This window comes from Polypterus senegalus, chromosome 13 (assembly GCF_016835505.1).
Source record: "Polypterus senegalus isolate Bchr_013 chromosome 13, ASM1683550v1, whole genome shotgun sequence".
In the NCBI taxonomy this organism is placed as follows: domain Eukaryota; kingdom Metazoa; phylum Chordata; class Cladistia; order Polypteriformes; family Polypteridae; genus Polypterus; species Polypterus senegalus.
The window spans coordinates 82641850-82713938 of NC_053166.1; the positions used below are offsets into that span (position 1 = coordinate 82641850).

At 39.1% G+C, this 72089-nt stretch overlaps 3 protein-coding genes across 8 annotated transcripts; 2 read left to right on the forward strand and 1 right to left on the reverse strand.

Annotated features, from left to right (window-relative positions):
- Window positions 1-5176: 5176 nt before the first annotated feature.
- Window positions 5177-14986, reverse strand: LOC120542808 (inositol hexakisphosphate kinase 2-like). 4 transcript variants are annotated; one of them, XM_039775479.1, is made up of 8 exons: window positions 14815-14986; window positions 11065-11277; window positions 10101-10316; window positions 7801-7984; window positions 7521-7690; window positions 6801-6976; window positions 6106-6342; window positions 5177-5740 (listed from the first exon to the last, which is right to left on the reverse strand). In XM_039775479.1, exons 3-8 carry the CDS (start codon window positions 10300-10302, stop codon window positions 5453-5455), a joined length of 1257 nt encoding a protein of 418 aa, XP_039631413.1. In that variant the 5' UTR covers window positions 10303-10316; window positions 11065-11277; window positions 14815-14986; the 3' UTR covers window positions 5177-5452. The 4 variants fall into 4 exon arrangements, with proteins under 4 accessions (XP_039631413.1, XP_039631414.1, XP_039631412.1 ...); XM_039775480.1 differs by lacking the exon at window positions 14815-14986 and adding an exon at window positions 12134-12508; XM_039775478.1 differs by lacking the exon at window positions 14815-14986 and adding an exon at window positions 12121-12508.
- Window positions 14987-23758: 8772 nt separating this feature from the next.
- Window positions 23759-39471, forward strand: wdr45 (WD repeat domain 45). 2 transcript variants are annotated; one of them, XM_039773792.1, is made up of 12 exons: window positions 23759-23901; window positions 24141-24210; window positions 24477-24572; window positions 27128-27202; window positions 28824-28928; window positions 29026-29131; window positions 29443-29537; window positions 29647-29726; window positions 34558-34766; window positions 37993-38094; window positions 38218-38363; window positions 38648-39471. In XM_039773792.1, the coding sequence occupies exons 3-12, from the start codon at window positions 24524-24526 to the stop codon at window positions 38755-38757; spliced, it is 1077 nt and encodes a 358-aa protein (XP_039629726.1). In that variant the 5' UTR covers window positions 23759-23901; window positions 24141-24210; window positions 24477-24523; the 3' UTR covers window positions 38758-39471. The 2 variants fall into 2 exon arrangements, with proteins under 2 accessions (XP_039629726.1, XP_039629725.1); XM_039773791.1 differs by lacking the exon at window positions 24141-24210.
- A 13747-nt stretch (window positions 39472-53218) lies between these two features.
- Window positions 53219-66348, forward strand: zgc:100918 (uncharacterized protein LOC449549 homolog). Of its 2 annotated transcripts, XM_039774555.1 has the most exons (6): window positions 53219-53422; window positions 56047-56108; window positions 58217-58343; window positions 64206-64424; window positions 64776-64904; window positions 65186-66348. In XM_039774555.1, exons 2-6 carry the CDS (start codon window positions 56056-56058, stop codon window positions 65276-65278), a joined length of 621 nt encoding a protein of 206 aa, XP_039630489.1. In that variant the 5' UTR covers window positions 53219-53422; window positions 56047-56055; the 3' UTR covers window positions 65279-66348. The 2 variants fall into 2 exon arrangements, with proteins under 2 accessions (XP_039630489.1, XP_039630491.1); XM_039774557.1 differs by lacking the exon at window positions 53219-53422 and having other exon boundaries at window positions 58222-58343.
- The last annotated feature ends 5741 nt before the right edge of the window (window positions 66349-72089 follow it).

Below are 72089 nucleotides of genomic sequence, written 5' to 3' on the forward strand. Positions count from 1 at the left end.
TTAGGTTTGAATACACGACGGGCGGTCGGAAAATTGAGACTACACCTTATGAGAAGGATTTAGGAGTCATAGTGGACTCTAAGCTATCAACTTCCCAACAGTGTTCAGAAGCCATTAAGAAGGCTAACAGAATGTTAGGTTATATAGCACGATCTGTGGAGTACAAGTCCAAGGAGGTTATGCTCAACCTTTATAATGCACTGGTGAGGCCTCATCTTGAGTACTGTGTGCAGTTTTGGTCTCCAGGCTACAAAAAGGACATAGCAGCGCTAGAAAAGGTCCAGAGAAGAGCGACTAGGGTGATTCCAGGTCTACACGGGTTGAATTATGAGGAAAGATTAAAAGTGCTGAGCCTTTACAGTTTAAGCAAAAGAAGATTAAGAGGTGACATGACTGAAGTGTTTAAAATTATGAAGGGAATTAGTACAGTGGATCGAGACTTGTATTTTAAAATGAGTTCATCAAGAACACGGGGACACAGTTGGAAACTTGTTAAGGGTAAATTTCGCACAAACATTAGGAGGTTTTTCTTTACACAAAGAATGATAGACACTTGGAATAAGCTAGCAAGTAGTTTGGTAGACAGTAAGACGTTAGGGACTTTCAAATCTTGACATGTTTTCTTGGAGAAAAAAGTGGATAGGACTGGCGAGCTTTGTTGGGCTGAATGGCCTGTTCTCGTCTAGAGTGTTCTAATGTTCTAAAGTGGGATTGTCTGCATTTTAACATCAGCAAAGCCAAGGGATTGGTCATTGACTTTTGCTGCACCAAACAGCCTCTACGTCTTGTTCATTATTCAAGGAGTGGATGAAGTAAGTACTTGGGGGTCCACATCAATGGCAGGTTGGACTGGTCTCATAACACAGAGGAGCTACATAAGAAAGGGCAGAGCAGGCTTCCCTGCGTGGAGTTTGCATGTTCTCCCTGTGTCTGTGTGGGTTTCCTCTGGGTGCTCCGGTTTCCTCCCACAGTCCAAAGACATGCAAGGTTAGGTGCATTGGCGATCCTAAATTGTCCCTAGTGTGTGCTTGGTGTGTGTGTGTGTGTGTGTGTCCTGAGGTGGGTTAGCGTCCTGCCTGGGATTTGTTCCTGCCTTGCGCCCTGTGCTGGCTGGGATTGGCTCCAGCAGACCCCCGTGACCCTGTGTTAGGATATAATGGGTTGGAAAATGACTGACTGACAGAGCAGGCTCTCTCTCCTTTGGAGACTGCGTTCATTTAATGCATGAAGTGATATCCTTCACATCTTCTTTAACTCTGTGATAGCCAAGTCGGAACTTATTTTTTCTTTCTTTTGAATTCTTCTTGCTTTATAATAATAGGGGTGAAGTGGTGGTTCTGAGCCTAGGGATCTGCGCCGGCAATCCCGTAAACACAAGAAGTGATTCTACTCAGTTGAACCCTTGAGCAAGGCCCTTAACCTGCAATTGCTTCATCCTGGGTATGACATCAATCTGCATCCACCCTGCAAGCAGGTCCTCAGACTTAGGAGTTGGTGGCAGGATTGGCACTGTAGCCACCATAAAAAACCTCACACTCTTCCAGTGTGGTGCTGAAGTGACACCTGTGGCAATCGGTCCCCAATCCAGGTGGTTTGTCATGTGGTGGGTGCGGCCATGCGCTATCAGCAGATGCTCCCAACCTCTCTCTTTATAATAATTCCAGTGTGTGTGTTCAGACCAAAGTGTGTGTGTTTATTTATTTACTTACTTATCTACCTATTTATGCATTTAAGGAGCTTCTAGAAGAAGCCAAATTTTCCCCTGGGGACAAAGAAAGTTCTATCTAAGTGGTGGCTTCGGTAGTTTGGAAACAGCTAAATGTTTATAGAGAAAGGCTGAATAAGCAAAAAACTTCCAGTGAATGGCAGCACTGAAGGCAAAAACAGTCCATTAATGGAAATGTTCAGAGGGGAATGGCAAGAATTGTTCAGACTAACAGGAAGACCACAAATATGCAGCACCAGCAATGATATGTAGAAAGGGATTGGTAAATGCACAGCTCAAACCTTGGAGATAATGGATTACAGCAGGAGATGATAACAATAGATTCCATTTTGTAACTAAGAACAGGAAGAAGAGGCTACAGAACACACATCACCACCAAAAGCGGGTAACTGAAGACTGCAAAAATGTTACCTGGTCTGAGAAACTGAGACTTTTGCTCGAACATACGGCTGGTAGGATAGAAATGTGGTGCAAACCACCCAAGTCCATTCTACCTTGTTACAGATTTGTTTAATGACATGGAGAAAATATTTTTGTATGTGGGCTTAAAATTGTGAAGTTGGTATTGGAATGGGGGAGACTTAGTAGGGGCCAGAAGATAGGAGTTGGTGATGAAACTGCTTATGGCTTGAGACACTACAAATGCTGGACTACAGTGTTTGTATTTCTAGCCTCCCCTCCCAGGCATATCACAGCTTTATTGATTGAAATAGCTGATCACTGCCAACAACCCTGATGGAAATCAATGAGAAACCAAAACAATCCATCCATATTCTTACTAGACTGGATTTATCTACTGTGCTTTCAGAGAGTATTCAGACCCTGCATTACTTGTTCACATTTTGTTATGTTGCAGCCTTCTGCTAAAAGCATTCAAGTTAATTCTTTTTCTTCGTCAAACAACACTCAATGCAGCAGAATGACAAAATGGAAACAGGATTTTAGGAATTCCTACAAATTTTAAAACTACAAACTGAAATATCACACAAGTATTCAGATACAAGTATTCAGACCCCTTTCCTAGGATACTGGAAATTTGTCTCATGTGCACCCCATTCTGGTGATCATTGTTGAGAGGTTTCTGCACGTTGTCTGGACAGACAGACAAGTCAGGGTTGAGGGAAAGCTGAATGGAGCAAAGTAGAGATGTCCTTCCTGAAACCTGCTCCGGAGCACTCTGGACCTCACACTAGGCCTGTATACTTTTCAACTGACAGGTAAGAGGCCTAAGCCTGGATGTCTTGTTATGCCGAGCAGAAGTGCAGTGCGCTCTGAGAAAGCTGAAAGGGGAAAGCAAGATTCATAGTGTTTTGCTTAGTCAGAAACTGCAGCTTTTGATTCCCATGGGAATCAACTTTGAGCTTGTGTTGTAATCAATTAGTACCATTTTCTGCGTTCTGAGAAACCATATGCCCTTCTAGAAGAAATCCAGACACTCTCCCTGGGTGAATTTATTGGAGGGAACTGTTCAGTTCAGTTAGTGTCTTGTTGCAAAAATGGGGCTTTCAGTTGCTGACAGACAATTTTGCAGAGAGCTCAATTCAGTTACAAAAAAACAATATATTAAGAGAAGCAATGAACTCTTTCATTGACACTTGGAAAGGAGTGCTCTCTGGCAAGAAATCTTTTTCATTTTCAATTAAGGATATATAATCTGTAACCTAGAAGAAATGGAGCACCCTGGAACATTATATTGAATGAAGACTGTACGACTCCATACTGGTTTTTTAATTGTTTGTATTGCTTACATGTGTTGCTATAGGTTATTATGCAAATAAATATGCTTTTTAAGTAATAGCTTAAATCTAAGTCTCGGTCAGATTGCTATTAGCAAGCCAACGGCTAGACTGTTATTTCTTGTCTAGCTGCAGTTCCTTAAGGGCACAAAAGGATGCTTTTGGCAAGTCCTCTATTAGTAGTAAACTTGAAGTAAAGGAGTGAAAGACAGGGCTAGTCAGCCAAACAGCTTGCTTATACAGATCCCTAGGGTTGAATATTTGGGTACAACACGGACTGTGCGACATGCAAGAAGTTACAGGTAACAGTTACATAGCTGGTTCTGACATTTCTTCCTATTCCCCATTAAGAAAACAAATCCTAAGGGATTAGTTAGTACTTTTCACGTAAGGTGTATATCACAGGTGCTTTCATGACACATAAAACAGTGCCAAAGGTTCATCTTCCAACGGGACCGAAGCACAAAGTAAAGACAACACAGGAATGGCTTAGGGACAACTCTGTGAATGTTCCCAAGTAACCAGGCCAGAGTCTGGACTTAAACCCAGTCAAACATACCTGATGAACCCTGAAAATAACTGTCCACTGGCGGTCATCATCCAACCTGACTGAGCTTAAGAGGATCTGCACAGTCCCCAAATTCAGTTGTATGAAGTTTATCTCGTCATATCGTTGAAGACTCCAGGCCATAATCAGTGCCAAAGATGCTTCAACTAAGCAGGGTCTGAAGTCCTATGTCAATGTGATATTTTTTTTAGTAAATTTGCAAAAATTTCTAAAATCCTGTTTTCACTTTGTTATTCAGGGGTGTACTGAGTGTTGCTTGATGAAAATAAAAAATAATTTAAACAATTTTAGAATAAGGCTGCAACATAACAAGATGTCATAAAAGTGAAGGGGTCTGAATACTTTCGGAATGCACTGTGTGTGAGCACAGCTTAAATCTGCAGCACTGGGCACAATAGAACAACCAGTCCTGAATGGGGTATGAATTTGTTACCGACCATCCTAATACCACTAATGTAATCATCATGTCTATGGGGTGCAAGAGGAAAACAGAACTGCCTGGACAAGCACATTGAAAACTGTGAGACTGTGGCATTTACCAGTGTTTTGCCCTAACAAAAAAAAAAATATTACACTAGTTAAGAAAGTGAATTATTCTTTAAGTGCTGGATTAAGATGAAAAGTAACAATCTATGTATCAGCAGAACTGTGACTTGAAATCCATCAATCAACCTCACCTAATCCAGTGCAGTAGGAGGCATGGAGCTAGTGCCTGTATTAGTAGCATCAAGTGCAAGGCTGCTTCCAGACCTGGATAGGATGCAAGTGCATTACAACATCTGACTAACTTACAGTCACTGATTCATTTAACAAAAATGTCTATGAAATATAGAAGAGCCTATGTGCACACTGGGAGAACATGGAAACATCACACAGACACTGACCAAACCCAGTCCCCTGGGCCTGTGAAAAGGCAGCAGTGGTAAAAATACAGTGTGGCAATGACAGGCCACTACTCTAAATGTATTTCTATGTTTGTTTTGTTATTAGGTGTATATTTCCTAAGTGCAGACACAGAGACATCAGGACCTCCCCCCAGAGTACTTTATACTAATTATAAGCTGCATACTTTATGTATGTACCGTATGTACAGTACATCTCTTTAAATGTTTCTTTAATGAATAATTTCAGCACTCATTGCAGGGATAATGATAAAAGGTAAAGGTTTATAATCTGATCTTATAACGCACTCCATTCTGTAGTCTTCCCTTTGCAACAAAAAGAACACCACAGCAAGCAGAAACTCTTCATCAGATCATGACCATTTCCCTTTCCAGAATTTCCAACATTGGAAGAATCCAATGGGGAACAGCTTTGTTTCAATGCCCAGTTAAACCTGCACATCCTCAATAGGCCTCTCAATTTTTTTTACAATTGTCTGCAAAAAAATACACTTCAGTACTGAATTCCAGGCCTTCTCTGTTATCGTTGTTCTTCTTCTATATTCTCGTCTTCTTGTCTTTTGTTTTTAGATATTTTCTCCTCAGCTTCCACATTAGATGGAAACTTGTCATCGCCTAGAAGGAGGATTTCACTGAGGAGCTGCATGAGAGTGTCCAGGCCAAAGATGTACCCCATGTCGATGCCCTGATGAGCTACTCCATCTTCCTGAGAGAAGCGTGCACATGTTGTATGGGCAAAGTCGATCATTCTAACATCAAACCGTCTGCCCTCTGGGTCACAGTGCTTGTTTTTATGCTCAGGTTGTGCCTATGGTATTGAGACAAAAACATTTTGTATTTTCCAAAATTTGTAAGAATAAAAGTTAACTAGTATGATACAAGGTGAACTTAAGAGCCAGGTTAGGTTAGGTTAGGCTGACAAGACAAGACGTACTGGAACTCGTAACTAAATAAAACATTTGAAAAACAAACTCTGGAATATATATATCAGTTTTAGCTACAACATAGTGTAACAACTGAAAGTCTGTATAACTTCTCTAACATGTGCTTTTTTCTAACCACGGAGAAAATTCTGAGGCACAGGTCCTCTGGTTTTTTTTTTGGTTTGGATTGCAGTCCACTCTTATATGCTCATGAAATCACTAAGCAATGACGGGGCTAATCTAAGCTCACCTGGTCCCCATCATGAATGATGAGAATTGAACTGGAGTAGAAGCGATAGCTGACTTGTTTTTCGACAGTGAATCGCAAATCTCTCAGCCGGTCCAGCACACCCTGAATTATTTCTCTTAAGAGTCTTTTGCCACTGTGAAAGAACTGGTACAGGGCATCCCGAAATCCACTCTCTGTCAGGCTGCGGCCATAATATTTGTTCATGAACACCATTTGTTCTGACTCCAGTTGGAATACCTGCAGGTTGGAGAAGACTTTCAGTGAGGAATCTTTGCCTAAATGTAGCTGCACAATCCTAGACTTATCTGTAGTATTACTGATTTAACCTTTCTTGTGCTTTTTTCCACTTACTCCATTACTGCAATGTCTTCCCGATTCTACGGCCACATGACATATGCATTTAGTAATGATATTTGCTTTTTAAAATCACTTTGCCATTCCACTTTTTATAAAAGGATCTCCATCAATATAACCCAATAGTCACATATCTCAGACATACTGCTTAGCTTATGTCTCTTTCAGCTGCCACACAATCACTGCTGCTTGCCACTGACGCAGGTGTTAAGCATGACCTGATAAAGGCTGCTCATGCTGGAACTATTTCTGGATCTTTAATCCGAGAAAATGTAAAATTTAATATATGTGGGTATTGCCACCAGCAAAAGTCATGATGCAAAAGCATTTTACAATTTTACCTGCATGCCACACACTCGGATCCCCAATGCTGCTGAGGTGCTTAACTGGCACTTTCGAGTCTGATCCCGCTGCTTTTGAAGACTGGCACCTTCTCCGTGTTGGCGTCGACCAACCTTCAGGTCAAGAACACAGGGGAATCGGTAACCCTCTGTGAGATCTTCCAGTAACAGATATTCTGAGTGAACAGTTTAAGAGACTAGGTAGAATAGAAAGGAATGGACAATGCCAATCTCAGTGGTTATCTGCCTCACATCTGCAGAGAACAAGTTTCCAATTTATACATATTCAGTGTTCATTTTCAGTTCTTGTGTTCTATTCATGGTTTTTTTCTGATGTTTCATAAATGTGCAGATAAGAGTAACTAGTGACTTTGAACTGGACTAGGCTGAGTAAGTGTGTGTGTGTGTGCATAGTTTGGACATAGTAGTGTCCTGACATTGGGATCTTGTCCATATACTGTACAATATGGTTACTGCTTCATGCCTAATGCTAGGATAGGATATGTCGAAAACAGTATTTTGGAATATACAAGTTCATAAAAATAGACTAATCTGATTTTTTTAACTATATACTGTGTGTGTAATCTTCCTTACTTGCTTCCCAAAATCTGTCCAGTTTGACCAACATATGAACTTTTTGGAATGCCACTATTTGACCACTGGAAGCACATTCATTCTAAGACATGTCTGTATTAATTGCATTTACTACTGCAAGGATACCACACTGCTGGCCATTTTGGTAGCTGTCCCTCATCTTCTCTAGTGTTCTCTGATAACAGTGGCGTGCCCAGGGGTTTAGCTGCGTCAACACATCTCCAGTGGCAGGTAGTCCTGACAAGGGTAGGCGTAGAACATACGGCTGCTTGAGAGCCTCCAAAGTGTCATCTCGTCTGAGTAAAATCAGAGAAATGTACACAACAGATTAACAAGAATATTCTTGAGAGCTTGGATGAGATTAGAACAAGTCAAAGAATTACAAACTGCACCAGTGACTACTCACATCTTTGGTGTCTTTAGTATGCTGTTTAAAGCACTGCCAGCTTCCCATTCTGCTCTGACAAAAGTCTGACTGGACCCTTTTGAGCAGCACACCCCTGGTACAGAGCAGTGATTTTGCCCCACTGGTTGAGCAATGAGCACAATTGAGCCTGTTTTGGATTCCCGGACACTGACAGATACTACGCCTGTGATATAGGAGGTTAGAATGGACACACAATGGTCAGAATAAATACTGCTGTAGGCCTCTGATGTGCAACAAGAAGGTGTGGACAACAAGAAGGCATACAAGACAAAAGCTGATCTAAAATAAGCACTTTCAGTTATTAAACTTTTGAACTCTTTAGAACAACATGCAGAGCAGAGAACCATAACAAACCAAAATAATATCCATTCATTTAGCTTTCTTCTCAAACCACTTTGCTCATAAACAGAATTACAAGGTCCAGAGTCTACCTTTAGAAGTGACAATATTACTACTACTATTATGCCATAAATGGACTGGAGGCAGAAACCAACCTTGGACAACATACTGAATGATTATATGGTACACTCACACATACACTTACACTTACACCTACATATGCAGGACCATTACAGAATAACAAATCAGTTCAACATGAACACCTTTGGTATGTAAAAGGAAACCAAGTAACTGGAGAAAACACATTCAGAGACGGGAAGAATGTGCAGACTCAACACTGATATAAGTAGACTTGGACTGAAGCCCAGGTCCCTCGAGTTTACCACATTGAATTATGCACTGTTACTTTCCTTAACTGTTTCTTGTAGTCCTGTACAATATGATTTATTTAAAAAAGATTGAAATTAAATCCAGATATAAACTTATAAAAATGAATGATAATTCAAATGAAAAACATGGAAACAAGTCACCCAAGGAATTACAGCATATACTAGCAGTTTATTTTCTAGAATTCACTTTACTCTGGTTTTCCTCTCATTAGATATATAAGTATGTACTGTATGTGCACATGTGTGAGGTTTGTAATGTAGATTAACATTTAATATTTTGATAATTGCATGTAAAGTTATTTAAGATATTAATAAAAAAGAAACCACTTTCTGAAAGAACATTTCTTGAATGCTGAAACAGCCTGTTACAGCATGTTTACAAGTGTAATTCATAATTGCTACCATAATGTACGTATGGTTTCAAAAGTTGTTTTTAAGTTATAGAAACATGTTGTGCAGTTGGCTCCCATTTATGACATCAGAAGTGTGAGCTAAAGCAGCTGATTTTGAAACAAGATTTTAGTTTCGCTTATATGAAATTTGGCTGATGGCACAAGAATGCTTCGTACAACCCCCATTTCAAAGGTACACAAGCACGCCTCTCGACTCTAATGGCACAAATGCATGAACTCTAAAAAAAAAAAAAAAAAGGCACTTTTCAGAGAAAACAAATTTAATTTTTAAAAAAGGCAAAGTTGTCTTGAAGATCGCATGACAAAATCATACTTAAATTGGCTTTAGAAAATGACCAGTGAAGGAGGAGGAGAAAGTCAAAACAAGAATACAGAGTACAACCAGTTACTCCCGTTATAAAATGTTCAAATGTTTATTTTGCTTTTGGTTTATGGCACCATCTATTTGAATAATGTTGAATAAATGTGTAACGTTCTCTTCTGTCTGTTGAGGTTCTCCAATTGCCTTGGGTTGCAGATGTAAAAGAAAGGAGAAAGTACTGAACTGCAATAGCAGTCAATCATGAAAGTGTGATAGGTGTATGGGATTTGGGTTATTCTTTTCAGGTCTACATAATAAAGATTGCAAAGGGGAATAGGGTCACCCTAGGACCCCACCATGACAAAACACCTGATCACTCCATCCACGGTTAACTACTGACTTACACCCAATGCCCCTGGGTTGGGATCTGCTCCAACCCCACAATCCTAAACAGGATTAAGCAGGAATGAAGACAAAGAAATAAAAGGAATTTTATAACTTGTTTTGTTCACCAGTGGTGAAGGCCCAGGCACTTGTGCTGATAGTAATTCTCTAGCATGACTGTTTTCTAAAACCATATCAATTTATAAAAGTAATTCCCTGGAAAATATATAAATGTGTGTGTGTTAACTATGCAGGCAAACTCCATGACATGCTCTGCAAGGTGCTGGAAAAGTTATTTTCTTATAGTTGTTTTACAGGAACTCAAAAGGTGCATGAACAACCAGTACCTTTTTTTAAAAAAAAAAAAAAAAAAAACTTTTCCCTTACCCCTGCTACACTGCTGTCAAAACCCAAGACCATTATTTTTAGGGGTTTTGTCTGTAAGTGCCTCACCTCTGTACTGAGGTGTAAAGGTTTTCAGCTCCTCTGGAAGGCTGCAGTAGACCTCGAACTCACGGGGTATGAGCACCTTGCAGATTGTTCCTTTGTTGAAACGCAGGATACAGCTGTGTCCTCCAACTTGGTGCACAAAGGGTTCTAACATCACCTCTCTTTTGGGTGGGCCAAGACGTGACATTAAGTTCTGCATGCCCATGTTAGTGCTACTTCCTAAGAGAGAAAGACCACCAGAGTTATAAGATTAATAATTGGATGGTATTATGATTTTTTATTGGTAATCAGGTTTTCATTTTCAGTTAAAGGCAAATGTGTAAACATGTGAAGACAAAGAACATAAAACCTGTGGGCAAAGACAATGAAAAGACTTGAAAGGAAGGACTTAAAAATATCAAAAGGAAAAAATTCCAAGAAGGCCTTCTATAAAACCTAAAATAAGTCAAGAGTGAAGAAACTATTAAACAGGTACAAAATGAGTGTGATAAACAAGGTACACTCTGCATATAAGCAAAATATAGATAAACAGATGATGTCTTTCATTGGTAACCAGTAAAAAACAGTTTATGAAGCTTACCTGTTCATGGCATTAAAAAGCTAAATACAATAAGCGATCAGCCTAGGAGTTCAGATAACAAGTCCGCATTCATGAATACTGTAGACGGTGTAAGAGGTGAAAAAAATTGAAGTAAATAAGGAGAGTAAGGTTGTATGTGAAAAACAATTCTTCATCATGCTTGAAACAGCAAGCAATTGCTATGGGTTTGCACTTTATTTTTCCTCAGTGCTTCCAGTTTAACTTTTTTTCATCATTATGTTTCTGAATTTAGCAGTTGATCATAGCAAATCCCATTGGAATTCTTTATGACTACTGACCATGGCATTTCAATCCTAATTTAATAAATATACTGTTTCTACACAAATATTACCATACATACAATAAAGACAGAATTGTGCTACTTACAGTGAATGTTTCTGTTGATCTGCAAAACAAGGTAAGCAAAAATGCAGAAAGAAAAGTGACTCTGTGAATAATTCCAGCAGGACAGGAGAATAAAGCAGTCACATGCAAAAGTGAAAGAATGTGGCCTCCTGTAGACTAGCCTGGACACCACAGTCATGCACTGGAAGACACCCTGTCCCGTCAGTTCTGCTGATCTTGGGTGTTTATGAATTCCTGCAGAAAGGAGCAGACATATGGAAATATGGTAGGATTATAGTTTGCTATGTGGTAGGAAAAAAAAGGTTATTTATGTTGCTTTGTGTTTGTACAAAGGAAGCATTTGATTACCTCCACCAACAAACAAACAAAAAAATAAACATGCAAAAAATTGCATTAAACAAGCCTAATGGGGCTGCAATTTTTTGGTCATGCCAAAAATCATCCAGGTTGGATTCTCAGCCAAGCCTATTTTTAGCAGCTTCTACAAAGCAGAAAGACTGCTTCCTGGACTTGATATAAGTCTTATCAAAAAGACTGTATATTGCATATTAGACATTAAATTATATGTTTATTCAAAAAATGATAAATGCATGTAAACTTTTTTTTGGTCACTCTATATGAGCAAAAGAAATGCAATGTTGTGAAATGAAAAACAAAACTGCAGCATTAAACAAACACAGTAATGTTAAATCCTAGTAAATGTGCACATCGGTTAAATGAATTTGTCCATGTGGATAAGGCATACATGGGTTAAGTTTCCACAATTATTATAAAGAGTTCCCCTTACGAGTGGGCTGCCAGTTTTCTCTATGATGCTTGTAATACATTTTAAATTAGCAGGCAATCCTTGTAGGTCAGGTTTCGACGAAACATAGTGGAATGAAACGACACCCTGTCCAACAGCAAAAGTAAAGGTAGAGCATCCAGCGCAATGATAGTTGCCCGCCGCTGGAGACCTGTGAACTCCTCGCCCTTGTGGTTCCAGATCTCCCCTGCTTTGCGCACCTTCACTCCCAATCGCTGTACTGGCCCTGCCCCGCTGCGCCCTGCCATTCCCAACCGCTCAGCCACACATACCTCTCTGACTCACGTCTGGAGACGTCCACGGAGGTCAAACTTGCACGGATTCTTTCAGTCGCTCCAGCAGCCGGCAGCCCGAGCACGGTCTTCGTGCTGGTAATCGTGGGGCGTATAATGAAATAATTATCATAACACGTTGTCACAAGACACTAAACAGGCAAGACGTCCGATTCTGTTGGGTGGGTAGCTTGGACAGAGTGGTAAAGCACAGTCTGCGAAAGACAACAGCACGGAGGAACGAAAGCGCCACCTCGTGATCGTGGAATGCAGTACAGTATAGGTCTTGTAGACAGGGTTGCGCCGCTTGCATGGCTACCGTCTTATTTCATCTTTTTTAATTCACTGCTAAAATGTGACTCCCGTTTCCCTAAAAGATGCAAAATATCCATTGGAAAAATAACTTACTGTGAAATATCACTGAAAATAGAACATTGGCTATTGTTAATTTACAGAAAGTTTTGGAGATCTGAGGGGAGTAAAGAAAGGAATGAAGGTTGAAATGGAAGAGGACGACGACTGTGTCAGAGACCAAAATTATGTCGCTTCGGACTGGATCAGCGTGCCAAAAGTACAGTGACGCAGTGCTTAGCTCTGCTGCACCTGTGGTGTTTATATGTTCGTTCGCTTAATTACTGCTTACATTTCCCAACGAGTATTATACATCCCAAAAAGAGTGCATTTTAGATGAATCCCGATTTCAAATCCTTCCAACGTCTGTTATGTCTGAGGATTTCCCCTGTGGTGGACAGGTATCCCAAACAAGGATGTTTCCCTTGCATCCAGTACTGCGGGGTCATGCTTCATGCTGTTAAGTGGACGAAACCATTAATCTATTAACCCAACAAACACGCAGATGGTACTCCACTTGGCAGTCAAGCAAGGAACAAAACATGGGTTTATAAATAAGGAGTTCATAAATTTGGTCATAATATAAAAATGTACAAAACCATTTATTATATATTCATCGTCAATCATTACTCCTCTTAAGGGAACCAATAACTAATTAAAAACAAATTAAATTATGTAATTATTAAAATAACAAGGTTTCTGAATCCAAAAGCCATTGGTAACACTAATTTACAAAACTTATTTTTCAAGCAGGAGAGAAAAAGTACAAATAAGAGAAGAATGCTCAGTGTGAGTTGAAGTCATAAGACCCGCAGTGTATCTGTTCTCAATGAGTTACTCTTAATTTAATGAACAGGATAAGAAGTTGGGAAGTGAATGAATGAACAGCCATTAATTTTGATATAAAGACATCTAAAAATTGAAATTTACACCAAAATTAGAGGGGTCTCAGACACTGAATGGGCAGTAAAAACAGCTAAAAAAAAGACGAACAATCTTCCAGCTGTGGTCAATATCAAGTACAAAATGCTATATGCTGTGCAGGCAAAAACAAATGAAAGAGCAACTGAAATCCAAATCAATTTCTTAATTTGATTTTTTTCCTTATAGGACACCCTGAAGGGCACATATTTAAGATAAACTAGTAATTATTTGCAAAACACGGACATACTCATGATGATGCCTGAACTGCTCCCCAATAAATTTAAGTTTACTAGACAAGTCCTAAATGGAATTCACAAATGTTTGTGGACTCTTTAAAGAGCCACACAGGTCACCTAATACCACTTAAAATCAGCCTGATACTTCTGTTCACTTAAGTAAAGAATTGTAAAGTCCACAAGAAGTTCCTGTAATGATTGATGTTCATTCTACACACTATAATCACCCCTGTGCCCTGGACCATGATATCTGCAGAAGTCAATTAAAATCACAATGCACCTCTGTTATAGTGAACACGTATAGGAAGATTGTGTTAGTCACCAAAGGAATTCACTTAAACCAACAATGGTGATGTTTTAATCCCTGTTCCATATCTGTGTGTGTTTAACTGGCTGTGAACCAAAAATATGACACATTTTTATGACTCTACATTACTTCTTTTCTTCCTATTGTAGCTCTCTGCCCCTTCCTTTCTCTTTAAATCTGCATTGTGTGGTTTTTTTTTTTTTTACCACTACTCATTCTCTAATCATGTAGTTTTTCTGTATAAGTGCTGTTACTACAGGGTCTTCTTCAAGAATTCTGCCTACAATTCAACACAGCATTCTTTGGGATGCCCCAGGCCTGAAATATCTCCTCCTCTAATTTGGTGTCATCTAAAGGAAGCCAAAGACCTTGTGTAATACAATACATTGCTCTTATGTCCTTTTCCTTTATCAGTAAATGCATAACATCTTTATATTCCAGGCTTTATGGCTTCGTTAACATCCACAGAAGAGCAAACAACTCCTAATTGAGAAAAAAACAGAGGGCATCTTCCTCCACTCTTTCAAACAATAATCTTACACACTCTTTGACCTCCCTCTTCTGTCAGATTAGCCGTCACTGCTCAACAAGGGTGATTTTTATACCTGTGCCAAAAAACCTGGACAACGTCCAAGCCCACTTTGACCTTTGGCAGCTTTTCTGTACGATTCGCCTTGTGACCCATTGTAAGGGCGAGAGGAGCTATGTGACAGGGAGCGATCCTCACACTGACACCATTAACTTTCTTAACCTCAAGCAAAAATTCTGAACGCTGCGCCAGCTTGAACTTTGCATATGTCCAGTACTTTATGAAGCAACGTTTCCCCCAAATCCTCTGTAACAAGTCTCACCCCATCAACACGGGAGCAACCTTACCAAAGGTGAACTGCAGGCACTTCGCACGCTGCGCCAACGAGGTGATATTGTAATGAACCTGGCCGACAAAGTGCAATGGTTGCGTTCTGGCAGAAACAACGCTATATCTTCGAATCTTCAAAGGAACGGTGTTTTAAAAAGGCTGACCCTGTAAGTCTGTCTGACTTGCGCAGCAGCAGCTGTTCATCTCCCAGAAATCGCTGCTGTGAGTTCCCGCCCATAAGGCCACAAGCGCAGAGTCTCTACGAGGCGCGGCACAAGTCCGACATTACAAACAGGCGTCAAGATGCTTTTTTCAGCGTATATAATTATAAATGGATTGATTTTAATACTGAAGACGAATTACATCTACGGACGTCCTAATGTTTAAATGTGTAAAGGACTGAACTAATTTCTTAACTAATAACAGAAACCAACCATTTCAAGTGGCAGCTTGTCCGGTGTTTTAAGTCAAAAGGTTTAGTTTGGGATACTACGGTGCATGTTATGTTACAATGTTAACATAAATTTTATATAATTTTAATGTTTCATTGGGTGTATTCAAGCGTAGTAAAGAGAAGGCAGGTGGATATTTTTCCAGATGTTGAGTGTTTTATTAAGAGGCTGTTATTGCCATCTAGTGGTTATGTAGCATTAATGGTCAGTTTAGTTGAGTGCGTGCGTGTGCGTTTATGTACTGTATATACATATATATATATATATAACTTAAAGAAAGAGAAATAGATAGGATATAGAATCATATTATCTGTTTTAATTAATCATATTGACTATGAAGAGTATAGACTACATCCATGGAACACGTTGACATTGTTGAGTATAACTGCCATACCTCAAAAACATTTTGTGTTCATTATCTGAAATAGCCACCTTAACTAATAACATTTGTTGATCTATTTCCTAAACCCGATTATCCAAAGTAGCGTCACGGAGAAGCTGAACTCTGTTCCAGCAAGCACTGGGTACAAGGCAGGACAATCCCTAAACAGTGACCAATTTAGCATGCATGTTCTTGGGAGGAAACCACATGAACACATGAAGAACATGCACACTCCATAGCAAACACTAGGGACTAGAACAACAGACTCCTTGCTGTGAGGTAGCAACACTACCAACCGCACCACCCCTTCTGTCTTGCTTACCTGAAAAATCGCAGAACATATTTACATTTAATGTATATATGCATATTTAATTAAATGTAATGGAAGAGTGTAGAAATATTAAGAGGTGACAATATTTTTAAGTATCACAGCACTATTTCAATTACACCTGATCTGATGATGAATCACCTTTTGTTTTGAGGTAATGAGATGTTTTCTGTCTTTTCTTTTATACTGTAGCGACTGATATGATCAAGTGTCACGAAAGTTTTACTTGAACAATCGCTGACTTCGTAACCCCAAACACAACTTTCTAGCACCCTCTCCAATCCCTCATCCACCGCGCCTCGATTACCGAATCAATCAATACCCCCGCTATGAGTCTTACGTGCTGTACTCCGCCCTCCCTCGATCGGACCGAAGAGTCATTTAAAACCAAAAAGGCCGCAACCTGGCTGGGACGCTGCAATACTTTTTAATTTTACTGGTTTCATAGTCTCTTATCTGCCTTTTTTTCTCTCCAACGCCTTTGGGTGTCTATTATCTGTATTCTCCTTATACGCTTTATATGTGTTGAGAGCACCTGTGTGCACTACGTGCTTTTACACGACTGACTGTTTTTTGATGGATGTGCTCTTATATGATATATGATATCTGTTGTAAGTAGGGCGTGTCTTGCAAGAATCTCATGCTCCACGTCCCCGCGAGACGGCCCTGGGCCAGTCTCTTGGCACCAAGTCTCATGTTTAGTGTCCCCGCGAGACGCTCTGTGGCAACTCTTTTTTGTCTCGCGGGTCTTTAATATAATATAATATAATATAATATAATATAATATAATATAATATAATATAATATAATATAATATATTTACTAGGTACACCTGTTCAACTGCTTGTTAACTCAAGTATCTAATCAGTCAATCACATGGCAGCAAATTATTATACATTTTCGAGAAGACCTCCATCCATCCATCCCTTCTCTTACGCTTATCCGAGGTCGGGTTGTGGGGGCAGCATTTTAAGCAGAGAGGCCCAGACTTCCTTCTCCCCGGCCATTTCTCTAGCTATTCCAGGAGAATGCCAAGGCGTTCCCGAGCATCAGAATGGTGAAGAAAGGTGATTTAAATAACTTTGAATATGCCACAGTGCTAGATGGGCTGGTCTGAATATTTCAGATACTACTGATCTAGTGGGAATTTCATGCACAACCATCTCTAGGGTGGGAAAATATCCAGTGAGCGTCAGTTCTCTGGGCAAAAAATCCAAGTTGAACCCAGATGTCAGAGGAGAGTGGCCAGAATGGTTTGAGCTGAAAGAAAGGCAACAATAACGCAAATAACTACTCATTACAACCAAGTTATGCAGAAAAGGATCTCTGAATGCACAGCATTTTGACCTTTGAAGCAGATGGGCTATACCAGCAGGAGACCGTACCAGATTCCACTAAGAACAGACAACTGAGGCTACAATTTGCGCAGGCTCACCAAAATTGGACAATAGAAGATAGAAAAACATCTGGTCCATTAGTCTTGATTTCTGCTGCAACATTCTGATGGTACGGTCAGAATTTGGCATTAACAACAACATGTTAGAATAGATCAATTCTGCCTTGTACAGTATCAGTGGTTCAGGCTGGTGGAGGTGGTGTAATGGTGTGGATGATATTTTTTGGCACACTTTGGGCCCCTTAGTACCAATTTTGCATCGTTTAAATGCCACAGCCTACCTGAGTATTGTTGGTTATCATGTCCACCCCCTTATGACTGCAGTGTATCCATCTTGTGATGGCTACTTACAGCAGAATATCATGCCATGTCACAAAGCTCAAATCATCTCAAACTGGTTTCTTGAACATGACAGTGAGTTCACTGTCCTCAAATGGCCTCCACAGTCACCAGATCTCAGTCCAATAGAGCACCTTTGGGATGTGGTGGAATGGGAGATTTGTATCATGGATATGCAACCGACAAAATTGAAATAAAACAACAGGAGTGTGCCAAACTTTAACTCCCATGAAGCCCTGTGGGAATCCGAGGCGCCGCTGCACCCCATCATCCCACTGCAGAATGGAAGACTAGCAGACATTGCACTGCTGATGTCACTTCTATTGTCTGCCCATCTGGACCTATCCCTTCCTGCTGACTCCCCTTATAAATCGGGAACCTCCCATTTCAACTCAGTTCAGTGTTGCACCTGTGTCTGAAAAGATGTTACATGTATCTTTGTCAAATGATTTCTTTTTTTTCTTCGTTACACATTATACACAGCTACAGTTGTGATCTAAACCTTTTTCTATGTTTCAATGTACTCTCTTACAATATTTATACCTTTATATATACATAACATTCTCACACACATATTAGTGCTATTATTTATAGGGTTAAACCTGAGAAGGGTTCTTTGCATTTGAAATTGGTTCTTTGGGCTTTAAAAAGGTTCCTAGTATGTGGACAAAACAGAAACATTTAATTTATAGTGAGTAACCTATAGTAAGCAAAATACCAACAGATCAAGACAACCTGAACACCTCCTGTGTTGTTCAATGCAGCAGGAGTCCTTTTAAACTCATGAACCCATTGGTATTTCACAAATCTGGTACCATCAAGGTCATTTATGGAGCCTGTTATTGACCTAAATAAATTAAGGTTCTTTCTGGAACCTTCATGTAATGTTTCTTTTAGAAAGCAAAAACGTTTTCCCTAAGGCATTGATAGAAGAACCACTTTGGCACCTTTATTTTTAAAATGTGTGTTTAGTGTTGTTGATCTAACATCCTAGGTCTAGGTTTGCACTTTCTCCCTATTTTCGTGTTGGTTTTCTCCCTAAACATGTGAAAGTTATTTGACAATTCCAAATTGGCCCATGTGAGTGTGACTGTAAGCATGCTCTATGTACTCTAGGTGACAACAGAAACTTTGGAGTGAAAGTGGGTATGGACTGTGAAATAATATACAGTGGTGTGAAAAACTATTTGCCCCCTTCCTGATTTCTTATTCTTTTGCATGTTTGTCACACAAAATGTTTCTGATCATCAAACACATTTAACCATTAGTCAAATATAACACAAGTAAACACAAAATGCAGTTTTTAAATGATGGTTTTATTATTTAGGGAGAAAAAATCCAAACCTACATGGCCCTGTGTGAAAAAGTAATTGCCCCCTGAACCTAATAACTGGTTGGGCCACCCTTAGCAGCAATAACTACAATCAAGCGTTTGCGATAACTTGCAATGAGTCTTTTACAGCGCTCTGGAGGAATTTTGGCCCACTCATCTTTGCAGAATTGTAATTCAGCTTTATTTGAGGGTTTTCTAGCATGAACCGCCTTTTTAAGGTCATGCCATAGCATCTCAATTGGATTCAGGTCAGGACTTTGACTAGGCCACTCCAAAGTCTTCATTTTGTTTTTCTTCAGCCATTCAGAGGTGGATTTGCTGGTGTGTTTTGGGTCATTGTCCTGTTGCAGCACCCAAGATCGCTTCAGCTTGAGTTGACGAACAGATGGCCGGACATTCTCCTTCAGGATTTTTTGCTAGACAGTAGAATTCATGGTTCCATCTATCACAGCAAGCCTTCCAGGTCCTGAAGCAGCAAAACAACCCCAGACCATCACACTACCACCACCATATTTTACTGTTGGTATGATGTTCTTTTTCTGAAATGCTGTGTTCCTTTTACGCCAGATGTAACGGGACATTTGCCTTCCAAAAGTTCAACTTTTGTCTCATCAGTCCACAAGGTATTTTCCCAAAAGTCTTGGCAATCATTGAGATGTTTCTTAGCAAAATTGAGACGAGCCCTAATGTTCTTTTTGCTTAACAGTGGTTTGCGTCTTGGAAATCTGCCATGCAGGCCGTTTTTGCCCAGTCTCTTTCTTATGGTGGAGTCGTGAACACTGACCTTAATTGAGGCAAGTGAGGCCTGCAGTTCTTTAGACATTGTCCTGGGGTCTTTGTGACCTCTCGAATGAGTCGCTCTCTGCTCTTGGGGTAATTTTGGTCGGCCGGCCACTCCTGGGAAGGTTCACCACTGTTCCATGTTTTTGCCATTTGTGGATAATGGCTCTCACTGTGGTTTGCTGGAGTCCCAAAGCTTTAGAAATGGCTTTATAACCTTTACCAGACTGATAGATCTCAATGACTTCTGTTCTCATTTGTTCCTGAATTTCTTTGGATCTTGGCATGATGTCTAGCTTTTGAGGTGCTTTTGGTCTACTTCTCTGTGTCAGGCAGCTCCTATTGAAGTGATTTCTTGATTGAAACAGGTGTGGCAGTAATCAGGCCTGGGGGTGGCTACGGAAATTGAACTCAGGTGTGATACACCACAGGTAGGTTCTTTGTTAACAAGGGGGCAATTACTTTTTCACACAGGGCCATGTAGGTTTGGATTTTTTCTCCCTAAATAATAAAACCATCATTTAAAAACTGCATTTTGTGTTTACTTGTGTTATATTTGACTAATGGTTAAATGTGTTTGATGATCAGAAACATTTTGTGTGACAAACATGCAAAAGAATAAGAAATCAGGAAGGGGGCAAATAGTTTTTCACACCACTGTACATTATAAGTGAAGCATGGCTACTAGCTTTTTTAAAACAGGAACACTCTAACATTTTGCGGAATTTGAATGAGATTAACAAGGCACAGAACTCAAAACTGGGCTGTCCTAGTAACATCTCACCACTCATAAATTTACGTCAGGATCTGTAATGTATGGAAATGAGCAAGGATCCTTATACTATTGCATAAGTGTAAATAAGGGAAAACTCTATACATACACATATACAAAAGACTAGACATAGAAAGCATTCAAGGCATTTGCTGAATGAAACAGTTTTAAAGAATTTACATTTAAATTGGAAAATTTAAAATGGAAAATTTACAAACAACACAAGAAGACATACGAAAAAACGTGGAGAAAACATCAATGCTATTCAATCAGTTTTATGTTTTAAACATCATTGCATATACAGCATACGCTGCATTCTACAGTTTGTATAATTTATTTTCAGTGTTCTGGGGAATCATCCATCCATCCATCCATTGTCTAACCCGCTGAATCCGAATACAGGGTCACGGGGGTCTGCTGGAGCCAATCCCAGCCAACACAGGGCACAAGGCAGGAACCAATCCTGGGCAGGGTGCCAACCCACCGCAGGACACACACAAACACACCCACACACCAAGCACACACTAGGGCCAATTTAGAATTGCCAATCCACCTAACCTGCATGTCTTTGGATTGTGGGAGGGAACCGGAGCGCCCGGAGGAAACCCACGCAGACACGGGGAGAACATGCAAACTCCACGCAGGGAGGACCCGGGAAGCAAACCGGGTCTCCTAACTGCGAGGCAGCAGCGCTACCACTGCGCCACCGTGCCGCCCGTGGGGAATCATGCAAGTAATAATTTCATTGTACTATGTACACAATGTTCCATGTACCAATAACAAAAAACTTGAACTTTATTCAGTTTATACTATGTATATCTTTTATTAACAAAAGTGGTGTGCAAATTAAAAATAAAGCATTTTCTATAGATATTTGACTGAAGAAGAAAAACTCAGAAGTTAGTCTTTGCATAAGTGTTCAAGCCCTATACATTACTTTGTTGAGATCCCTTTTGCTGCAATAACAGCCTTAATTATTTTGGCATCAGTTTTGCTCATTGTTCAGGAGTGAGTCTTCCCCATTGTTCTTGGCAGAATTTACAGAGATCCTCTAGTTTGGTGGTATTATGCTTAGGGTCATTGTTATACTAAAGGATGTATCTTCTCCCAAGCTATAGGTTAAGAGCAGACTGGAACAAGTTCTCCTGCAATATTGTGCAGACTTTGTGTCTTTCCACTGTCCCTTCAACTCTGACAAGATTCCCAGTCCCAGCATAAGAAAAGCATCCCCATAGTATGATGCTGCCACCACCATATTTCACCACAGGTCTGGTGCTTCTTGAGGCATCAGCAGTGTAAGTTTTACATTACATATACCTCTTTGAGTCTGATTTCTGTGATAAACCTTCTACTTTCTGATGATGGGTCCAATAGTGTTTAACAGGACATTCAAACTCTTTGATATTTCTGTAGCCATTCCTGCCTTGTACATTTCAATGACTTTGTTTCTCACATCATCAGAATGCTCCTTTGTTTACATTTTGCAGTGATTGTCCAACTAAGACTATGGCCTTACAAAGACTGCTTTTTTATATCCAGAGATATTAAAGACTCGCAAGTAGTACCTAATTATGTTTAATTATGACTGTCAAGTGACTGTCATCTTTGTGTTATTTGTGATTCATTTGTCATTTGTGTAAACCTGGAGCTTCCAAAGCACAGAGGTTTAAACACTTGTTCAAAAAGTAACTTTTGAGTTTTTCAACTTCAGAGTTCACATTAAAAATACAGAATGGAAAAATATGTGTACAAATCTTTTGTCATGCAGAAAATTATGATGACTTTTCAAACCAGAATGTTATCAGAAGGATATTCATTGGTTAGCCAACATGTATCTTGCCACATCACATTAATACTGAATTCCTCAGTATTAATGTCATAACATTTCAATGAAATATATTAAGATATTCATAGATTAAAAAAGGACTTTATTGTTGAGCTTCTAAAATTGTATCAAAAATATGATCTCAAAATGAGTAGTATGAACGATAAGAACAGTTCAAATGGTTTTAAATAAAAACTGGGTGTCATCCGTTTTAGTACGCTACTTTTTCAGTCCCACATCAGTAACATCTCCCAGACTGCATATTTCCACCTGCTTAACATTAATCGTATTCGCCCCTCCCTTACTCCACACACCACTGCTATCCTTGTTCATAGCCTTGTCACTTCTCGTCTGGATTATAGCAATTCCCTTTTTTTTTGGTCTTTCTCACAAATCTCTTTATAAGCTTCAACTGGTGAAGAATTCAAATGCTTGGATCATTACTAGAACCCCCAATATTCACCATATCATCCCGTCTTGCAGCAGCTTCACTAGCTTTCACTTAAGTTCTGCATTCAATTCAAAATTCTTCTGTTAACTTTCAAGGCTATCCACAACCTTGCCCCTCCATATCTGTCCAACCTCCTCTATGTTGCCATTCCGTCCCACATCCTTAGATCCTCTTCCTCCATCCACTTGACTGTCCCTTTTGTCCATCTTACCACCAGCTCAGGAACTCATTATCATCTGAGCTTAGAAATATTGAATCATTCTCACTTTTTTAATCTAAACTTAGAACTCATCTGTTTAAGACTGCTTTTTCTCTTTGACTACAATTTCTCTGTCTGATTTTAAATTTTGTATCTTAGTTTTGTTTATAATGTGTGTTTCATCTATTGTTTGGTGTTCTTAAGTGTTTAGAAAGGCGCCTAGGAATAAATAAAATGTATTATTATTATTATAACAGGCAACACTTAATCCAATGAAATGTACACAGTACATGAAAACCAGCATTCACATTAAATTAGCGATAATGCATGATATAAACATTTGACGATATTTTAAAGTGCACTGAAGTAATTTTTGATTATACCATAATCAGCAAATAAAGTTACCATTACGTTGGCAGGTGGGAGCCTAAACCCGAAAAGGCACCACGACTAATAAATGAACCGACAAGTCTACCAGAAAAAATGTTATACGCAAGGATTTGATTTGGGAACAGCGTGCTTTTTAATAGATCTTCTGGCTCGGAAGTCCAGATCACTTAAAATGTAATGAATAAACGTGTTACGTAAGAACCCGTAATGACTCAACATCCAATATCTGGAGCCAAAATGTCTGCCGCATTCGACCAGTTTCCCGGAAATAACTGTCCAGGTCTGCAACCCGGAAGAGGACGCGATAACGAGGCTTTATCAACAAAATCATCAACAAGACGAATGAGAGAGGCTGTCAAAGCAATGGGTGCGAGAACTGCGCCTGAAAGTACCTGTTTTACGTAGACAAGAAGGTTGTAGTTTTTCACGGCATGTGTCGTCTTCGAGTTATTTAATGGTTAGTCTTAACTATTGGTTTTATTCTGCGCTTTAGTAAACGTTAATATGCTGTTTAGTATAACTTGCAACTAATTCAATACCAAGTTATTGTTATGTTTATAATCGTGCATGTTTTGTGACAAACCATAGGAGTTTACTGAAGTTGACATCGGTGATGCTGAGAAAGGCTAAATATCAGATGAGCTTTATTGTTTGCTTCAAGAAACTTAAGCGGTCCTTTATTTTTCTATTTCTAAGTGGTTGGAAAGTTGTTGATTCGTGACAAAGCTACCAGCGCATTGTTTCCGACTAAATTAAAAAATCTCAGGTGTGTATCACATAGAATTCACTTCAAGCATCTCTGGAATTTCACTTCGAATAAGGAAACGTTATTTAAGTCTGTATTTTATACACCATGTAATCACTTGTCTTCCGTTATTAAAATTGTGATTTATTATCTATAGTATATTTTGAACTACGGTCTTATTTACGTTCTTTCTCAGTAGTAAAATTGCACAATCGAGTGTAGGCTCGAGATGCGCATTATGAGCACAATTATTTTATCAAAGTTGTTCTTCCCATCCGTTTCAACAGCTTAAATCTTCTACATTTACAAGAAAATCTGAGTATCACTTTCCAACATGGCACAACAGCGAGGAGTCAATAGCTTGCACTTCAATCAAGACCAGAGTGAGTGACTGTGCATTTCCGATGTTTTTGGGTTACGTGGAATGATTTTCCCAATGTTTCTCTTTTGTTTTGTCGTCCGTTTAATGTACAGTACAGTGTTGTCATTCATTACAAAAACAGATTTCATAACTGTAGTTGACATAATTATTCCTAGTGCGTTCCTTCCTTATGCATATTAAGTATTGATTGCCATATATAAAACATTTCTTGTACATGTGTTTGTCTCAAGTGAGAGGTTAGTGAGTTTTTCTTTTTAACAATTCTGATAATATATCCTTCCATTACCCAACCCGCTACACCATAACTACAGGGTCACGGGGTCTGCTGGAGCCAATCCCAGCTAACACAGGGCGCAAGGCAGGAAAAAAACCCTGGGCAGGGCGCACACACTAAGGACAATTTAGATTCGCCAATGCACCTAACCTGCATGTCTTTGGACTGTTGGAGGAAACCGGAGTACTCGGAGGAAACCCATGCAGACGCGGGGTAAACATGCAAAGTCCACACAGGGAGGACTCGGGAAGCGAACCCAGGTCTCCTAACTGCGAGGCAGCAGCGCTACCACTGATAATATATATTTATTGCAAAATATTTAAAAAAAATTTGGTTTAATGTAATACAAAGTAGCATGGTGGTGTATTGGTAGTGCTGCTGCATCACAGGTCCAGTATGGATGTTCTCCATTTACAGTTTTGAGTTTGCACATTTTCCCTAAAGATATGATGAGAAGCTCAGTCATCCAGGAGGGGCTCAGAGTACAGCCGCTGCTCCTCCGCATCGAGAGGAGTCAGATGTGGTGGCTTGGGCATCTGATCAGGATGCCTCCTGGAAGCCTCCCTGGCAAGGTGTTCCGGGCATGTCCAACTAGGAGGAGGCCCCGGGGAAGACCCAGGACACGTTGGAGGGACTATGTCTCCCGGCTGGCCTGGGAATGTCTCGGGATTCCCCCGGAAGAGCTAGAAGAAGTGGCCGGGGAGAGGGAAGTCTGGGCATCTCTGCTCAAGCTGCTGCCCCCGTGACACGACCTCGGATAAGCGGAAGAGGATGGTTGGTGTTGTATTGGTAGTGCTGCTGCCTCACAGGTCCAGTCTGGATGTTGTTCATGTGCAGTTTTGAGTTTGCACATTTTCCCTGTGTCTGTGTGTGTTTTCCTATGACACAGTCAAAAATATATGCGATAGGTTAATTGACCTTTCCAAACTGTGCGGCTGTACATGAGAGCAGACTGACACCCTGCCCGTGGCTTTCTTACTCCCAATGCCACCAACATAGCCTCAAGCTACCCTTAATCTTGCACAGTAGCCATTGGTTTTGAGAAGTTATGTCAATGCAATAAAATATCAGTTCATATTACTGAAATATAGGCTGTGTCAAAATTATGTTAACACTAATGGGTTATTTTTATCTCGACCACACCTTTCCAGGTTGATTGATAGGTCGTGGTGGACCATTGCCATGGCCTCCACACTCCCCTGATTTGACACCCTTTGATTTCTAGTTATGGGGTATGGTGAAGGAACATGTGTATAGCAGGAAAGTTTGTGATATCAATGATCTGAAGGACAGAATATGGACTGTGGTATTATCTACTTGCTGCAAAATGTGTGTCCGGGCTTTAAATGGTACTGTTACTCGTTGGTTTTTGTGTGTTGGACATGATGGTGAACAGGTAGAGACATTCCTGTGAATCATTTTGCACATATGAAGTATGTTTTTTGAGTAAATTGCTTCCGCCTTTCAAATGTTAATGTACTTTTGACTTACCGGTACTCTGTATACATTTGTTCTTGGTCTTGTTAAACAAGTGCTTTGTGGTCAGTGAAAAGTGATTTATACTCAAATCTAATTGAGTGTGTTCAGCATTGGGGTATCCTGTGCAGTTTTATTCATTTCCACATCTCTTCCCCAGCTGCTGGTTCTGGATCCAAAGAAGTCCAAAGTTTCTTGAATTTTTTTTTTCTTTTTCAAATTATGTATGTTAAGAATAGATAAACGGATAAAGTAAATATGAGGTGTGGCCTGCAGATGGTGCGTCAGCTTCCAAAACCTGACACAGACGCAGACACAAGTTCCAAACTCTTTTCAACCATTTCCCACAGCACAGTACAATAATAAGGCACATAGCAATGCTTTTTTTTCTTCTTTCTCTCTCTGTCTGTCTCTATCCTTCTGCCTCTACTCCTCCTCCCACGTTTTGTCCCTCTACTCCTCCTAGCCCCCCCCAATCCCCCCCCCAACACATTCAGTATCTCCTTAAGTACATTATGGGTAATTTAGCTTTATTTAAGGATAGTTTTTTGTGTGTGTTAAATCCCTTCTCTAGTTTTTTTATGCATTATTGAAAAAAATAATAAGATAATGAATGTGAGCCAGTTTTCATGTACCAGATTGAAATACATGCATAAGGAAATGTATTCATAACAGCTTCTATTTCATTTTACTGGTCAATGCAGTTTTTAGAGTGTCTTGCCAAATATTATTGGAAAAATAAAAGCAGGTTTGTGTTTGAAATGACTTCATGTTTTTTGCATGCAATTAAATTTTATTCTTCACAGGCTGTTTTTGTTGTGCCATGGAAACTGGTGTTAGAATCTACAATGTGGAGCCACTTATGGAGAAAGGCCACCTTGGTAATGTTGCAATAATTGATTTTTTTATCTTTTCATGGTTTGTTCTATTATCAGGTTGTGTCATCAGTCACGGTTTGTCAGACAACTGACTTTTTTGCTAGTCGTGAATTCTGAATGATGTACTTACAGAAATAGCTATTACAGACCCCATTAACTTGGTAACGATGACTAAAAAAAAAAACAGTTTTTGCCGAATTACCTTAATCTCACACTGAAATAACTGACAGAAATTCAACTATTAACTGAGTTAGATTTTTTCTGAGAAAATTTTTTTTTTTTAACAAAACCACATGTGCCATGATTATTGTCTCCACTTCATTTAATGCTTTGTACATCCTGCCTCTGCCAATACAATAGCAATGAATCTTCTCCTATAAAATCTTATAAGGTTGGAGAATATACAGCAGGGAATCTGAGAGCATTCATCTTTACAGAATGTCTCCAGATCACCAAGGGTCCTAGGGTCAACTTGTGTACTCTCCACTTCAGCTCACGCCACAGAATTTGAAAGGGGTTAAGGTCTAGGGACTAAGACTGCTATGGCAGAAGCTTGATCTTGTGTTACTTTTGCCATTTTTGTGTTGATTTGGACATATGTTTTGGATCATTGCCCTGCTAGAAGTTCTAACAATGGCCCAGTTTTAGTTTCTTGGCAGATGCAGACAGATTTAAACATACAATCTGATTGTATTTCATAGAGTACATGATGGCATGTACCCTAACAAAGTTGTTGCCAAAAAGCTCAATTTTCATTTCATCTGACCATAGAACATGGTTTCAATAAAAGTTGCAGTAGTGTTTAGCAAACTCCAGACACTTACATTTGTGGTTAAATTACAGGAAAGGTGTTTTGTCTAGTATGCCATCCAAATAATATGTTGGCACAGAGGTGGTATCTTAAAGTAGTTGTGGAAACTTGGTGACTTCGAGATGCTACTTTTTTCTGTAACAGTTCCAGTTTATTTGATAGTTTTAATTATAACCCCTAGTATAGATATGGGCATTTTCAGGCAAGTACATTGTGTTTATTATTTTTATATAGCCATTGCCTGACTTACGAAGGTCAACACACATGAGTAAGGGAATTTGGCCTCTCTGCCACTTCATATTATACTTCAGTAAAACAGGAAATCATGGATTACTGCTTGAAAGTTTCTACACACTCTGATCAGTTTCAAGCCAGATATAAATGGAAAAATACTTCAGTTACAATTTGTTCATAAGAATTTCTAGGGGTGACAATAGTCATGCATGGCACATGTGGTTTTGTTAAAAATAAATATGATTTCTTGATGAGGAATTATTTTTTTCTTAGAATAAATTTACCCCAATTAAATGTTGGATTTCTCTCATTTTTCAGTGTGAGATTTAGGTAATTCACCAAAAGGTGAAAAATACTACCCATTTTACTCATCTTTACTGGGGTGCCAATAAATATGGAGGGGACTGTATTTGTTAGAATGATTATATCTATAAATTTTAGTATTTTTCTTGTTTTCAACATTCTTTACATATGAATGACTTGTTGTAATGCACATTAACTGTAGTTTTGTTTTTATATACAAATCTTTTTATTACCAGTTCAATTTGATTTACTGAATTTCTTTATACTTAATATTAGACCATGAGCAGGTTGGAAGTGTAGGTCTGGTTGAGATGCTTCATCGGTCAAATCTGCTTGCCATTGTTGGTGGTGGCAGCAATCCCAAATTCTCTGAAATTTCAGGTATATACTTCTGTTTTTCTAATTATTTGCATTTTGAATCTCTGAATGTAGAGATATTTTGGGGTTCATTGCAAACAGATTTTTTTGTTCTTTTTAGTGTTGATATGGGATGATGCCAGAGAAAGCAAAGATTCAAAAGACAAGCTGGTTCTGGAATTCACATTCACCAAGCCAGTGTTAGCAGTTCGAATGAGATATGACAAGTATGTTAAGCTGTGAACTGACTTTGTTATACCTACTTTTAAATTTGGTACTCCAAACTGTGTGGTTATGGGTCATGGTGCTATTTGATTATTTAAAGCACAAACTGTTTGTTTTTTGTTTCCAAGTGTATTGGCACATTTAAGTCTCTTAAATCTAAACTTTTGTAAAATAATCATTTCTTAATTTTAATGGGAGTCCTTTAGAAATGTTAGCATGAATTGAAATTTCTAAACATATGTTGATATAATATTTACTTAACACAAGTTTCAAATTTTCTTAACGTTTTTGCAATATTTTTTATTGTCTTCAGGATCATCATTGTTTTGCGAAGCAGAATATATGTTTATACCTTTCCAGACAACCCTTCAAAACTTTTTGAATTTGATACAAGAGATAATCCTAAAGGTTGGTGGTTAATACAGATATGTTTCTTATAATCATCTTATATTATGCTGTTTACATAACAGTTACAAAACAATGAGATATATTTTTAATTCCAATGGTTTTCCAACAGGTTTGTGTGATCTCTGTCCTAGTTTGGAGAAGCAGCTTCTTGTCTTTCCTGGACACAAGTGTGGTAGCCTTCAGCTTGTGGTACAGACTATTCCTATTCCTTAAACAAAATAATTTTGACTTTTAATATATTTTTGTCTTTTGTAATATATCCCTTTTAATAATTCAAGTTTTCTTGTTTTTGTAATCTATCCAGAGAGGTTATGTGTGGCTCATTATGGATTTTATTATCATAATTTTGTTTTGCTATTTAGTGATAATTTCTGTTCCTTCATGTTTTCCTTTTAGTATGCTTTTATGCATACATACTGCCCTAAAGGGACATAAAACTATATTAATCATTTTCTTTTAATTATTATTGATTCCACTATATGTTTCTTGAAGATAGGATTTTAGAGCAAGATATTTTAAAATGTGTATACAGGTTAAATCCCATTATAGCGAATACTGAAGAAACAAAAATTTCAGAATAAGGAATATTTTTTGTGGGCCCGGACAAATGTTCATAGAACATCATGTTAAACAAATCTTGTTTTAATGAAATGTAAACCTCAGTGTAACAAACATTTTTTTTCAACCAAAAATGACCACCAAGGATGATAATGTGATGCAAAAAATACTTAATGCCACTCCTATAGTTTCAGTGCAGAGTCTTGGTAATTCTGCAACAGGTTGTCTTAAAGAGAGAAACCGTTTGTTGCAAAATTTCCAGTGTCGGGCAGGCTTGGTGATCGTGTAGGCGTGACCTCCTACACTTACCCAAATTCTGACTCGGTGCTCCACCGAGTGTCTGCATAGGTAGTTGTGTTGTGCATGGATACCACACTTAAAGTTACATAGCGCTTCTCAATGTTTTCTTTGAGATGATCAAAAAAAGTGAGAAACTGCATCAGTTTACACTGAAAGAAAAATTTAACAATCCTGGAAAAAGTTGATTCCGAAATGAAGAAAAATGACATGGTGAAAGAATTTTGGAATCACACCTTCATCTTCATCTAATGGCTCATTTTCATGCTGTATTTCCATACCTGTATTTCTATTAAAAATGCATCTAACATCTGGTTTTCATTCTGTGTTAACATCTGTATTACTCTCTGTTATAAAAAAAATCCTTGAGAGAAACAGTAGGGCGACGATACGTGATCTTCACGTTAAGATCACGAAAGACACTTAAAAGACCCGTGAGACTAGAGAGATTGGCCACGTAGCGACTCGTGGGGACCTTAAACATGAGACTTTGTGCCAAGAGATTGACCCAGGGCCATCTCGCGATGATGTAGAGCATGAGATTCTTGCAAGACACGCCCTACTTACAACCAAATAAGAGCATGGGCAGCCAGCAAACACACACAGTCGTATTTTGGCTTTGAGCACACACAGATCCAGGGCTCTCCGCACATATAAAGCATATAAGGACAATACATTATAAATAAAACGTAGACGACAAAGCGAAGAAGAAAGCAGCATGGAGAAAAGAGACTCAAAAGCGTTTGAGAGACAAAAAAGAAAAAGAATAATCTAGGTGCAAATTCAGAAAATAAGGAAAGTAATGATATGTAATCCTCAGCCTGGAACAAGTGGAATTGAAAAAAAGCACGTCCAATACGGACGTTGGCGCTGTACACAGCCAGAGCAGGTTAGAGATTATGAAAGCAGTGGTATTCGAAAGACTCAAAAAATACACGTGTGGAGAAAGTTAAAGAATATGAAAGTAGGAAAATTAGAAAGTATAAAAAAAGAAAGTAAAGATCGCAGGAGCGCAAACAAACAGAAATTATTACTTGAAAAAGGGAAAATAATTATCACCACGCAGGTGTCATAAAAAAAAAAAGCAGGATAAAGCGAGGTCAGAAATAAAAGAGTAAAAAACAAAGTAAAACATCATAAAAAGGTTAAAAAACAAGGGGGGCAAATACATGCAGAGCGGGTTAGAGATAATGAAAACTGGAATTCAAAAGAAACTTAAGTGCAAAACACATATAGAGCAAGATACAGAATATGAAAGAAGAAAAAAATGACAGTGTTAAAAAAAAAAAAAAAGAAAGTAAACATCGCATTAGCGCAAAGAAAGAGAAATTATTACTCTGAGAAATAACTAAAAGGCGAATAGAGATCAAATATATGGACATAAGTGATATGTCAGAAGTATGTAAATATTGTAAGGCTTTGAAATTCAAGTCAAGAGAATTTCAAAAACGGAGTTTACCTCACATGCATTTATTAGTTACTTTGCAAAAAAATTATTAACTGCTGATGATGTAGATCGTTTTGTCTGTGCTGAAATTCTAAACCGAGAAAGCTTTCCTTAATTATGGTACAAAGTCATTAAACACATGTCTCACTGACCACATTAAAAAGATTCAACATGTTGGGACTCGAAAGATTAAAAATATTGTTTTTCCAGAAAAAAAAAATCTTAAAAGTGTGTATCCGGAAAAACAAAAACGGGGGTTGGCGAGGTCCCCTAGTCTGTTATAAAAAAAAAATTGCATCTAACGTCTTGTTTTCATTCTTTGTTCACACCTCTGTTTCTAATAAAAAAAAAGTTAAATCTAACGTCTCATTTTGAAATAAAATATTTTTTTGCAGTTTAAGAAGCATTTTTGTATACAGGTATTGTCAAGCTTGGGTCATAGAGTTGCACGAGAAACAGGAAGATGAGTCCAGCTATTCATGGAAAATACAAATACTTCATAGAGGAGGCAGGTACAGTCTCAAGACTTCATTGAGAATAGGAGCTGTTAGGAGCTGCAGCATGGTGTTTGTCTTGCTTTAGCTCCCATCTTCAGATTAGAAGAAAACCAGCAGGCTCAGAATCACCTCTGTGGCAGACATGATCTGGAGAAGACAGATCAGGAGAGCGTGAGGAAGAGCAGATCAAAGTCTGGTGTTAAATAGTAAACATTGTACAACAAGCATGGTACGAGGTATCCCTGATCCTGCAGAGGACAACCAATTGCTTTGCCCTTGGGTGTCTGTAAACCAGACGCTACAGAGCTGTCCTTGCATCACCGCCATTAGACATGGTGAATCGTTGGCAGTTCCTGACAGGATACTGTACGTATTTTCCCCATATTCATTATAATTAAATTTACATTTTAACGAAATATTTTTCTGGCCCTGTGAGTTTTGTTATAACGGGATTCCACCTGTATTAATTAAAATATGTATTTGTTTTTTTTTTTGGTATTTTATATGTAATGAGGTAATTAAAAGGGTCTATTTTTATATATATATATATATATATATATATATATATATATATATATATATATATATATATATATATATATATATATATATATATAGAAAAAGTATAGGAATCATAGAAAAATTCAACGTCAAGATTCATCATTATACCTTCCTGAGTTCGAAAATACAGTTTTTTAAATTATGTCTGTCTGTGTAAACACTCGAAAAACGCTTTGACCTAGGTCAGTGAGATTTTAAACACCAGCTTTATATTAAAAATAAGGAATCCTATCAACTTTTGGGCCAGTTTCATACTTTAACTGAATACTTTTGCGAATTTCCAAGTAAACTATGGTTATGATTACGGATAGCTGATTCAAATTTTGTATAGATATTTATAATGATAAAAAAATCATGTGATGCAAAAAATGCTTAATGCCACTCCTATAGTTTCATTGCAGAGTCTTGGGAATTCTGCAAAAGGTTGTTTTAAAGAGAGAAACCGTTTGTTGCAAACAATAACGTGCAAACTTTGAACATGCCATGTAAATGATGTAATGTAATGGCAACAATAAGGTGCTACGTCCCTGTCGTGCTCCTGGCATTTTTTTTTTATTTCCGCCATCATTATCATAATTAAATGTAGCTTAATGCAGTTTTACCTATAGTAACTTATTGCAACAAATATTATATAATACTAACGCTTTTTCTATGTTTTTTGGTGAGTATAACTCTTTTTACTTTGCATGTAATCCAGATAATACATATGTAATCATGGAAAAAATTCCACCACCGTTTTCAACTTCCCTAAGTGCAAAAATATCATTTTAATATAAAGTTTGATTATAAATAGAGATAAATGATTGAACATGGAAACCACACTCCCGATTTTTTTTTTTTTTCTTATGTTATGTTTCTGTATTGTAGGGTTGTGGTTCCATAGTCTTTGATTCACGGTTCAGTTGAATTCCTTTACCGAGGGGAAAATATTTCACATCTAATAAAGTGACCTCCTTTACATTAAAATCGAACAAAATAGTACATCTCGTAGCTAGCATATGTTACTTTCATTCTAAAATATGTATGTCAAAGTCATATAAATATTTTCATGTTGTGAAGACATGCCTGTCACCTTTACTGATGTTTGGTGCAGATTTACTTTGAATCAGTGTAAGACATTTCAGTATGACAAGAATTCATTGTGTAAGTAGGTGATGTGGTTGGGAGCATCCCAAAAAAAACCCCTTATAATAAGCATACTTATATATAAATAACCTTTGATCATATGTTATGCCTATAGGAAACAGTTAAGTTGGGTAGGCTTGATGTGTAAATCTAGCAAGATTTCAACCTTAAATTACATGATCAAAAACTAAGAATTTTGCAAGAGGACTTCTTATTGTTTACCCTTCACTGATTAATAAAAACCCAGCCCTGCTAATAAAGCTATGTTATGTAGAGTTGGACAGATGCTTTTATATCCTGTCTCACTGTAATAAAGTTTACCTAAGCAATTGAGAAAATTTTGGGAGATATGGTAAAACTGACTATGAGTAATTGTATAAATACAACCTTAAAAAACAAGACAATGTAAAGCATTTTCCAATGCAGTAAGGAAATTTTCTTATTTAAAGCACATAAATTGAATGTATAATCTGTGCTAAGTGATATGATGCATCTTTGGTACTGTATATTGTTTGTTATTTTCTGTGTATTCCAGGATCTTTCTAACACTAAACCAGGAACTTCATCTGCTCCATTCACTATCAATGCACACCAAAGTGAGATTGCTTGTGTGGCCTTGAATCAACAAGGCACTGTTGTGGCATCTGCCTCTAAAAAAGGAACACTTATCAGGCTGTTTGACACCCAGACTAAGGAGAAACTGGTGGAGCTCAGAAGAGGCACAGATCCTGCCACTCTGTACTGGTACTGAGTGAAATTACTATTATAAATTCATTTATTTTTAAAATTCTATTAAAGGCTTAATTTTGATTAAAAGTTATCATTATTGACTCAGGAATTAATGCTATTAGTTGAATAAGTTTCACATGCACTAGAGGCTAGTTGACAAAGATCATATGGCTTATTGGCAAAACAACTTACTAGTAAATTTTGCAGCTTGTCTCATATTCTATTTTCAAATGTCAAAAATGCCCCTTAAGTCCATAGATCACATTGAAATGAAACTTTGCAGTATACTGTATGGCACATACTGTATCATTCAGTATCTGAGCACTGCAATCATATTGCTATTTTTTTGCTGTATATTTGAGTAGTTCAAAAATGTTCTGAGATATTTCTGCAAGTATATACTGTAACATGAAAGGCCTTATGTACTTTGCATCTGGATTGCCTGGATGTACAGTGAAAATAACAATTTCAACTTCACCTTTTCTGACACAACTTTTTTTCTCACTATGACACAGCAGGACCTTTATGGTGCAGTACCTGAAGTCAGTGCAAGTGCATTCCGTCAATAAAATATAACTATGTAACAAAACATAAATTATTTGCAATTATAGCAGTATACAACCACACATTTACTTTTTTGGTAGGAGGGTGATAATTAATAATTTAGTTACATACACTGTTATAATATTACATACTTTAACCTCTTTTTAAAATTTGCAGTGATTTTTATGACAGTCTAAGAATTGTTATCCTCAAGAATTGAGATTTCCAACCAAAGTCAATCAATGTGTAATCAATTCCTTTTCCCACGTCTCATAAACAGCTATGTGGGAATAGCAAACTATAAAGCTCATAAAGTCGTGAACTTGTAAAAAATTGTTGCAATGGTATGAATGCCTACATCTTTGCTGTAGACTCATTAATGTTGTGCTGAAGAAACGTAAGGTGATTAGAGATCACAGAAATGGTTGTATGAATATAAATTAGATAATAAATATGGATTGTTTTAAAATGTCACAATTTTGAGAAAAATAGTGTATATCTTAGTTTCATTGTTATACTGCATATTGAAGACTTGCATTACAGTGTTACTAAAAGTACTGTACAACCATTTTTCAACTAAGAATACCCAATTTGTTACTGTCTACTAGTTAGTGATTAATATTGATTGACTTTCAGAAGATAATTGTAATGAAGTGGGGAAACAGAATTATTGTATAAAGGTTGTGTATTGAGAACGAACACCAGCATCATTTTATTTTTAGCAATCAATTGTAGTTATATCCCCTTTGAGGTTTTTATTAATTTATTTATCTTTGGAAAATGTAGGCATTCAGTTACACTCGTTTAGACACACTGAGAATGATGTGTTCCTTACGTAAGTTGTATATCTACTCATGTACATACTCGGGGAAAGCAGCTGTTAATTCAGTGTGGCAAGAACACACGGATGGCCTTAAGTCTGCATGACATGCTGTAATAATGTTACTTGGAAAAGGGATCTACTCTCTGTGAGATGTACACTCGGTCATTCATGGTGCAGTATTGTATAAAAATTTATTGAAATACACATGTTGATTTGTTTGTATACTTGTATTAAAATATGTATAGAATGAAATGGGTATGCACTTTATCTTGTTGAATGAGTATTTTAGTAATCCATCCAAAGCTGTCCAGTAAGAATTTACAGCACTATTTTTAAACTTAGAAAAGAGCCTTATGTCTAATGCATTCATCCAATACAATGCAATACAACTCATGAACTCAATACAATTCATGAAGATAATTTCTATCCAAATACAAATGTGAGATTAATTGGTGACCATGCGTGGACTAGCATCCCATCCATGTTTGGTTCTTGTTTTGTTGCAAGGTTCACTATATATACTGTATATGGAAGAATGGGTGGGAGAATAGCTGTATTGGTCGTTAGTTGCCCTGTACCAAGTTTAGAAATGATCTGCAAAATGTTGAATATAATTCTAGAACTCAAAACCAATTAGCTGATAATATCAAATTCCTCTGTAACAGTCATTTCTTAAATGATGAGATGAGCAGCACAAGAAAATCATGTTTCACTGAACAGATATTTCGTAAAACATGGCACACCAAGTGAAAGTTACTTTCCATACTTCCATGTAAATGGAAGTTTATGATGGGATAAAAAATTTGCTATCGAATTAAGTTCATATTCTGATTCTATAATGTTCAAAATGCAGAGAAAAGCTGATATAAGTGGGGTGACTGTATGTGTGTCTATGGAAGCCTATGTACAATGATAACGTCTGAAAAAATGTGACTGTCTTTTTCAAACAAGTTGCATCATATTTGTCTTGTTACAAGCTCTGGGTTTATTGTTGTTGGTTCAGTATGTATCCCCATATCCTTCAAAAATGGTTTGACCAGAGATAATTGCCATCATAATCAGTAAATATTCATGCACACACACTTGGAGGAGCACACAACCATACACACATGCACATTCAAGCACTGCAATGACATTTATAAGTGAAAATAGCTGGATAATGAAGAGAAAAAAAATGAATACAAACACACCTACCACCAGATCTGTAAAGTCTGATGTTGACAGAGGCAGCAAGCCATCCCTTTACTGATCTGTCTGGTATGTAACCTTATATACATTTGACCCAATGTGCTCAGTTGTTCACTTGATTCAATTATTTAAGTTAATATACTTAATTGTACAGTATGTTATTTTATGGTATAATTTGTTATATTGCATTGTAAAATCTTCTATTCAGTGATTTTCTGCAGCATCACTAAAGTTAAATTTACATTGAAATACTTTATGGACCATTCAATATCACTTATTTACAGTGTACAATTACTTCTTGATGATTCTTGCAAAAATGCCAGATGATTTTGGAAGTGTCAAAGTAACACTCTTCTACTTGCACATACAATTAAAGTGTTTTGTGTTCAGTTGAATTTTCACTGAATACTTATTTCTACCAAAATTCTTTACAAATACAGTATACATGTTACTTTAACATTTCATTGTCCTAGAAAATGTGATTGGCAGTGTGTTTGCTTGATTGTGTTCAATAGTGGTTTATCATCCATTATACAGTAGGTTTTGTTTTTGGATTTATGCTTAATTTTCTACAACTTTAATGTCTTCTTTCTGGTGTATATATCTGGGTTATATAATACGGTTTTATGCTTAAAGAAAATAAAGCTGTCTGTAAGTTCAAATATTGCTCTTTTTGTATTTTTACAGCATCAATTTCAGCCATGATTCATCTTTCCTGTGTGCCTCTAGTGATAAAGGCACAGTCCACATCTTTGCCTTAAAAGACACAAAGTTAAATCGAAGATCTGCGTATGTAATGAAGGCAATTTCTGTGTTGTTGAATGTGCATGTCTGCTTCTGCATATTTTGTAGTTTAATTAAATTAAAAAAAAAAAAAAAAGTGACAAATGTATTTGCATTCTACATTGGCAGGTTAGCTCGTGTTGGGAAAGTGGGGCCAGTGATTGGCCAGTATGTTGATTCACAATGGAGTCTGGCTAGTTTTACTGTTCCAGCAGAATGTGCGTGTATCTGTGCATTTGGGAAGAATACCTCAAAGAATGTTAACTCAGTTATTGGTAAGGACATTTTCTTCACTACACTTTATTGGACAGTATCCAATTAATGTACTACATTGCCATCTGTTTCTGTCTGCATAAGAAAGATTTTGCTTTATACCATTTATTTCATTTCATTTTTAGTTGTATGTCCCATAAGTTTTTCATGAGTATTACCTTTTGAATCATCCTGTGTGTGTGTATATGTGTGCGTTTTATGTTTGGGGATAAATATTCATCTTCAAGAAGATGTTTCACTTTTATATTTTCTAATTTATTTTTATCTGTTGCTCTTTACTCTACAGCCATTTGTGTAGATGGCACTTTCCACAAATATGTGTTTACCCCAGATGGAAACTGCAACCGAGAAGCTTTTGATGTGTACCTGGACATATGTGATGATGATGATTTCTAAACAGATGATTTGTTGTTAAGCATGTATAGACATTTTTATCCAGTAAGAGCATCATCCTGGTGTGACGACATTCATCCCAAAGCAGCAAGAGATAAAAGGGGAACTCTTTATTGTAGCAAATTAAGTACTAGCACCCTTGGTATTTGGGTGTAAAATGTATAGGTTTTGACATAATTTTTAGGTTCATGTTTTTGGATTTTTAAAGCTGGTATTAAAAAAAAAAATTGTTTCTCTCATATATATTATATAATTTATATAAATATATAACTGTTAGTCATGTTTCAGTAGATTAACAGAGAGAGCCATTACCACATTTCATTTAAGTGATTTAAAATATGTAACTAAAATAGATATTCATTGAATATGCATTATGCTGCTCCTGTTAGTAAATATTTTAATTTTGGTTATGTCTGTAAATCAAAAGTTTAGTCTATTGAATCTATTCAGAATGCATAATGTTCACACTGCTGTGTACAATTCATTCCATACAAATTAAGAATATTTTAAATAGGATCTGCATTCATAGTGAACTTTCAGAGTTCTTATAAGAGTTTTAAAATATATATAAATATGTTATTAAAATGTCTATGCCTCTGTAAAATGTAAATTATTAAATTGCCATTTTTGCACATTCTCTTTTTACTATCTAGTTCTTTCAAGTACTCATCTGTCTGTGGTAAAAACAGTATCAGCATCACTCTTTCTAAAGCCTCTTCTGAAGTTATAACTTTTTGAATAACTAAAGTGTATTTTGCTTAAAATTAATGCCTTGTTTGTTACTAATTCAATTAAGGGCAACAAATTTTCATCAACGTTTTGATTAAATTCCACAACATGGGATGTGAGTGATTATTTACAGCTAAATGGTTAGAATAAGCATCATAATTATCATACAAAATTGTATATAACCAGAATGTAAAATGGTATATAGCTTCTTACATAAATTATTTTATGAGGCATAAAAAGATGTTTAGGAACTACAGCAATACCTGCATTATTTTTATTGCATTTATTTTGATGTTTTTTTTTTTTCTTCTTATTCTATATAACATTGGTTGAATTTGTAAAGAAATCGATGCAGTTATTGTTGAGTTGGACTTTAACATAAATTTAAACAAGACCAATAATGATTCATTTTATGGCAAACATCGTTGTGGGATGTCTTTAGAAAAATAAGTGAAATTACAGTAAATACAAAAACATGCCTTGCCTGTGCTAGCAGAATAATATACCAGAAATATAGAGTATCATAATGAAGTTTTACTTTGGAAATGCAACAGCAAAATGTTTTTACACTTTTACACAGTTTGAGCAGAGGGATTTAGATGACACCATACTGACGGATATTTACTGAAAATTGCATGGAGTCACATTGGGATAGAATAATTGTCCTGCTCATGTAATTGTGTTAGAACTCCAAACTTTCTAGGTGCAACAGAATATGGAAATTGATTTAAAAAAGTAATGTAACATATTCTAGACAGTAGGCACAATGTTTTTTCATTTGGCGAAGAACAGAAATTTGGCAGCAGAATTTTTAACCTATTGCAATCTGCTAAAACTTTGTGCAGAAAAATAGATGAAGTAATTGGGAAGAAAGGTAAGAATAACAGCATAACAGAGTGCTGCTGCATTTGAAATAAAGAAGTGTTATTAAGTGGTAATGTTTTTGTCTGCAGCTCAAACTTTATGTTACTAGTAACAAGAAATGGAAGTGTTTATAAACTGCTCAAAAAAATTAAAGGAACACTTTGAAAACACATCAGATCTCAATGGGAAAAAGAAATCCTCCTGGATATCTATACTGATATAGACTGGGTAATGTGTTAGGAACGAAAGGATGCCACATTGTTTGATGGAAATGAAAATGATCAACCTACAGAGCCCTGAATTCAAAGACTCCCCAAAAATCAGAGTGAAAAAATTATGTGGCAGGCTAGTCCATTTTGCCAAAATTTAATTGCAGCAACTCAAAATTGTACGCAGCACTTTGTATGGCCCCTGTGTTCTTGTATACATGCCTGACAACATCGGTGCATGCTTCTAATGAGATGACAGATGGTGTTGTGGGGGATCTCCTCCCAGATCTGGACCAGGGCATCACTGAGCTCCTGGACAGTCTGAGGTGCAACCTGGTGGCATTGGATGGACCAAAACATAATGTCCCAGAGGTGTTCTATTGGATTTAGGTCAGGAAAGTGTGGTGGCCAGTCAATGGTATCAATTCCTTCATCCTCCAGGAACTGCCTGCATACTCTCACCACATGAGGCCAGGAATTGTCGTGCACCAGGAGCCACTGTACCAGCATAGGGTCTGACAATGGGTCCAAGGATTTCATCCTGATACCTAATGGCAGCCAGGGTGCCTTTGTCAAGCCTGTAGCGGTCTGTGTGACCCTCCATGGATATGCCTCCCCAGACAATCATTAACCCACCACCAAACTGCTCATGCTGAATGATGTTACAGGCAGCATAATGTTCTACATGGCTTCTCAAGACCCTTTCACTTCTGTCACGTGCTCAGGGTGAACCTGCTCTCATCTGTAAAAAGCACAGGGCACCAGTGGTGCATCTGCCAATTCTGGTATTCTATGGCGAATGCCAATCGAGCTGCATGCTGATGGGCAGTGAGCTCAGGGCCCATTAGAGGACATGGGGCCCTTGGGTCACCCTCATGAAGTCTTTCTGGTTGTTTGGTCAGAGACATTCACACCAGTGGCCTGCTGGAGGTCATTTTGTAGGGCTCTGGCAGTGCTCATCCTGTTCCTCCTTGCCCAAAGGAGCAGATACTGGTCCTGCTGATGGGTTATGGACCTTCTATGGCCCCATCCAGCTCTCCTAGAATCTCCTCCATGCCCTTGAGACTATGCAGGGAGACACAGCAAACCTTCTGGCAATGACACGTATTGATGTGACATCCTGGAGAAGTTGGACTACCTGTGCAACCTCTGTAGGGTCCAGGTATCGCCTCATGCTACCAGTAGTGACACTGACTGTAGCCAAATGCAAAACTAGTGAAGAAACAGTCAGAAAAGATGAGGAGGGAAAAAATGTCAGTGGCCTCCACCTGTTAAACCATTCCTATTTTGGGGGTCATCTCATTGTTGCCCCTCTAATGCATCTGTTGTTAATTTCATTAACACCACAGCAGCTGAAACTGATTAACAACCCCCTCTGCTACTTAACTGACCAGATTAATATCCCATAAGTTTAATTTGACTTTATGCTATACTCTGATTAAAAAGTGTTCCTTTAATTCTTTTGAGCAGTATATTTTGTTAATCTGAATGAATGTAAAATCAGCATAGCTGGTTTGTGACCAAAAAAAATATCTTTCATTTTGCTATTGCAAGTTTGCCTTAAGTAACATTATACCAGATGTGATCTGTAGCAAAAGGGTTTGATGACAGCATTAGAGAGTGTGCAATGTGAGGTAGTGTGGATTAATATCTTCATCTTTTGCTTGAAACCTCTTAGAAGGGTTAAGCCATCCGGATACTGTATCTCCATTTATCCCTACATGCAGCATTTTCTACCCTCAGATCTAGCACCTTCAAATTTCTTGCCATGAAGCCCCCATACCTTAAGCCTCTGGCTTCCTCTCAATCCTCTTCCTTCCACCAAAGCTATCATGCTTTTCTAGTCGGATCGTCCTCTGTTCTGTGTACAAAGTGCTCAAACAACCTCATTCTAATTTCCAACACTTTCTTCACAATATACCTGACCCTTACCATTTTGTGAACTTCTTCATTTGTTTTTCTTTCTGTTAAACAGACCTCTAGCAGCCAGCTCAACGTGAATATTTCTTTTCTAATTACCTCCTCCAAGTAAAAATTTTATTTATTTATATATATATATATATTTTTACAGCCACTGGGGCGTGTCTTCGGAGGAATGCCGGGAAGCAGCTGGAGCCCATCCGGGTTCCTATTTAAGGGGCCTTTTAAGAGAGAGGCACAAAGACTGTGAGGCCTGGACATTGGGGGAACGGTGCTGGAGGCACTGGGGTTTGTGTGCACATTTAAAAACTGTACATAATTGTAAATAAAGGGTGTGTGGTGAACTTATGATGTCCTTCTGTGTGTGTCCGGGTTCAAGTCCACAGTGGCGTAGTTGGCAGCATGCTCCACCTGGGTTGAGGTGGGGACCTGCATCCAAAACAAATATTTTTGTGGACGGCCTGGCGCAGCAGCGGACCCCACACACTCACCGCGGGAGCGGTTTACCCCAAAGACCGCCGCCACACTGCAGAATGGCCATCCCCAGATGCGGAGGAAGAAGAACGGGCGTCGCCCGAGTGCAGCGGGCTCCGAGGGTCGCACTGTCTGGACGGACGGCCAGGCCGGCGTGGCGATGAAGAAGGCCACACCGAGGCAGGTGCCTCGGAGTGACGGGAACCAGGAGGTGAGTGCCCTGACCTGCAGTAATCGGCCCTTCGGGGGCAGACATACCTTGCTTTTTACAGGGAGAGACGACCCAGATCTGTGTCAGTGGCAGGAGCACGCCGGTCCACGGGCTGTCGACAGCACGACGGCGGCAGCAGTGGAGGCTGCGACATCGGAGCCGCTGCAGCTCGAAACCGCGCAGCAGCTGCGAGGCTGCCAGGAGGCACGCCACCGCATCCAGAGAGGCGGAACCAAGGAACACCAGTCTCGTGCCGAGAAGAGACCCGATTGGGCCAGAGGGAGTGGCCCACAGGAGACAGACGACAAGTGTGGCTGATCGACAGGTAGGCCCACCAACACCTGTCTCCCTGTTTTTGCCGGCGGCTCTGTGTGAGCCAGAGGAGTCCCTTCGGCCATCAGGGCGTCCAAGAGAAGAGAGAGGAACCGAGGGGTGAATGCCGGTTCCTCCCATAGTAGGGGACGCGGCGCTGGGTGCGCGCGTCCGGTGAAGGGCCGTCTTCTGCGGAGGCAGAGGGAAACCCCTGGGCAGCTGGACGAGCCGCCTGTGAGAGCGGTTCCGTTAACACCGAGAGGACGGGCATGGAACCTGCGGCAGAGGAGCCAAACAGGCAAGTCGCGGGCTGTCGGTAGGGGGGGAGAGTGCTGCCGGTACAGAAACCACTGGGACGCTCGGTGCGAGTGTTCCGGCAGTGCTTCTGGCCCTCCCTTTTGTCTTTCCACATGACCGAAGCCCCGACGAGCGCTGGAACCTGCCCTCCTGGAACAGGCCACTCCGATGGTGCCCCAGCTGGCGGGGATGGTGGAGGCGAGAGCGGCGCAAACCAGAGGGGCGTGTTGACATCGGGGGTGCGAAATAAGATGTCCCAGGGTGCCGTGTTGGACCCTGGGGACATAGTAGGACCCTCTCTGGGGACGTGCTGCCCTTTCGGGAAGTGCCGCTCGGACCAATATGTCTTCGCTAGCGGTGGGGCAGTGTGGCATCCGCCCAGGAGGACCAGAGGAGGGCTTGTACCTCCTCCAGACCGCGAGGGGGCGACCACCCTGGTTATGTTGGGGGCCACGGGTAAAGAGCTGGAGCTCAGCACTTCCGCCACACCAGGAATTGCTGGGGGGAAGAAGACAGGGGACACCCAGAGGGCTTCCGGGTGCGCAGCTGGCATTTCCGCCACACTGGGGCGTGTCTTCGGAGGAATGCCGGGAAGCAGCTAAAGCCCATCCGGGTTCCTATTTAAGGGGCCGCCTCCCTTCAGTCGAGAGCGGAAGTCGGGTGGAAGAGGACGGAACTAGAGAGAGGACGGGAGGCGGCCAACATTGGGGGAACGGTGCTGGAGGCACTGGGGTTTGTGTACACATTTAAAAACTGTACATAATTGTAAATAAAGGGTGTGTCCGTCTGTGTGTGTCTGGGTTTAAGTCCACAATATATATATATATATATAAAATAATGAGTCTCACTTATCTATTATTTGTTGCTCCCGACTCTATTGCAGCTAATTACAGTGGAACCTCGGTTTGCGAGCATAATTCGTTCTGGAAATGTGCTTGCAGTCCAAAGCACTCGTACAGTATATCAATGTGAATTTCCCCATAAAAAATAATGGAAACTCAGATGATTCGTTCCACAACCCAAAACTATTCATATGAAAATGAGTAATACATAATATAAAGTAAAAATAAATAAAGCAAATTAACCTGCACTTTTCTTTTGAAAAGAATCATGGCTGGTGTGAGTGAGTTTCTAAACTCTTGTGGGATTCCACCCAATGGGACGACACGCAGAAGAGCGTCCCAAAGCAATCGCAGTCTCCCAGCGCTGTAGCATTTCGCCATAAAGGCCAATCCGAAAAGATCGTGGACATGCTATAAGCGCCTGCCATCGATGGGTGATACAAGCAACAAGGAACATTATAAATGTGCAAGGCACAGTGTTACTTTCCCCCGACCCTGCCTGACTGCTGTGTCTGTGTATTGGAGAGTGGCAGATCCTGCTAAAATAAATAACCGTGCTGTTGTTGTTTTAAGCTGAATAAAGCTGGTGTTGCTAAAAGTACTGAGACTCAGCTTCGAGTTTTTTGGGTGCAAGACGGGGACTTGCATGTCACAGCACAAACACACACATGCAGTCACAATGCTGTAGTAAACAGTATACGCTTGTACGGATGTTGACTATATGAGTGACGGAGATAAGGCTCTAGAAACTGCAATTAATTACATTGAGCAACAAGAAGCTGCTACAGCAATCGACATAATGATGCTGCAAAGATGGCGAGACTTGACAGCGAAGAAATGGCACTCGTCAGGAAAGCAGACTACGATCAAAAATGTCTTTAAATCATCACAGGACTGAACTTTTTAAGTACAGTACATACTGTATTTAACTCCAGACAATTCTGTAACTGTAAGTTTATTTTTTCCATTAATTTATTTTGTTGTTGTAAAACATGATTATTAGGTTCATAATGTGTAAAATGATAACATAATTTGATGTTTAATAGGCTTTTTCTTAACCCCTGCCATTATCCAACATTTTCGCTTATCCGACGTTCTGCCAGCCCGCTTATATCGGATAAGCGAGACTCTACTGTATATATATATATATATATATATATATATATATATATATATATATATATATATACAGTATAATACACACAGTGGGGGAAAATAAGTATTGAACACGTCAATGTTTTTCTCAGTAAATACATTTCTAATGAGGCTATTGACATGAAATTTACATCAGTTGTCGGTAACAACACAAGTAATCCACACATACAAAGAAATCAAAATAAATAAGTCCATAAATTATGTGTAATAAAGTGGAATGACACAGGGGAATAAGTATTGAACACTCTTACTGAAATTTATTTAATACTTAGTAGAAAATCCTTTGTTGGTAATGACAGCTTCAAGATGCCTCCTGTATGGAGAAACTAGTCGCATGCATTGCTCAGTTGTGATTTTAACCCATTCTTCCACACAAACTGTGTTTAAATATTGAAGGTTCCGGGGGCCTCTTCTATGAACTCTGATCTTCAGTTATTTCCATAGATTTTCAATTGGATTCAAGTCCGGTGATTGACTGGGCCTTTATTTTCTTTCTCTGAAACCATTTCAGTTTACTTGGCTGTGTGTTTGGGATTATTGTGTTGCTGAAATGTCTACCCTCGTTTCATCTTCAGCATCCTGCTAGATGGCAGCATGTTCTTTTCAAGAATGTCCCGGTTCATTTTTCCATTTATTCTTCCTTCAATTATATGAAGTCTGCCAGTACCACACCATGATGTTCCCACCTCCATACTTCACTATCGGTATGATGTTTTTTGGGTGATGTGCAGTGCTATTTCTCCTCCAAACTAGGTGTGTGCAATGACATCCAAAGAGTCGAATTTTGTTCTCATCTGACCAGACTATATTCTACAAGTATTTCAATGGCTTGTCCAAATGTTGTGCAGCAAACTTTAAATGAGTTTTAACATGCTTTTTCTTCTGCATTTGAGTCTTGTGCAGTGAGTGTGCATACAGGCCATGGCAGTTGAATGCATCTGAAAATTTTTAATGTTACTGGTCTCTATTAATATCACAGTGGTACTGTAATTGGGAATGATGCTTCACAGTTATAAATCCCAGTTGTGATGCTGTGGAATTTGCAGGTTCTTCCTGTGACTCGGCTTTTCCCAGTCAGCTTATTTGGTCACTGCAGTTTGGCAGTGCATTAGTGATCCTGGATTGGACTAAGCTACTTGGCCAGGGTAAATTCCTGCCTTGTTTTTGATATTTCCAAGATGGGCTTCTTCCCTTGATCCTGTAATGAAAAACATTTTCCAAAGTGTATGATGAATCAGCTATGCATTAACATTTCGAAGAGGTATTGCCACATATTATACCACTTTATGTTCCATGTGAAGTGTTACATGTCAGTTAATCCACCTGCAAAATATTTGAGTTGTAGTATGTCATTGTACTGTACTTCTTTTAGCTCCAGTTCAAAATATTTTAGATTTGGACTTGTAGAAGTTACAGAAATATACATTATGTTATTGCCAACAAGTGAAAAACTGTTGCTGAAATGTATATTCTGCAATCATCAGACAAATTATTTTTCAAAATACATATTTTGGTGTACATTTTTTCTCAAAATAATTCCTAAAATGCTAAAATGCTTAAAAATGTGCTTAGTTTAGCTCTGTTTGAAATAAAAGTACATCAGCCTTGATCAGCGTAATCATCTGGGACCAATATAGAGTCACCACAGACATGCCTATGGATTGTGGGAAGAAACCCCACTCAGGCACAGGGAGAAACTGTAAAAGTACACATTCTGTAGACTGTAATCAAGTGTACAGGCAATCCCTACACTATTGTGTCACCTTCCATCCATTTTCCTAAGCTGCTTATTATACAGGGCAAGATCCATATGAAGCCTACTCTAACAATCATTGGGCGCAAAGTGGGAACAACACCTAGACAGGGTGCCAGGCCTTTGCAGGGCAAACTCACACTCACCTGCTAGAGCCATTTTAGCAATGCTAATTCTCCTAACCTGCATGTCTTTGAACTGTGGGAGGATACTCATGCAGACACAAGGAGAACATGCAAACTCCATGGAGGGAGCAGCCAGGACACAAACCCCAGCCTCCTTACTGTAAGGCAGCAGCAATACCTCTGTGCCAACGTTTCACCCTGTGACATGCATTATAATTGTAATATCTATATATACTAGCCATGTGTGCCCAACTACATTGCGCATGTTAAAGTTGTCTGTGAAGGGCTCCCTGTTTAAACGCGGCTGCCAGTCGTGAACTGGGCCCTTCGTCGCACAGCATTATGATTTTTTATAAGGGAAACACAAAATGACAAAAGAAAACCCTTGGACATTGATTCGATAGGAACGGCCTACTTGGAATCACTGTCCGAATAGTAATTATGTGGTGGTATAGGAGCATTTCTGCTCCTGTCTGTTCACAGTCCGTCTCTTTTTCACGATGCTATCGTTTCCTCTCACGATGTCTTCTCAACCTTTCTCCAATCTCGCAGGTTGCTTTGTGGCAATCCAAAGAATAAGGCAATATACACGGAGCAATGGTTATAAAAGGGGGACACATAGGTATCCAGGCTTTTTAAAGCATAAATAGGGATCACTTCACTGATATGTGAGCAAGCCACGGTACAACTGTGAGACGCGCAGCACTCGCCAGCTACAACATAACAATAATAATTTCCGGAACGTGCTGTTACGTTGTCATTCATTTTACCCACTGTCTTTCTTTCATTCATATGTTACGTAGGCACGTACCTTTTATCTTCGGCAATCTCATTCTCTAACCAGGACTCAGGAGCTAACCAGCGTAAAACTGTCCCCCACCCCTTTCATTATTCCGGCACATTGTTGACATCCATGAGTAACAACAATGTACTAAACTGGAAAGTGGTCTACACATGCGTGGAATTTGCGGACAAACAAAGATCAAGATCTAAATGAAGATCTCTTTAATGAATTTAGAGCACAACTATTTGTTTAGTTTGAAAGTCTGTGTTTTGAGGTGTGACTGGAGTACTACAGTCTTCAGTAGTATAAGCCTGGGGGAGATTCTTAATGCAATGTCTATGTTTTAGCTGTCTCTCTACTGCCATCTAGTGCTTCTTTTTCTAATTAATTCGTGGACAAACAAAGATCAAGATCCAAATGAAGATTATATATAGAGATAATTCACTCGGGGCACGCAAGACAGCGAGCGCAAGCAAGATAGAGTGCCACACCCATCAACTCACAGAGCCCCGTCCGCCAACTCTAAGACCATGGGATACGCTCGACAGAGCCCCGCCTGCCAACTCTAACCCACCTCCTGCGTCATGGGATAAGCACAGCTGAGCCCCGCCCACCAACTGTAACCCTCCTCCTGCGTCCACTGTTGCTCTCGAGGCATGTGTGCACTGCCTGCTCATGTGCCCACACGCAACAACTCACCAAACACAGCCTAAGTCGCTTTCTTCTGTGCTACAGTCCACATGAGAGAGACATACACAGGCTCACGAGAGAGACACACACACTGGCGCGCGAGACAGAGACACACACACACACACACACACACACACGCGCGAGACACACACACACAGGCGCGAGAGAGACAGACACACACACACAGGCGCGGGGAGAGAGACACACACACAGGCGCGCGAGAGAGAGAGAGAGAGAGAGACACACACACACACAGGCGGCGAGAGAGAGACACACACAGGCGCGCGAGAGAGAGACACACACACAGGCGCGGCGAGAGAGACACACACGTAGGCGCATGAGAGAGAGAGAGAGAGAGAGAGACACAGAGACACATGCAGGCGCGCGAGAGAGAGACACACACACACAGGCGTGCGCGTCCATTGTTGCAATGTTACTTTTCTTGGTTGTTTAATAAATTATGGATTTTTCAAATGTTCATTTTTTTCCCTGTGCTTAAAACTCATTAAAAAAAGTGTTTTTAGCGAGCGGTTCATATCGCTATAGTGCAAACTCTTGCAGTGTTAGTTTTCTCTGTTGTTCAAGGTTTTCTCAGTGTTATTCAATGTTTTTACATTTAGTTTACTGTTATGCTGTGCATTCTATGGTATAATTAACTATATTTGTGCGTAAAAACTTAAAAAATATATATTTACATACAGTTCGTATGGTCTGGAACGGATTAATTGTATTTACATACAATCCTATGGGGGAAATTACTTCGGTTCAAGACAAAATCGGTTTATGACCAGAGTTTTGGAACGCATTATGGTCATGAACCGAGGTTCCATTGTATATATAATCGACCAAGTCGCTCGACCATGGGGTACGCACGACAGAGCCCCACCCACCAACTCTCACCCTCCTCCCGCGTCCACTCTTGCTCTCGAGGCATGCACACTGCTTGCTCATGTGCCTGCCCCCAACACGCCACCAAACACAGCCTCAGTCGCTTTCGTCTGTGCTACTGTCCACATGCAGCTGTGAGCCACGTTGACTGTTCACGTTGATAATGATGTGGCGTATGTTATGCCGAGGGTTGGCTAGTGTCTTTATATTACAACAGTAACATTAAATAGACAGCATAGCAACATTATATGCAATTGCAGCAAATGATAATATGGCACACTTTATACAGTAAATATGTAATATTTATAAGCTTGTCCAAAGTGATTGATTTTCTTTATAAATTATGAGTACATTGTTTTTGAGGAAATCTAATATAGTGGTGCTGTTTTTGTGGCATATATGTTCAAACGTCTAATGTTTGTAGAATGGTGACTGAATGAGGAAGAAATGCTTAAATGTTGACTGAAGCAGGAAAAATGGGTAAGCATAAGGATCTGAGAGACTTTAACAAAGGCAGGATTAGGATGGCTAGACAATTGGGTCAAAGCTCTTCCAAAATAGCAGATCTTATGGGGTGTTCCCAGTATGCAGTAGTTAGTACCTTGTGTCAGGGTCATGGGTACCCAAGGCTGATTAATGTGCTTTGGGAGCAAAGGCTAGCCCTGTCTGGCCTAAACCCACAGAAGAGCTGCTCTGGCACTAATTGCTCAAAAAGTTGATGCTTTCCAAAAAAGAAAGGTGTCAGAACAAACAGTGCATCACAGATTGCTGCATAGCTGCAGACGGGTCAGAGTGCCCATGCTGAGCCGTGTCCACTACCTAAAGGACCCTACAATGGACATGTGAACATCAGGACTGAACTATAGAACAAGGAAAAAGGTGGCTTGGTCTGATAAATCACATTTTCTTTCAGATCATATGGATGGCCAGGTACTTGTGCACAGTTTATCTGGGGAAGTGATGACAGCAGAATGCACTATGGGAACAAGTCAAGCCAGTGGAGGCAGTGTGATGCTGTTTGCAATGTTCTGCTGGGAAACCTTGGGTCCTGGCATTCATATGGATGTTATTTTGACATGTATCACATACATAAAGATTGTTGCAGACCATATTCACCCTTTCATGTCAATGGTATTTCCTGATGGCAGTGGTCTTTTACAGCAGGATAATGGGTCCTGCTACACTGAAAATTTTGTTCAGGAATGGTTTGAGGAACACACTGAAGATTTCAAGGTGTTGGCTTGGCCTCCAGATTCCTCACAACTCAATCTAATTGAGCATCTGTGGGATGTGCTTGAAAAACAAGTATGATCCATGGAGCCTCCACCATACAACTTACAGGACCTAAAGGATCTGCTGCTAACATGTTGGTGCCAGATATCACAAGACACCTTCCACGCCTGGATGGGTGGGAGCTGTTTGGTGGCACAAGGGGGACCTAAACAATATTAGGCAGGTCACGTTATGGTGGTGGCTGACTGAAGTAAATCCATAAGGTACATGGATAAATAATTTTAAGGACTTAAGGAAATGTGGTGTGTGTGATGAAGTAATAAACTGTATTATATGCCAAATTCAATCACTTCATGACAAAGGAGAAAAGGGAAACAAAAACTCTAGGACATTTAAAAAAAAAGTACTCAAAAAGAAAAAAAAAACGTGTTTGAGGACAGGTAAATGTTAGGAGTGACAAAAAATATGGTTTTCTGTATTTCTGATGTCTTCCCCTCTAACCCTCGTAAATGATCCATAATCTCCCAGAAACTGCACTTCCAAATGTATTTTTTGAAGTAACAAAAAGGGGGGCGCGAAAATGTGAAAAAAGAAAACAAGAATCAAAAATATGAAAAATACATCTATTGAAACCAAAACAAATTAACTTAAACTATATTCTGATACTAGAAAAATAAATATAGAGTTAGATGTCGATAAAAGTTAATTAGGTATAATAAAATATGCATCTATTATATATCATTAATTAAAAAAGAACAAATTGGTATTAGTGGGCTCCTTTCAAAAAAATGTTGGGGGCCGATTAAAACTATTATGAAAACTCGGGTCCCAAATACTTAAAGGTTGAGAAACGCTGCTTTAAATAATCTCACTCCATCCTATATCTCGGAATGTCTCTCACCTTACACTCCAAATCCTAACCATAGATCTTCAAATGAGTATCTGGTTATAATTCCAAGAGCTAAACTTATAAAGACGTGGTGAGGCAGCCTTCTGCTGTTATGCACCAAAAATCTGGAATAGCTTACCAATAGAAATTCTCCAGGCTAATACAGTAGAGCATTTTAAAAAACTGCTAAAACCCCATTATTTTAATATGGCTTTCTTATGGCTTCATTTTAGTGCAATCCTGATATTCTGTATATGCATTTAATTATTTTTATCATGGCTCTGCTATCCATACTAACCCCTACTTTCTCTGCTGCTCTATTTCTGGTTTTCACCACCTTATCAAGGCACCATACTGTCTCTATTTTGATGGATTGAAGGCCAGATGTTCACATAACAATCATCATCTAATTCTTCCACGTGAAGCCTGAAAACCATGAGGACTGCTTTATATCATTTATGTTAGGCAGAATGCTTAGTGGGGGCTGGACGGTCTCATGGCCATGGAACCCCTGCAGATTTTGGTTTTTTTTCTCCAGTTTTCTGTTTTTTTTTCTGTCCTCCTGACCATCGGACCTTGCTTTATTCTTTCTTACTTAGTATTGCCTAATCTTATTTTTACATTTTACTTTTTCTTTATTTTGTAAAGCACTTGGAGCTACATAATTTGTATGAAAACTTGCTATATAAATAAATGTTGTAAAATCGAATTAACAGGTTAGAAACTTAATGGGTGAATGAATGGTTATTTTAAGTTTTAATTATATTGACTTGATTATTGTGTACTGTATAGACTGTGCAGTAAGTTTAATGCCCCTTAAAATCTGCAACTTTTCATTGGATGGATTATATTAAAGTTTAATATCGGATTCACACAATGGAGTTATTTTCATTTCCTAAATTCTTCCAGGCGGCTCTACTTAACAAATGACAAACAATATAAATACCTTGTTCCACGAGGACGACCTTAAAAGAAAGTCGCTATACTTGAAATTATGGGGCGGCGCGTTTCTCTCCACTGCCCACACTTCCCTTCCGGAGAACGTAAGAGGGCGTGGCAGGTGTGTTTCACCAGCGCGTCATGTCCGCGTGACAGGCGGCCGCCATATTGGGTCTGACACCGAGAAGAAACAACAACAGCGGATGTACCGTGAACTGGGTTGGACTGCTTTTGTTAGTATTAGAAAAGATAAAAAAGAAGACATAGCTGGCATTTACGACTGAAGACAACTTGAGTATTTTCTTTCTCCAGTCGAAAAAAACCTGTTCGCGACTCCAGACTAGCATTTAACAGGTAAGCGCAAATAAAAAGCTACACCCCGGTTTCACTTCAGTTTCAGTTCGGAAGGAAGATTTAATTAATGTAATGATTTCTATTTATGTTTTGTTATAGGCGATATGGTATGATTTTTAGCAAATTGATTTTGTACGAGAAAAGTACACAATTGTACAATTGTGGAATTAAATTACGTATCACGCAGGCTTATAATATTCTCGGTCAAGAGAAAATAGTGATAAAGCAGACCAAAAATCAGTTATCCTGTGACTTTTTCCTTCAGTGACATTTACAGTTTTGTTTTTAATTATTGGCACTACTGCTAACAGGAGAAGATGAATTGCAGTTTTGCTAGTAGGAGAAGATGAATTGCCGTTTAAACGCAGAATGATGTTACTTGTGTGAATAACTTGACTTCTGCAGTACACATATACCGACTGGGATGGTATCGGAGTTGTTAAATTGCTGGTTAGATTGGGCAAGTGTTCGCCCTAATCTTGCACTTCGGTGTTCTGCGCAGATCTGCATTCTGATTTGTTAATTTTTACTACCAGCAGTCAGATTCACCGTTTGCGCAAGGGTGGCAGCATACGAACAGATGCACGGAGCCGGTTGCAACAAACTCCTCATAAAGAAAAAAATGTTTTCCTCTAAAGTGTATTGCGGGATTGTTCGCAGGATTTAGGCAGTTGGGAAGAAAATGAATACGGAACCCAATGTAACTCTCTGCTAGTTACCGAAACTTGAAAATACTGTACTACATTTCTGTCAAGTTGTTTGTGGCTGATGAAAAGCCTGGTGATAACCACACAACCTACGTTGTCTTTTTTTTTAACACTGTACGCAGTGGTAGTATCTTCTTCTTTCCAATAAATCTTAACGTAAATTTTCTGAGAGATAGAGATGTCACACACAGACGATATTATGAATAATGTTAGTAATTATTAATACTGCAGTCAAGCTCTCATTTTTTTTTTAACTGTGATTTGTACTCTTGGGTTGACTGTCAACTATAAATCGTCTAATAGAGAGAGAGTTAGTGTACCTATTCATAAACTGACATCCCTTCCAGGATTGGATGTTGCCTCGCCCTTGTTGATTCCAGAGTAGGCATTTTCCTCCCAGCAAATAAAAATAAAGGTTCATGTTCTGGTAATTGCTTGTGCCACAATATTTATTTTGCTTTAACAGTTCTATGTTTGATGTATTTGTATTTCTATACTTTTGGTTACAGTTTTTTTAAAGGATTAAGATAGCACAAAGTAAATTAAAGCAGAAAACGAGAGCCAAGTCTGTCTTTTATTTAAGCAAACTGTTTTTGCCTTTAAATTTACATAAATGATTTGTTCTACATTAATGTGTTACATTAATCAAATGTTTTAGTAATCTTTATATTTTTAAATAGAGGTTCATGTTGGACTAAAGATGTTAGCAACATAAAAAACTGAAATTGTTTATTGAAATGATAGTGTTTTCAAGTAACTAATTGTAAACAGTATAAGTTGGTGTCATTTTGTTCTATTGAATCTTTACAGCAGCACTACAGTCTTTGCAAGGTGTAGACTCTGTCACTTTAGTCCACACATTACTCTTGTCCTCTGTCTATTATAGTACCTCCATACCACCAAATTATTTTATACCATAAAAATAAAGTGGTCAGTTTTAAAGTTGTATCTGTGATATACAAGACAATTTATTTCAATACATAGAAAATAAATACACATTTACAATACTTTAAGTGTAGCAGTATTTTAGGAACCACTGTCAATATATGTTTTTATCTTGAGCTAGCTTCCGGTACGTCCTTGACTTAGTAGTATGGTGGGGGCAAAGGATTAAAGGTAGTTGAGCAGTACAGAGATGAATTCATTTTGACTTTTTCCAGTAACTAGTAATAAAAATAATATCTTTATGGAAACCCTTCAGGTATTCTGTATGTACAATATGTTGTTACATGGTGTGAATAAATACATAGAAATATTCTCTGTTCTGAAGTGCACATGTTAAGCTATAAGGTGTCGGATTCACATGCCCAGATGTTCTTGGTTATAAGCCTCTTTTTAATACAACTATTAAATGTTTCACTTTTTAAAAAAAAAAAGGATTCCACAATTGTGGAAAAGTAACTCATTTCAAAAATATACAATTTGTTCTGTAAAACAGCAGTTTTAATAATGCTGTTGTGTAGCAGTTGCTACACCACAGCAGATGTCATTCATTGTCTGTGCCTTCACCCAGTGTCTGCCGCTGTTTTCTCTAGATCCTCTAGTTTTCATCCCATATGCTAATGCACAGATGGCAATTAACCTATTCATGTTGAGTAAACTGGCAACTATTATTGCTCCTCCCTAAATGTGTAATGCACCCTTCACTGGACTGTTGCTTTTTTCGGGGTTCATTCTTGTCTTCCACCTGGTCCGGTATGGATTGGTTATGGTTTTCACAATGCATAAGTCAGACTAAGCAGATTATGTGTTTGTTGGATGGATGACATTTCTGTTCATATTACATAGTTGATGAAAATGTGATGCAGTAGTTAGTTTTTAAAGTAAAACATGTAAGAATTAGATTTTTTTTCCCCATTTGTCCTATCTTTCCATAGTACATAATCTCATTATTTATGCATTTTATCTATTTTTCAGAGTTAAGGCATGGCCTCACGAAAGAAGGTGCTTTTAAAAGTAATCATTCTTGGTGATTCAGGGTGAGTTGAACTTGGCTATGACAACTGGCACATTTCAAATTGGATAACTAAGAGAAAATAACATTTCCAGTGTAATTCTTTTCTTGGCATTATATATTTTAACTGTTGTTTTCATGTTTGTACCTACTTCGGGCATCTTGAAACCAAATACTTCCTTTTTTATAATAAAATGTGATAGTGCAGGGCAGGTTTTATAACAATTTTATTGTTGATGCATTTGGTATTCCTCTTTTGAAACATTTCAAGTATTAAATGTTTCAGCAGATATACTCTAGTTACTGCAGGCCATGGGGTGTTTTTGATAAATCTGTGCAGTTGATTCAGCTTTTCGCTGTAATCATTTTAGTAGTCAGATACTGATTCTTGCTTATAATATGACTTGTTTTTATTCTTTGTTTATGTTATTAAACTACATTTCCTGTGATAGCTCAGCCTTTTATCTGCTATTGCCTCTAACAATAAACAAAATATTACATGCGTCAAAACTAAATATTTTATTCAGAAAATGCATCATGTAGTATGTATGCTGAAGAGAACAAAGATGTGAATTCTGACTTAATTTAGGTATAAAACGTAAAGAAAGTGTGTGTTAATGATGCAATTAGTTGGTCCACTCAGTTAAATAGAATTTTTTTCAGGGTCATCAATATTTTGTTGTAATTCAAAACAACATGCAATTTACTTTGAGCAGGCATGGGTGTTAAAGACTGTAGGTAGTATTTTATGTGGAAGGGACTTGGTGGAAACCCATGTGATCTGTACTGTATCATGCACCAGCTACCTAGGAGGCTGGCTGATATTCCCTGGTTTTTTTTTCATAAATAAAACAAATATAAATTTACACAAAATTTCTGTTGTTCACATCCAAGAATTTTAAGACCTTAAGTGCATAGTGCATTATTACATCAATAAGGAAAAGTTATCTCCATGTTATAAAGAATAATGTTAGCACCTGAAGCTTGAATAGCTTCTGGGGATATACCATTTAATTCAGCTGAATAACACCTTTTTTTTTTTTTTAAAAATCCTTTGCTAGTTGAAGTGGTTGGGTTCTTTTTGAGTCAGGTATTTTACATGTGAGATATGTGACATCTTTGGTCAAGTCATATATTGTTTTAAGCAGGACCAAGTTAATGTTGTGGGTTTTTATTTTTAAATCCAAATTGATGATTTTTTAAGTCTTGTACATACACTCCAACTTTTTTTTTTTTTTTTTTTTAAACAACATGACTGTACATTCAGTCACAGTTTATAAAAAAAAAAAGCTTTGATCTGTTGGTATCGTGTTTTGATACATCTTAATTTTGCATGATTCACATTGGTTAATTGGTATTGAACTGTCTTGTTTTAAAACTGTTTGATCAGAAAGTAAGTTCTGCAATTTAAAGTACTTAGGTTTGCATAATATTTTTAAAAGCAAAGGTAGCCTGTCAATCTAGAAGCTAGTGTTCAAGAACTTGAATTACTTTAAAGTTTTTATGAAGCATTAATTATCTTCTGATTAACACACTAGCTACAATAAACACTTAATGTAGCCTTTCGTGGATAGGTATTAAGGCATTATAATTTAAAGTTTCTCTTCATTCTCATTGAATCACTGTAATTTTAATTTTCTCAAATATTTGCTCTTCATATGAGGGGGCATAACTAAATTTGTTTTTTCATCTTAAAACGTGTGGATAACCTTTTAAGTAGAGTGATATTGTAAAAAATATTGATTATTGGAAAGTTCAACAACAAAATTTTATTGTTTTGGATGATTTTTCTGGTTTTACTGGTTTAAGGAAATCTTTACTGTAGTTTGTCTGCTTGCTTTCTTTGCTAATTTAATTGAGGATTTATTTTCAGTTCCATTCTGAAGCACAGGCACTGAACTGGAAACTCTAAATTCAGTCTTATGGGATACATACACATAGTTCTTTATCATTTAAATTGCAGAATCTTTTCACCTATATGTTAAATGTGTGGTGTTCTCATTTTCTTTAGAGAAATATTAAAAATAAGAAAAAAGCTTTTGCATAGAAACTTTTTGCATTTCTTTTCTCCAAAAGCAATAGAAGGCTTCGTCTTTATTTTATTAATAATGCTTGTTTGTGTCTCCATGGCAGTGTAGGAAAAACGTCCCTAATGAACCAGTATGTAAATAAGAAGTTCAGCAACCAGTACAAAGCCACCATTGGAGCAGACTTTCTGACTAAAGAAGTAATGGTCGATGATAGGCTTGTAACAATGCAGGTAACAGTAAATATTTGTCAACAAAGCACCAGCCTATGAGAAAGGTTTCTTAATGAGTCAATGTAAAATGATGACTTAAAAATTGAAGTAATACCATATCATAGTTGTTCATAAATGTAATTTTTTTTTCTTTGTTTTGCAAGTAAATTTGTAGTTGGTAGAACTTACTGTGTGCTTTTCCTTTTGTAATTTTAGTATTTATGGAAAATGTTATAAAACACATTTTGAATAATATTGGACAATTTTAAAAGGGCACCTAGACTAATGGAATAGAATTGTTAATTTGGCCTCATCAGGAACTCTAGACACTCTTTTCTAACTTTGTCACTGTAATTATGGCCTTGGTACATTTTCTGTCTGAGCTGAAATGTGTTCTCTGCAACCACTCTACTCTCTTTACATGTTAGTGTAATTGAAGCCTCATAGTTTGCCTGCTGTAGATGGTTTTGCCTAGTGATAGACTGGTATTCCACCCAGGACTAACCCCTGTCTTGCATCTTAACTGTTAAAAGTTTACTTTTACCCCTTCTAATAAACTAAAGGGAAAAGCCTATTAGTAAAACTGGCTAGGTGGCACACACATTTAGTAGTAGTAGTAGTAGTAGTAGAAGAAGAAATAGTTTTTAAAATGTAATAATGTAGAAATTTCCTATCAAACTCCTTTCTATTAATTTAACTCATAAATTAAGATTTATTTTTTTGTGTAAATTATAATCCATATGCTAATCATTAAAAACTTGTGCCTTTGCCTGTGAATTGTAATACTACATAGTATTACTTTCATATGCTTAGGAAATGCTTGTGGGCAAGAAGACCTCAGCATTTTTATTCTTGTTGATTTTTGTTTTTCATTGTTTTTTTATTTGCTTCCTGGGACTTCACCAACACATCCCTTGTAATATACAAGAGCATGTTTTGAAAAAGTGGAAAGTACTTAAACAGTGTAAATCTAAAAAAAAACAAACTGACACAGCATGTTTCCACACCTGCCACATGACAAACCACCACTAGATCCCAAATTATGACACAAATACTGCAATGTGATGGGTGACACCTCAGCACCACATTAGTTGAGATGGAATGACACAGTGTGAGGCTTTTATGGTGGCTGGAGTGCCAGTTCTGCCACCAACACCAGGTTTTTTCCCTGAAGGTTTGAGGGCCTACTTGCAGGGCTGGATGCAGATTAACATCATACCCAGGTCGGAGCAAGGGCCCAACGGAGTAGAGTCATTTCTACAGTTTTATGGGATTTGAACCAGAAACTTTCCGAGCCTCGGAGCCACCACTCCACCCCTAATATGCAGCTTTTGGTAATTTTAGTTGTCAGTCTTAATGGTGTAATAGCAGCTAGGGACTGGCATTTTAGAACTTTTCATTGTGGTGATTTAAATAATTTGGAGAAAATTCTCATTTTAGAGCCTTCTTACGACAATTTATGCAGCTTGGATTCCTCAGTTGATTGTAGTTTGTAGCAAGAATCACCTGTAAAACAATTTATAATTTATACTATTTTACATTTTAGGCAATTTCCATGAGCATAGCACTGGCACTCGTGAGGCAGTTCAGATATTAGGGCTTATCTGACTTTAGAGTCTAAAACTGATTTCAAAAAGGGCAGTGTCAGCTTTTTCAATTTTGAATATAAAAAAAAAAGGTTAAATACTTATGGCTTACCATTTTATCAAGTGACTCATTAAAATTAACTACATTTATTTTATGGAGATGTGCTTTATGGTTAGCTAGATAGCAGTGACCCATTAGTTAGCAGAACAAAATCCTACATTTGTCTGTTTTTGCAAAAGCACTGCCAAATGTCATGCAGCCAAGCACCATTTAAAATATATATTGCACACACATGCTTTGAAAGCATGTGCTTGCAAACTTTATGGCTTATACATATTTGTTACATGCTTGCAAAATGTACCACTTATGCTATTGCACGTAAATGTTGTGACTTGTCAGTAATCTTAACTCCATATTATTGCTTCAGACCGTTGACCATCATATACCTTATACAAAGGTATTGTAGATCTTAGTTATACAGCAATAGTCATACTATGCACAAAAATAATACTAAGGATGCTAAATGTTATGTGACCGATATAGCTAAGACTAAAATAGTTAAAGGTTCATATTGAGCTAGTCTATAATATTTAATAATCATTGAAATCCATTCATTCATTTATTAAACAAACTAAACACATTTAATTATGTTACTTGAGGATTAACTCTTTGCCTTAATTTTAATTGATGCACAACATAAGACTCAGGCCCCTTAATTATTTCTTTTTTCCTTAATTAGCAACCAAACAATTTTAAGACACAAAATCCACCAACACATAAGCAACAACTTGCATCCATCACACAATAACTGAAAATAAAGAAAGGTGAAGGCCTCAGTAATGTTCTACTCGGGTCCACAAAACATTTTGACAGCGCTCTTAAAAAAAGAAAATCGCCAGTTTTGGAAATGTCTGCCTTTGCAGAATGAGCGCCATGGAATTAACAGGTTTAATTAGCAATGAGAATTGGCTTCAAATTAAGAAACTGAATGAAGTGAAGTTGGTTGGAGTTAGAGGCCCCGACTTGGTTGGTCATCTGTTGGCTCACTTCATGTCAAAATGTATGTTTAGGTGCCGTTTAAGGAAAAAACAATCAATTCAGTTTTCAGTCTCAAGAAAAGTTAATTAAAATAAAGGGAAATAGTTAATTAGCAGCATCTATAATTCACTAAGGGCACGTACGACAGTGAGCACAAGTAAGACAGAGCCACGCCCGCCAACTCAGAGTCCCGCCCGCAAACTCTAAGACCATGGGATACGCTCGACAGAGCCCCGCCCGCCAACTCTAACCCTCCTACTGCATCATGGGATACGCACGACAGAGCCCCGCCCACCAACTCTAACCCTCCTACCGCATCATGGGATACGCACGACAGAGCCCCGCCCACCAACTCTAACCCTCCTCCCACATCCACCCTCAAGGAAGCCAGTCCTGCCCACATGCGGCCGACACAGCATTTCTCGCCAAGCATCTGCAGTACGCTTAAATCGCTCAGTCCAGTCCAACAGCAGCTGTATGAAAGCTTTTCGTGGAAAACCCTAGGTAGAATTTACGACGCTACAATGCCCCGACATGTCACACCAATGTTGCAGCGATTTTCGTTGGAGAAGATGGTGAACCGCCTGCCGAAAGGGACATTTGCATCTGTCCCATAGGTAACTCCTGTAGACAGATTTCCACGCTCAATATGAATTGCAATCCTATAGTTTACCCACTTTTATTCCCTTACGGAGACATTTCACACCTACGTCTTTCAAGAAGTATTTATTTCTTCTTGATTTCTGAATTCCTTTCTCACCGTTCCTATTCTTACACCGCCGTATGCTACAGCGGGCTTCGGCTAGTCTGTTATTATTGCTAATTAATGTGTTCATTCTTTCAGTGTTAATTTGTTTGAATATGTTACCCTAACCTATTGCTAGCATGGAAATGAGCATTGATGGCCTTCTCTTCCACATGTGTAGTGAATTGGTGGTGTGTTTCTAATTTTTGTTTTCAGTTAATGGATTATTTAAAAATATAGTATTGTTTTTTTATCAGAACTTATGCATTTTTATGGATATGAACAAATGGTGTCAGATAAATGTTTTTCACTAAATCTTGACTGGCACATTAGCAAGCCCATTTGCCTGCCTACCAGAATATGTGAAATCAAGAATGTGTCTACAAGAAATACAACTAAAAGACACACTGGTTTTCTGAATTTGATAATCGGGTTAAATGTGCTATTTTTAATTTGCCATACTGAAAAAAGTGATATTCAGAGTGATCATTGATGTGAAAACTACAAATGTGTTTACAGTTTCAAGTTTCATTTTTAGTCAAATCCTTCTGTTAAAAAATACACCGTTTAGGAAACTTCATGTAAAATCTTAACTCTTAATTTTATGTTTTTATTCAAGAATTTTAGGTATTTTACAGTTTGAATATTTCGCTAGGTGATTTACAGTGGTGTGAAAAACTATTTGCCCCCTTCCTGATTTCTTATTCTTTTGCATGTTTGTCACACAAAATGTTTCTGATCATCAAACACATTTAACCATTAGTCAAATATAACACAAGTAAACACAAAATACAGTTTTTAAATTATGGTTTTTATTATTTAGGGAGAAAAATCCAAACCTACATGGCCCTGTGTGAAAAAGTAATTGCCCCCTGGTTAAAAAATAACCTAACTGTGGTGTATCACACCTGAGTTCAATTTCCGTAGCCACCCCCAGGCCTGATTACTGCCACTCCTGTTTCAATCAAGAAATCACTTAAATAGGAGCTGCCTGACACAGAGAAGTAGACCAAAAGCACCTCAAAAGCTAGACATCATGCCAAGATCCAAAGAAATTCGGGAACAAATGAGAACAGAAGTAATTGAGATCTATCAGTCTGGTAAAGGTTATAAAGCCATTTCTAAAGCTTTGGGACTCCAGCGAACCACAGTGAGAGCCATTATCCACAAATGGCAAAAACATGAAACGGTGGTGAACCTTCCCAGGACTGGCCGGCCGACCAAAATTTCCCCCAAGAGCGCAGAGACGACTCATCCGAGAGGTCACAAAAGACCCCAGGACAACGTCTAAAGAACTGCAGGCCTCACTTGCCTCAATTAAGGTCAGTGTTCACGACTCCACCATAAGAAAGAGACTGGGCAAAAACGGCCTGCATGGCAGATTTCCAAGACGCAAACCACTGTTAAGCAAAAAGAACATTAGGGCTCGTCTCAATTTTGCTAAGAAACATCTCAATGATTGCCAAGACTTTTGGGAAAATACCTTTTGGACTGATGAGACAAAAATTGAACTTTTTGGAAGACAAATGTCCTGTTACATCTGGCGTAAAAGGAACACAGCATTTCAGAAAAAGAACATCATACCAACAGTAAACTATGGTGGTGGTAGTGTGATGGTCTGGGGTTGTTTTGCTGCATCAGGACCTGGAAGGCTTGCTGTGATAGATGGAACCATGAATTCTACTGTCTACCAAAAAATCCTGAAGAAGAATGTCCGGCCATCTGTTCGTCAACTCAAGCTGAAGCGATCTTGGGTGCTGCAACAGGGCAATGACCCAAAACACACCAGCAAATCCACCTCTGAATGGCTGAAGAAAAACAAAATGAAGACTTTGGAGTGGCCTAGTCAAAGTCCTGACCTGAATCCAATTGAGATGCTATGGCATGACCTTAAAAAGGCGGTTCATGCTAGAAAACCCTCAAATAAAGCTGAATTCCAACAATTCTGAAAAGATGAGTGGGCCAAAATTCCTCCAGAGCGCTGTAAAAGACTCATTGCAAGTTATCACAAACGCTTGATTGCAGTTATTGCTGCTAAGAGTGGCCCAACCAGTTATTAGGTTCAGGGGCAATTACTTTTTCACACAGGGCCATGTAGGTTTGGATTTTTTCTCCCTAAATAATAAAACCATCATTTAAAAACTGCATTTTGTGTTTACTTGTGTTATATTTGACTAATGGTTAAATGTGTTTGATGATCAGAAACATTTTGTGTGACAAACATGCAAAAGAACAAGAAATCAGGAAGGGGGCAAATAGTTTTTCACACCACTGTATATTCAAGTGTATAGAGTATAGAATTTTACAGCTCTCAGAAGAAACACATTTTTGTTAATCTTTAAATACAGTGAAATTTCACCTAACGTTTGGCAAATTTATTAGACTTCATAGGTGTGGTTCTTGGTCATGTCATCTTAATATATCTGTAGTAAATATTATATATATATCTGCATTATTTATGATGCTGTGTCTAATCAAATCAACTCTCTTCCTCCCTTCTCCAACCGTCAAAGATTTGGGATACTGCTGGACAGGAGCGGTTTCAGTCTCTTGGAGTAGCATTTTATCGTGGAGCTGATTGTTGTGTATTAGTCTTCGATGTGACTACTCCTAATACATTCAAAACACTGGACAGCTGGAGAGATGAGTTCCTTATCCAAGCCAGTCCCCGCGATCCAGAAAACTTTCCATTTGTTGTGCTTGGAAACAAGATTGATTTAGAAAACAGACAGGTAAGGCAGGATGAGTATATGTTGCTTTCCTATCTCCATTTTTAATCAGCCCTATGAGTCCAGATATACACACATTTCAGTTTTGCCTCACAGCATTCACAGGTTTTGAGTTATTTTTGATGTGCTATTATGTAAAAGTAGCATCTGTGTGTGTATATGTGTGTATGTATTTTTAAACTAACTGTGCACATTGCTTGGCTTGATTACAATGCCTGTGAAGTAAGATCAGTCTTCTAAATAAAATGGTTTAGACAGGATTCTTCTGATGAGAATGAAACATGACTGTGTAGCTGGTATCTTTTAAAATGAACAGAAAGGGCAGCTGATAAATTAGAGCTTATTTTCTTATAGGTGACTACCAAGAGGGCACAGGGTTGGTGCCAGAGCAAGAATAACATACCATATTTTGAAACCAGTGCCAAGGAGGCAATTAATGTTGAGCAGGCTTTCCAGACTATTGCCCGCAATGCTCTCAAACAGGTAAGATATAAAACCTTCAGAATACTTTTGCCTTAATTTAGTACTACTTTTTGTCTTTTTTGTCTTTCTGCTAGTCCGCATTCGATTTTTTAGCTCGGTGATATTTGCCAATATAAAAGACAACCAATCCCTTATCAGTCAGTTTTTATGGAGCTTTAAGATGCTTGATTATAGTAAATTGCCAATCACTTTTATGATTTAAAGATCTGTTTATTCAGTCATTCTCAAAATGTTGCATTTATCACTTATATTCTATCCTGATTTTAACCTTTTTTTAATAGGAATCAGAAGTGGATTCATATGATTTTCCTGACCAAATCAAGTTGGACAGAAATGATAAACCACAAGCTGCCGAAGGTGGATGCAGCTGTTGAAGAGTAAACGTTTGCTGGCAGATGGACCGGTGGATGATGGGGAGAGAGAGAGTAATACTGTTAACGCTGAGAGGCTGGGGAGAGAAAAACATCAACCCTTTGGAAAGAATGGGTGGGTGGGGGGTCGGGGAGCAAGCTGAAAATGGAGAGGAAGATCCTTTAAATTACAAAAATACTAAAAATGAAGATACTATGGACCAATAACTGTGGACAGGTTGGACTTTAGACAAGCTGAATCTTCTGAACTCTTCCTACTTTTTTCAGTTATTCTCACAGTAGCTCTTGCACTTGTTACTCTGTCATGGGGTCTATTTGAGCATTGGAGTTTAATTTCAGGAAACTGCCTTAATAGCATTTCATAACACTGCATTATCTTTCACTGGAGATTCATTTAGCTCTCTGCAGAAGGCCTGGAGCACATTTTATAGGAAACAACTAAGTACAGGTGTTTTTGTGTGTGTGCAGAAATTTAGTGAAGCTATAGGACTCGCCAGTGAATGTAACATTTATTAACCCAAAATACAAATGCAGTTTTACGTGAAAGTAAAAATCCAACGTTTAGATGTGGCACTCAGGGTAGTAACACTAAGCAATTAATTCTCTGAAGGGCATGGCGTCCTGTAGTTTATTGAAAGTCAATATTCCAGTCAGCAGTGACATTTTGTTGCCAAGGAAGTACCACCCTGTTGTATTATACACAAGATGCCAAAGCCCTTTTACTATTAGGGATATGTGCAGAATTAGGAATTCTGATTGTAGCATCTTTCATTTGGAAGAGGGAGAACATGGTGTGTATCTAAATATGACCACCTAGTGGATATACATAGGATGTTACAATGTCAGTAAATTTTTTTTTTTTTGTCTTTTAAGAAAGAATTTCAGCATTGGTTTCAATGAGATATTTGAACAGTCTGTAAATTCTGTACACATCTCTGCTAGTTTATCAGTCTTTAATTATATGATAAGTAGGGGCTGGCTGTTTTTATTTATGTAATGTACCAATAAAATTGTGATGCTAATAAACCATTGTTTTAAAGGCTTCTTTTGGGGAGCCGAGTAACAATCTGAAACCAAGTAAAAACACATTTTACTGCCTTTACATATCACAAGTAAACTGTCTTGACCACCGTACTCGAGAAAGTGAAACAGATAATCTACAAAAGTAATTGGAGATTTTTATTTCTTCATCACATATGGTAAAATAAATTTAAGTTTTATTGGACAAAAACCAGAAGACTCTGAAAGTAGTCAGTATTTTTTACATTTTCATTTTTTTTATTCTTTATGTAGATAATTTCCCAGCTACAACATTGGACATTATAAAATATACATTTCACAATTGATTAAAAAAAAGTGTACATAATGTTTTATGTTTAGTTTGTGCCCCATTTGAAAGTTTCTTAAAGCTTTTTGCTAGTAATAAAATAGTGAGTGGTTTCTGTTCATGATTTTGATGGTATTGGGCCTGGTGTGATGACACTAAGGGGTCCTTCCACTCTTAGGCTCCAGAGTCAGGAGAGCCACCTTGCTGAGAGTTGCCGCTCCACAGCAGAACGGCAGAGGAGTGCAGGCTTCAGTTCCTGCTTTGTGATTAACTGCTGTAAGGTAGCTAAACACCTTGCACATGCTAACAGCACACATTTACAGCAATCATTTTGTTTGAATAGCTAATTTGTACACTTATAAAATCCTGCATGTTAAGAAATCTTAATTTTGCAATAATTCATAGATGGAAAAAGCTGAAGTTTCCAGCAATTGTGACAAAACACCCTTGTTAATGTCTCCTGTTTTTTTGCTATTCTAGAAGGTTTGTACCTAAATAATATTATATAAATCTAACCTTTAGAGAGGCATAATTGAGACCCTCTCCATAATACAAGAAGTATCAAGTTAAAAGTAGGAGACCTCAAAATGATTGCCTCTTGTTGTCAGTTACTTAAAAATAGCACATAGGGAATAACTGGTATCAAGTTATTGAGATCATAAACACACAAATACATATACACAGTGGACTCTTTCACTTTCTGCACACTTATGTTGTAGATTTAAATGTATTAATGTACAGTTTGCATCTATCCACACTCAACCAGTAATGACAAAGTGAAAACATGTTTTCAGCAAGGTTTGTGAATTTATTTAAAATCAAAAACTGAAATCTTTTGTTAATCTTTACAGACCTGTGATCCAGTACTTTGCAGAAGCAATTACAACTTCGAGTCTTCTTGCGTAAGTCACTAAAAGCTTTGCAAACCTGGATTTGGCCAGTTTATCCTTTTCTTCCTTTCAGATCATTTCAAGCACCATTGGATTGAATGAGAAGCATCTGTAATCTGCCATGTTCAGGTCTCTCCACAGGCGTCCAGTGGGCTTTGGGCTTTGGTTAAGCCACTCAAAAATACTCAAGAGACTTGTCCTGAAAGCACTCCAGTGTTCTTTATGCTTTGGATCATTGTCATGAAAAATGAACTGTCACCCCAGTCTAAGGTTGCGTACCCTCTGAAAGCAGGGCTTCTTCAAGGATCTCTTTGTATTCATCCTTTTCTCAATTCTGACTAAGTCCCCCTGTCTCTGTTGCTGAGAAGTGCCCAAACCCATTGGATGATGCTGCCACCACTGTGCTTCACTTTAAGGAGGATATTAGACAGGTCTCCATCAGATTTACTGCTTGGAGGTCCACTCATAGAATTGATTCCACCATGCTCTCAGAATCCTTTAAACACCATTTGGCAGGAGTTGTTTTAGTCTAGCCATCCATCCATCCATCCATTCTCTTCCGCTTATCCGAGGTCGGGTCGCGGGGGCAGCAGCTTAAGCAGAGAGGCCCAGACTTCCCTCTCCCCGGCCACTTCTTCCAGCTCTTCCGGAGAATCCCATGCTCCCAGGCCAGCCGGGAGACATAGTCCCTCCAGCGTGTCCTGGGTCTTCCCCGGGCCTCCTCCCGTTGGACGTGCCCGAACACCTCACCAGGGAGGCGTCCAGGAGGCATCCTGATCAGATGCCCGAGCCACCTCATCTGACTCCTCTCGATGCGGAGGAGCAGCGGCTCTACTCTGAGCCCCTCCCGGATGACTGAGCTTCTCACCCTATCTTTAAGGGAAAGCCCAGACACCCTGCGGAGGAAACTCATTTCAGCCGCTTGTATTGCGATCTCGCTCTTTCGTCACTACCCATAGCTCATGACCATAGGTGAGGGTAGGAAGGTAGATCAGCTGGTAAATTGAGAGCTTTGCCTTACGGCTCAGCTCCTTTTTCACCACGACAGACCGATGCAGAGCCCGCATCACTGCGGATGCCGCACCGATCCGCCTGTCGATCTCACGCTCCATTCTTCCCTCACTCGTGAACAAGACCCCGAGATACTTGAACTCCTCCACTTGGGGCAGGATCTCTCCCCAACCCTGAGAGGGCACTCCACCCTTTTCCGCTGAGGACCATGCTCGGATTTGGAGGTGCTGATTCTCATCCCAGCCGCTTCACACTCAGCTGCGAACCGATCCAGAGAGAGCTGAAGATCACGGCCTGATGAAGCAAACAGGACAACATCATCTGCAAAAGCAGTGACCCAATCCTGAGTCCACCAAACCGACCCCTTCAACACCCTGGCTGCGCTTAGAAATTCTGTCCATAAAAGTTATGAACAGAATCGGTGACAAAGGGCAGCCCTGGCGGAGTCCAACTCTCACTGGAAACGGGCTCGACTTACTGCCGCAATGCGGACCAAGCTCTGACACCGGTTGTACAGAGACCAACAGCTCTTATCAGGGGTCCGTACCCCATACTCCCGAGCACCCCCACAGGATTCCCGAGGGACACGGTCGAATGCCTTTCCAAGTCCACAAAACACATGTAGACCGGTCGGGCAAACTCCCATGCACCCTCCAGGACTCTGCTAAGGGTGAAGAGCTGGTCCACTGTTCGCGACCAGGACTAAAACCACACTGTTCCTCCTGAATCCGAGGTTCACTATCGGACCCTCCTCTCCAGAACCCCGAATAGACTTTTCCAGGGAGGCTGAGGAGTGTGATCCCTCTATAGTTGGAACACACCCTCCGTCCCCTTTTAAAGAGGGGACCACCACCCCGGTCTGCCAATCCAGAGGCACTGTCCCGATGTCCATGCGATGTTGCAGAGACGTGTCAACCAAGACAGTCCTACAACATCCAGAGCCTTAAGGAACTCCGGCGATCTCATCCACCCCGGGCCCTGCCACCAAGGAGTTTTTGACCACCTCGGTGACTTCAGTCCCAGAGATGGGAGAGCCCACCTCAGAGTCCCCAGGCTCTGCTTCCTCATTGGAAGGCATGTTAGTGGGATTGAGGAGGTCTTCAAGTACTCCACCACCCACAACGCCCCGAAGTCGAGGTCAGCAGCGCACCATCCCCACTATATACGGTGTTGACACTGCACTGCTTCCCTCCTGAGACGCCGGACGGTGGACCAGAATCTCCTCGGCCGTCCAAAGTCGCTCTCCATGGCCTCTCCAAACTCCTCCCATGCCCGAAGTTTTGCCTCAGCAACAACCGAAGCAGCGTTCGCTTGGCCTGCCGGTACCTATCAGCTGCCTCCAGAGACCCACAGGACAAAAAGTCCTATAGGACTCCTTCTTCAGCTTGACAGCATCCCTCACGCCGTGTCCACCAACGGGTTCGGGATTGCCGCCACGACAGGCACCACCACCTTGCGGCCACAGCTCCGTCAGCCGCCTCAACAATAGAGGCACGGAACATGGCCCATTCGACTCAATGTCCCCACCTCCCTCGGACGGGTTGAAGTTCTGCCGGAGGTGGGAGTTGAAGCTACTTCTGACAGGGACTCTGCCAGCCGCTCCCAGCAGACCCTCACAACACGCTTGGGCCTACCAGGTCTGACCGGCATCTTCCCCACCATCGAAGCCAACTCACCACCAGGTGGTGATCAGTTGACAGCTCCGCCCCTCTCTTCACCCAAGTGTCCAAGACATATGGCCGCAAGTCCGACGACACGACCACAAAGTCGATCATCGACCTGAGGCCTAGGGTGTCCTGGTGCCAAGTGCACATATGAACACTCTTATGCTTGAACATGGTGTTCGTTATGGACAATCCGTGACGAGCACAGAAGTCCAATAACAAAACACCGCTCGGGTTCAGATCGGGGGGGCCATTCCTCCCAATCACGCCCTTCCAGGTCTCACTGTCATTGCCCACGTGAGCATTGAAGTCTCCCAGCAAAACGAGGGAATCCCCAGAAGGTATGCCCTCTAGCAACCCCTCCAGAGACTCCAAAAAGGGTGGATACTCCAAACTGCTGTTCGGCGCATACGCACAAACAACAGTCAGGACCCTTCCCCCCACCCGAAGGCGGAGGGAGGCCTTAGTCTAGCCACTCACATGTAATGGATTGATGGAGTGCAGCTGAGATGGTAAATTTGACAGGCCCTCCCATCTCGGCAAAGGACATCTGAAGCAATGTTAGATTGACCACTGCATTCTTGGTTATTTCCCTAACCGAGGCTTTACTTGTCCAGTTACCCAGTTTGGCTGAATGTCCAATTTGAGATAGAATCCTGGTGGTTCTAAATTTCTTGCATTTCATTATTATTGGGAACATTCAAATCTTTAGACTTTTTTTTCACCCTTCCCCAGATCTATGTCTCACCTCACTTTTATTGCAGATGACTACAGTTCGTCCCCATTATTTGCCCAGAGAGATGTTACATCATCCTTATTAATATTTGCATTCCGCCCTCTGTAAATGGAAACTTGGCAACAGACATGATTCATTCTGTCACCAGCACTTTAATGATGACTCACTCCAACCCTGCTGTTATAATATGTGGTGACATCAAGCATGTGACTTTGGAAGAAACAATGACACATTTCCATCAGTTTGTGTCATGTTCAACTCACGGAAGTAGAAAGACCTACTGGCTCCTTTGGGCACATCCAACCACAACCTGATTCATCTTATTTACAGCTACATGGCTGTTTATTAGACAGCAACATGTTACCACCAGAATAGTAAAAAAGTGCAGCCTGGGTACTGAAATGGCTCTGAATGACTGCTTCCTAGTGACGTAAAGGAAAATGATGTGTAAGTCACATCGGGATGATATCGAGGAACTCAGTCACTGCATCACAGACTAAATTAACTTCTGTGTTGACACAGTGGTACCCACAAGGACAGTGCATTGCTTTCCAAACAAGAAGCCCTGAATTACTAAGGAGCTAAAAGGTCTCCTGAATAACAAAAAGAGAGCATTGATATCCAGTGTGGATGTTACAGTATGTGCTAAAGAAAAAGCTGAGTGAAGGAAAGGATGCTTACAGAGCTAAAATTGAAAACAAATTCACTCAGAATAACATGAAGGATGTCTGGAATGGACTGGACATTAATACTGGACTTAATCAAGGGCTCATTTTTTAGAAAGGGACATGGACAACGCTAAGACCCTGAACCAATTTTTGAATAGATTTTCCCTCACACTGCTACCTTCTTCCAAAGAACAGTTTCCTCACACCATCAGTACTATGTCAACTGGAGTGGCCAGTTATAAGTCCACCTCTGATCATCAGTGTGGGCTGTCCATAACTGAAAACCAAGTAAGGAGACAACTGAGGAAGCTACACGCAGGTTTGAGTTCTTAAGGCCTGTATAAGATATATCAAGGAGATATCAGATATGTTTTACATTTATTTCATTACCTGTCAGACAGCCATGTTGGGCCCATGGGAGGCCACTAGGAGTTTGCGTGATTTAGGAGTCCCTACTCCATAGGGGCAGTGCCTTTCCTCCTGTTTGCTATCCGAGAGACCCCGCAAACAGCTACCAG

Bases quoted from the DNA above. Each gene is read 5' to 3' on its own strand.
- LOC120542808 (XM_039775479.1), bottom strand. From the start codon at position 10,302: ATGGGCATGCAGAACTTAATGTCACGTCTTGGCCCACCCAAAAGAGAG. The intron at 7,691-7,800 runs GTGAGTAGTCAC...GATTTTACTCAG, and splicing joins ATACTAAAGACACCAAAGAT to ACGAGATGACACTTTGGAGG. The intron at 5,741-6,105 runs GTGAGCTTAGAT...TCAATACCATAG, and splicing joins TCATTCATGATGGGGACCAG to GCACAACCTGAGCATAAAAA.
- wdr45 (XM_039773792.1), top strand. From the start codon at position 24,524: ATGGCACAACAGCGAGGAGTCAATAGCTTGCACTTCAATCAAGACCAG. The intron at 28,929-29,025 runs GTATATACTTCT...TGTTCTTTTTAG, and splicing joins CAAATTCTCTGAAATTTCAG to TGTTGATATGGGATGATGCC. The intron at 29,538-29,646 runs GTTGGTGGTTAA...GTTTTCCAACAG, and splicing joins TACAAGAGATAATCCTAAAG to GTTTGTGTGATCTCTGTCCT.
- zgc:100918 (XM_039774555.1), top strand. From the start codon at position 56,056: ATGGCCTCACGAAAGAAGGTGCTTTTAAAAGTAATCATTCTTGGTGAT. The intron at 58,344-64,205 runs GTAACAGTAAAT...CAACCGTCAAAG, and splicing joins ATAGGCTTGTAACAATGCAG to ATTTGGGATACTGCTGGACA. The intron at 64,905-65,185 runs GTAAGATATAAA...TTTTTTTAATAG, and splicing joins CCCGCAATGCTCTCAAACAG to GAATCAGAAGTGGATTCATA.